General features: G+C 34.6%; 4 protein-coding genes across 4 annotated transcripts; all 4 read right to left on the minus strand.

Annotated features, from left to right (window-relative positions):
- Window positions 1-8224: 8224 nt before the first annotated feature.
- LOC127541911 (olfactory receptor 10Q1-like) lies at window positions 8225-9187 on the minus strand. Its single transcript, XM_051967238.1, has one exon. The coding sequence runs from the start codon at window positions 9185-9187 to the stop codon at window positions 8225-8227; it is 963 nt and encodes a 320-aa protein (XP_051823198.1).
- A 16169-nt stretch (window positions 9188-25356) lies between these two features.
- LOC127541961 (olfactory receptor 10Q1-like) lies at window positions 25357-26310 on the minus strand. Its single transcript, XM_051967333.1, is given in 1 exon segment — window positions 25357-26310. A coding segment is annotated over 1 exon segment (954 nt).
- Window positions 26311-40678: 14368 nt separating this feature from the next.
- LOC127539784 (olfactory receptor 5B2-like) lies at window positions 40679-49005 on the minus strand. The gene is made up of 2 exons (XM_051964117.1): window positions 48103-49005; window positions 40679-41061 (listed from the first exon to the last, which is right to left on the minus strand). The coding sequence occupies exons 1-2, from the start codon at window positions 49003-49005 to the stop codon at window positions 41023-41025; spliced, it is 942 nt and encodes a 313-aa protein (XP_051820077.1). The 3' UTR covers window positions 40679-41022.
- A 19152-nt stretch (window positions 49006-68157) lies between these two features.
- LOC127541615 (olfactory receptor 5B12-like) lies at window positions 68158-69093 on the minus strand. The gene has a single exon (XM_051966834.1). The coding sequence runs from the start codon at window positions 69091-69093 to the stop codon at window positions 68158-68160; it is 936 nt and encodes a 311-aa protein (XP_051822794.1).
- Window positions 69094-72089: the final 2996 nt, after the last annotated feature.

A 72089-nucleotide genomic window follows, 5' to 3' on the forward strand; every position in this document is an offset into this window, starting at 1 on the left:
GAAAGAAGGAAGAATAATATTAAAAAATCTTGGATCCATTGATGAATGGCAACATAAGCATTGCTCTCATGATCATTTATATCTGATGATTTATTGTTGCTCAATTTTCAGTTTTTTCAAAGATGTAGACTCTTGGCTCAGCTAAACTCCTTAGTTTAATGAATCAAATGAATGAATTTTGTTAATAATGAATAAATTAATTATGGGAATGCAAATAAAAAGAAAAGGGGCTGTAAAAACTTCCTGGAAATGAATAATTCCAAAGTCAAATTTTATATCAAAGATTTGGTGACCATTTTTGAGAGCTTTTTTAAAAGCAGTTTTCTGCTCACATATGTGTTAATTAAGAAGATCTCTATATCCCTTTCTATCCAGAAGTCTCCATGATTATATGAAGTAAATGTGTTCAAAGAAAAAAAAAGTAATAGTATGATTATTCTTAATTTGAAGCAGCCTGGCAAATTCATAATACCATGCAACAATGGAAATCTCTTTAACATTGAGATAAACTATTTTGATGCATAGATGAAGAAAATGAGGTCCAGATAAGTGTAATCATTGTTCTGAGGCCACAGAGCTACACAGTTTTGATTCAAACTTACAGCCATCTCTTCCTTCCTACCTTCCTTCCTTCCTTCTTCCCTTCCTTCCTCCTTCCTTCCCTCCCTTCCTCCCTCCTTCCTTTCCTCCCTCTCTCTCTCTCTCTCTCTCTCTCACACACACACACACACCAGGCAGTTGGGGTTAAGTGACTTGCCTAGGGTCACATAGCTAGTAAGTGTTAAGTGTCTGAAACTGGATTTGCTGGTGCTCTGTCTACTGGCATGTAGCTGCCCCATTTTATACCCATTTTAATATGATGTTTGCAGTTGATAATGAGTGGCAACTGTCTCTTTGAGAAAAGAGCATTGAAAAGGAAACCAGGGCTATAATCCCAATTCTCTTATTAACTAGTGGTATGAACTTAAACAAAGGGTTATTCTCAGTTTCATTGCCTATAAAATAAAGGATATAGACCACATAATTCCTTCAGGCAATATGGTAGACTTTCTCTGGTAAAATACACGAGAAATAAAAGGCAGGCATTTATTTCCATTAATCTGACATCATTATTTTCTTTGGGAAAGAAGAAGATATTCTCTCCTTTGGGATACAACTATATCTTTGTGGAAAGAGTTAGGAAGCCAAGGTTATAAACCCAATTGTCTTCCTAATTAGTTGTATGAATTTAGACAAAGCATTTCTCTTTTCTGTTCCCCCGGGTTTTTGCATAATATAGAGGGGATATACTAGATTACCACCAATATTTCTTGTAAAATTCTGTAGTTTCATGACCCATATTGTTTCTGTTCTGCCTACTTAAAAGCAATATAAACAGAACATATGATCTCTGGCATATTGGTGGGGCTTGATGAGATTTTGAACTGAGCTTTATAGAGGCTTAGCTGTGGCTTCTATGTCCTCTCAAAAGGAGAATAATGACTTCCCTATAACAAACTTTGTGTAGAGCATAGAATTCTATCCCCTCTCTACTAGTGGCTGTGTTTTTTATCATTGCTTAAACCCCATAGTGATTAATAATAGATAGCAAGTCTCAGAATTTCATGGATATTACCCAATGTGAGAAGCTATTCAGTTGTGTGCAATTCTTTGTGACCCCATTGACCGGCCATTTGGTCCATGGCATTTTCTTGGCAAAGATACTGGAATGGTTTGCCATTTCTTTCTCTAGTTGACTAGGTTACACAGCGAGTAAATATCTGTGGCCAGATTTGAACTTGAGCTTTCTTGACTCTAACACTCTATCCACTGAGCCACCTAGTTGTCTCTTAATGTGAGAAGACAGAACTATAAAGTCAAAGACATGTTCTTTTATGTCTTGGACATATTGATCAGTCAATCTAGTGAATTTAATGAATTCTTTTTCAGAATATCATTTTCAAATGTTCAAAAAGAACATATATTAAATCATAAAAGCAATTATGCTCTCATACAGTTATCAAAACATATTTTAAAAGTTTACAAACCAAGTTAAGAAGCCATGCCTTAATTAAATGTTGTTGTTGGGATTTCCTCTTCAAAGAATTTATGGGAAGACATGGAAAAGAATGATATAGGATCAAAGGGTATTGATGGGTTGTCATTTATAGCTGTTCTAGTAACGACACTCATTCAAAAGATCAAGGATTCATTAAAAGAATCTTTTGGGAGGAGATTTAATGACCTCCTACAGCAGATGGATTTTCTGCAAATTAAAGTTATGGAAGTGTTCTAAACTCTAGTCTTAAGGGAAGTATTTTTTGTCAACTTTTGACTTACATGAAAGGCAGAAAAACTCTCAAGGCAGAAAAAACTTAATGATATTTGCTGGTACTGTGTACTGTAAGGCTGCAGGAGATTAACTATAGCAGGGAATGATAAGGATTGATATATATTTTGCCCACTGACTCTTGTATCTGATGAAATTATAGCCTGATGAATAAAACTAGTCCAAAGTTTTCTCAAAAAGGTTTGTCTGGATCTATCCTGGAACTTAAAAAAATAGATTAATAGGTATATATTGCACATTGCTATATGATCTTCGGCACTATGCATTATTCCATGGGAGATAAAGGGAACAAGATCTGAACTTTGTTCTTTTGGATTCAGAATCATATAATATCTATGTTAGCTTACTTGCCACATTTCAATCTGTGATCTCATGATCTATGATCTTATGATCCTCATTCGTTTCCTTAAGAGGCAATAACAGAATTATTGCTATTCCATTAGATTACTAAATTCTGGGGTCCCAATTTACATAATTCATATAAGGCATAGTCTTACCATCTTCCAGTGCATCTGACTTCATCAGCCATCTAGAGAAAAGTTCTGCTCTGAAGGCTCCCTTTTTTTCTGAGATCCTCCCTGGATAGTCCTTCTAGAGAACTTACCTATTCTTTCCTTCCTCTTTACTTTGGGATAATTGCAAAGTATGGTGCTTCTCAGAAAGGAGAGATTCTGACCAGTAGATACACTCTTTATCTCTGCTTTCAAGTTGGCCCTTATGGAGATGAAAGTTGGGATTGCCTTTGATATCTCTAACTACTTTAGAATCTTGGATAGGAAACATTTTGAGGGTGTGGTACATGGGGGTACCATTGGAGTTTCCTAAGGCTGGGTCATGGATATCTGCTAAACAATGGGAAACCTAGCAAAGACAGTCCATGGCATCTCCATTAACAGTCTAATCATGTCTGTTTCAATCAGCTTATTAGAGAACTCTTTGAGATTTCTCTCAGTGGAACGAGTCTCTGGAGTAAAGGATTTTCCCAGTAGCCCACTCTAATTAGACTTGACTAGAAAATTGGTGAAAATTTTTTGAGTTAAAAAAAAAACAGAGAAAAGCTAAATGGTTCGGCAGAGCTTTTCAGCACCAAATTATCTCAAGTGCGCTAGTAAAGATCAAGGTTTATGTCTGGGGTAAGTGGAAGGGAATATTTTTCTTTTGTCCCCATGGGAATTAAACTATATTCCAGAAAATCTCAGTAGTGGAAATTGTTGGAGACATAAATACATAACAATATGGCATAGTAGGCAAACCTCTGAATTGGGAGTCAGGAGACCTGAGTTCTAGTCTCAGTTCTTCCATTAACATTTGTGAGACTCTGGGGAAATCACTTAATTGTTTTACTGGTAACTTGGTTCAGAAAAGGCCCAAAAGCAACAAATGCAGCAGATGCTAATTAAGCTCTAGATAATCAAACATGAAAAAAGATACTGATCTTGACATCAGGAAGCATATCATCTTAAATTGGTTAATGTAAAGGGAGAATTACATATTTCTATCTGTTTTTAAAATGACTTTAAAAATGACTGAGTTTCTATATCATTTATAATCTCTTTTAAATTTTCTATTGTTTTTGTTCAGTTTCTTTACTTCTCTAATTTTTCAATTTTTGAAGCAACCAGGTGGTTCAGTGGAGAGAGATCTGTATCTGAAATCAAGAAGAACTGAGTTCAAATTAACTTTAGACCCTTACTGGGGGAACATCCTTGACAAGTCATTTTAGCTCAGTTTCTTCATCTGTAAAATGATAACAAAAGCATTTACTTAACATGGTGGCTGGCATATAGCAAGCACTATGTAAATGTTAGTCATTGTTGTTGTATAAGAAATTACAAATGTGGAAGCCCCTTTCTGGGTATCAGTTTGCATTCCCATAATATTAAGGGGACAAATTAGTTGATTTTCAATATTTCTTTTAAAAATCCAATTTTTAAAAGCAATAATAGCTTTTTATTTTCCAAAATATATGCAAAGATAATTTTCAACATTAACCCTTGTGTTCCATGTTTTTCTCTCTCCCTCCTCACTTCCCTCTTCCCCTAAACAGCAAGTAATCCTATATATATATATATATATATACACACACACACACACACATACACACACACACACACACACACACACACATACATACATACAATTCTTCCAAACATTTTCCCATACTTATCATCTTGCACAAGAAAATAAGGTCAAAAGGAGAAAAATGATAAAGAAAAAAACAGACAAGCAAATATAATAACAAAAAGGTTAAAATACTATGTTGTGATCCACAATTAGTCCCCCTAGTTCTCCCTCTGGATGCAGATGGCTTCCTCCATCACAAGTCTATTAGAATTTGCCTGAATTGCCTCATTGTTGAAAAGAGCCAAACCTATCACAATTGATCATCATATAATCTTAGTTGTTGTTGTATACAATGTTCCCTTGCTTCTACCCACCTCACTGAGCATCAGTTCATGTAAGTCTTTCCTGGATTTTCTGAAATCATCCTGCTCATCATTTCTTATAGAACTATAACAATACATTTTGACCACAACATTCATCATCCAGTTTGTGGTTCACTATTCTTTCTATCTAGATCATTGTCACAGAAAACATAACTCCTTCATCGTGAGTTTGTGCCAGTTGAATTTTTTTCTCTAAAAACTTCAAACCTTAAAGGGGAGTTTCCATCCAAAGTGGAAGAAAGATCATCAAAAATGTCATGCCTTAGTCTCCTCATCTCTGAAATGGAGACATTGAACTAGATAATCTTTAAGGTTTCTTCCAGTTTTAGATCCTATAATCCTGTGGTTTTAGAATCTATTTCATAGGGGAAAGAAAATTAGCATTTATATAAAGTGCCTACCATACACCAGAATTTTACCAATATTATTTCATTTGATATTTACAATCCTGGGACGTGGATGTTATTTTTATTCCCGTTAGAGATAACTGGGGCAAAAGAATAAGCGTTCAATTCTTCCTGATTATAAACCAGAGCTCTGTCCACTGTCATTCACCTGCTTTTACTTAATGCTGAAAAATACATCCATCATAGGTCCTACAAGTTTTCTGTGCCAACTTTTAAAAACAGCAATCTCAATCAATATTGCTAGTAATCCCCAGCTCCTTCTCAATTCATAGAAAGCTCTATTCCTGAGTTCTACAAACAAGAACAGAACTTCATTAATATCTGAATATCTGAAGCAACCAAGGTTCAAGGCATTTACCTTGTATGCATTGGGGAAGAAAATGAGGATCTGATTCCCTTCTGGAGCTAGGGAAGCTTCAGTACCAAATGGTACCACACCAAATGGAACCAAATGGAAAAAGCTCTGGACTTGGAACCAAGAGGCAAAAGAGTGAACTCTAACTTCAATAGTTAGTAGCTGTGTGATCTTGAGTAAATCAATTTAATCTCTCTGAATTTTGTCTCATTTATAATCAAACAACAAGCCCATGTGTTAGGCAATGAGCATATAAGTGAAAAGGGGCACAATTTCTACTCTCATTAAACTTATTGCTTACTGGAGAGACATAATATATTCTCAAGCAAGTATGACACACATGGGGAAGGAGAAAGGAATGTACATTTATATAGTCCTACTATGCTCAGGCTTTGTAATGAGCTCTTTTACAGATTAATATCTCCTGACCATGGTCCTAACTATGTGTTTTAGGAAAAAATGAAGGCCAGAAAAATTTCAATTTGAGGAAATCAATGAAGATTCCATGGAAGAAGACAGCAGCTGATTTGAAGAAAGGCAATAACAAGAGAGAGAGAGAGAGTTCTTTCCAGGTATAGCAAATGGCTTATATGAAATTATAGAGAAGGGGAAGGAAGGACAACAAAACAGCCAGGTAATCAGAACTAATGCAAAGTGTGCAATGAGGATACTACTAATGTTGCTGGTGCTGTTAGTCTTTTTTTTTTTGTTTCTTTGTTTCTTGTCCACCTCTTTTTCCTCTTCTCTTCTTCCTCTTCCTTCTTCTTTTTCTCCTCCTCCTCCTGCTCCTCCCCCTCCTTTCTTTCCCCCTTCCTTTTCCCCCTCCTTTTTCTCCTCCTCCTACTACCACTACTATTACTGTGCCCACTATTACCACCACTACTACTACTGCTGTTGCTATTGTTGCTGCTGCTATTACTACTGCTGCTGCTACTACTGCTACTACTATTACTACTGCTGTTGCTACTGCTTCTACTTTTAACACAACTTCTGCTGAAAATGCTATTACCACTGCTGCTGCTATTGTTTCTATTATTGCTTCTATTATTACTACTACTGCTGCTGCTGCTCCTGCTAATACCACTATTGCTGTTGCTACTGCTGCTTCTATTACCACTGCTGCTGCTGCTCGAACTGTTTCTGCTCCTATTACTATTATTACTACTACTAGAACTACTACTACTTTTGCTGCTGCTGCTAATACTAAGGCTGCTACACTACTATTACCACTACTGCTGCTGCTGCTGCTATTACTACCACCACCACCACCACTACCACTATCACCTCCACCACTATTACCTCTACAAGCCAAACTTACTTCCATCCTACAGGAAAGAGGCTTCTTTCTGAGATAAGCTCAGTGAGTAGAGTAATTTTACAGATGAAGAAATGAGACTCAGAATAAACGTGCTAAAAGTCACAAAATTAGTAAGTGCTACCATCAACTTTCAAATCCAAGTCTCTCCTTAAAACAAAGATAGGGCTTTTTGTTTCTCTGTAAAAGGGCATAACTTTATTTCTCTTCATATAAGATATTATTTTTAATGGGAGTAAGAGTACAGAAAAACAGAATTCAGATTGTGTGTGTTGTGCATGTGTGCATTTATACTATGAAAAAGATTATTGTTGTTCAGGCATGCCCAGTAACTCTTTGTGAGCTTGTTTAGGATTTTCTTGACAAAGACACTGGAGTCATTTGCCATTACCTTCTCCAGCTTATTTTTATAGAACTAAGGGAAACAAAGTTAATTGAAGAATTCAAGGTTACATAGCTAATTAGGGCCACCCAGAGATGACTGAGGCCAGGTACCCATAAATGCTACTTTTTGTCCCTGGATGATTGGAGCTGGAATGGATGAAGAGAAAGATGATTGGTCCCTAGAATATAGACTCTACTATGAAGTGAAAAACACAGGTATCAAAAAGTTTCTTTGACTTCATTGGATCCTTAAGATGGTAATGAAATTAATCAAAATGATTAGGAGGACAAACAAGGACACTGAAGAGAATCCAAAAGAAAAGTCTCATATCATTGATGTGGATCACATGGGAACTACAAAAGAAAAGGACATACCTTGTGCTTGTCTGTGGGGAAAGATGGGATGGGATATCAGAGCCTGAGGAGACAGCATAGTCTAGGTGGTCATCATAGTTTGCTATGCCTCTGTTATGATTTTTTTGGGTAGTATCAACAAGTGATAAAACTGTGTTGATTCAGAGATTAGAGGAATCAGTCTCTTTCTTATGATCATGCTTCAGAGAAGCAGAAAACAGGAAAAGAAATTGAAAAGGAGGAGATTGGGAAAGAGAAAAATGGTGAGAGAAAAGTTGTTTGTTCTTTGTTCTCAAAGAGGACGATACCCAATAGAACTCATGTACTTGGAAGTGGGTACATTATTTTAACAACAATCATGTATATATTAGAGAGTAGATTCTAGAATCACAGAAGTTGTCAAAAAACTCAAAGAATATTCAATAATAGTCCATGCCTGAGCAGATATTCCTTTCACAATATATCTAGCAACTGATCATTTAAATTCCCTTTATGTTCACCATAATAAATGATATGATCAGACATAGTGTATTTCAGAATAGTAAGTGCAATTGTAGAAAATGATAATATGTGGGAACTTATATGTTGGAATTTGTTATTTTTTCTGTCTTAATAACTCTCTATTTCAAATCTTCATGGAGTTTCAGATGCTGCTGTGCAGTTCATGGATTTTTTCAGTGCATCTTTGAAATCCTTATTCCGTAGGGTGTAAATGATGGGGTTTAGCAGAGGTGTGACAAAGGTATAGACCAAGGCAAGCTGCCGATCATCATCCTCTGAGGTGCTGGACTTAGGACGCATATAGACCAGGATGCCACAGCCATACTGCAGTAGGACCACAGAGAGATGGGAGGAGCAGGTAGAAAATGCTTTCCGGCGCCCCTCTGCAGACTGAATTCGCAGAATAGTGTTGGCGATAAAGATATAGGAAATGGAGATGAGCACAAAGGGCACAGTCAGAACAAAGATGCCCATAACAAATAGAACAGCTTGTGGCACTCGAATGTCACCACAGGCCAGACGTAAGACAGGTGGGGCATCACAGAAGAAGTGGTTGATCTCTAGGCGATGACCACAGAAGGGAACAGTGAAGATCAATATTGTGAGTTGCAGATTAAGGTAAACAGCCAAGCCCAGGGAGGCAGCCATGAGCTGGATACATCGCTTCTGGGTCATGATGAGGGTATAGTGCAGGGGATGGCAGATGGCCACATAGCGGTCATATGCCATGACGGCCAATAAGAAACAGTCGGTACCACCAAGGGTACAAAACACAAACATCTGAGCTGCACAGCCAGCCAATGGGATGGGCTTTTGAGACTCAAAGATATTGGAGAGCATCAGTGGTACCACAGCAGTGGTGTAACAGATCTCTACGAGGGACAGATTGGACAGAAAAAAGTACATGGGGGTACGGAGGGATGTATGGGTATATACAGCCCAGATTATAGCGGTGTTACCACAGAGGGTCATTATGTAAAGAAGGAGGAAGAAGCAGAAGAGGAGGGCCTGGATCTTGGGGGAGGTAGTGAACACTCGGAACACAAACTCTGTAGTAGCAGACTGGTTAAGATGGAAAGTATTGGGAGAAGACATTTCATCTGCTAAAGAGAAGTACAAAATTAAAGTGAATTACCAGTAACTGCTTAGATTAAATAAGAAAACATTTTATTCTTAGAATAATAGAATCATAGAAATATGGTGATTTGAAGACCTTTAAAAGATGACTTGGCAAATCTCTTCATTTCTATATCTTTTAGTATTCTTATCTACATAACATTGGGATTAAAAATTTAATGTTTAAGATCTCCTCTAGGATGAATATTCTATATTATACATTCTAGTTTCTTTTCCAGTACCAATATACTATATATTTTGTGCGGTGTGTAAGAAGCATAAGGAGGCCAGTTGTACTAGAGGCCAGTAAGATTTAAGATAGGAAATATAAGAAGAAAATATATTATAAAGGATTTAAAAATTCTAACAGAGGATTTTATATTTCATCTTGTGTTTTATAAGGAGCTGAAAGAGTTAAGTGAGTAGGTGTGGAAAGATTAGGTTTAGACATGAATTTTAGCACAATCATTTTGACAGCTGAGTACAGGATGAAATGAAGTGATGAAAGACTCAGGTTGCAAAGATGAAGCATCAGCCTTTTGCAATAGTCCAGATATGAGGTGGTAAGAACCTGACCCAAAATGAGGCCGTATGAGATGAGAAGAAAGAGATTGTCCTAGAGATGCTATAAATTGTAACTATGATAGCCCTGGATAACTGATTGAAGATAAAATTTATCTTGCAACTTTGACATTCAATGTTTTAAAGTAATATTTGGCCCTGATGTTCTTCATCCCATGTTTGAAGATCCTTTCTAGTTCTTAATTCTACATTCAATGCAGGAGTCCTCAAACTTTGGTCTGAGGGCCAGATGCAGCAGTTGAAGATGATTATCCTCCTCACTCAGGACTATGAAGTTTCTTTATTTGAAGGCCCACAAACAAAGTTTTTGTTTTTAGTATAGTCTGGCCCTCCAACAGTCTGAGGGACAGTGAACTGGCCCCCTATTTAAAAAGTTTGAGGGCCCCTGTCTAGAGTCTCCTTTCAATTTGAGAGACATTTTATGGTCTCTTTCAACTCTGATATGCTTTAAGTATAACATTATCCCATCATTTCATAATGATCAATGAAATATGTAAACTGTCATAAGATCTTAGATTTAAGATGTTCAGGAATTCAGAAACCATCGAGTCTATCAAATTTAACAGATGAGGAAGCTAGGATTGAGAGAAGTTGTATGACTCACCTAAGTTTATTCAGCTAGTTTACCGAAGCAAGATTTGAACTCAGCTCTTGACTCCCACTCCAGTATGGTATCTATCACATCACTCATCTCTGGTATAGTACATGGATCCTAAAGAATTTTTTTCAAACACATATGATAATCTACATGGGCTCACACAGCTGGTAAACCTCAGAGGCATTCATTGTATCCAAGTCTTCTGGTCTATAAACCTAGCAGGTTTTTTTTCTTCAATAGTATTTAATTTTTCAAATACACGTGAAGATAGTTTTCAACATTCATTTCTGTAAGATTTTGTTAAACCCAACATGTTATCCACTGTTCCTTGCTGCTTCTCTATTTAATATTTTTAAAATATCAGTCATTTTGTTTTACCCTGATTTTCTTTCCTGGAGCTTATTATGTCTACCATCTAATGATGCTTATTGATATTTTTCTGTGAGCAACCTTCTTTACTTTATTTAGCTTTGATGGAAAGAATAAGTGAAAAATCTGTGTTCCAATTCCACTTCATCCCAGGTGACCCAGTCAACCTGCTTCCACTATCAGTCTTGGTTTCTTTATTTGTAAGATGAGGATAATGGTACTTGTAGCTTGCTGCCTACTCTAGATGCAGTTATGTCGTTCAGTAGCTAGAGTGCTGGGCTTGGACATTATGTAGAACTGTGTTCAAATCCTGTCCCAAATGTTTAGTAGCTGAGTGATACTGGGCCTGTTACTTGACCAATCTCTCTAAGTCTGTTTCCTCATATGCAAAAATAAGGATACTAATATTACCTCCTTCTTTTGTAACTGTGTCGTAATAAGGATCAAAATGAGATAACATATGTGAGCTTTGTAAACCTTAAAGAACTACATAATTATGATTTATGATGGTTTTGAGTATTCCCTAAAATATATATTTTGGGATGACTCTATAAGAGACTGACATCATGATGATATTTTCATGATTCATTAATACTCAATGAATTTTGAGTGAGCTTCATAATTATTCAAAAGGGGTAGCTTGATAGCCATGGGTCCAAAATGAATGAAAATGCATGTCTTTCAGACTGTTGATTTTTACAGATAATGAAATAAAAATTCATATAAGTAATCCCCCTGCCTAGGGTTACCTAGTTAATATATATTAGAACTTACATATAAACCAATGTCTCCTATCTCTTTGGCCAGTAATAATTCTACTATAACAAACCTTTAGTCATAGGATTAATTGGAGAGAACTCAAGTGAACAAAAAAATCTTTTCTAGATATTACTCAGAGATTTTACCAATAACCAAAATGCTACTTTTCCTAATTTACCTCCTCCTTTGGGAGTGCAACATTATATTCTGGAGATTAAAAGTAAATTAGCTCTTACCTGGCATAACCTCATCTGCAGGACAGCAACAATTTTAGAACTAATAGAAAGAAAAGAGCACATGATTACAGAAGAATTTTGGGCCTTTACAGGTCCTGTGCAACCCCCACAACTGAAATGTAAGAAGAGGAACAGGTGGATGAAAGAAAAAAAAGATATGAAAGGAGAAGAGAAGTTAGTAAAAATAATTACCAGTGATTATCACTTTGCCTAATAACTATAATGTTTACATTAAAATTTTCATGACCATCATGGAATTGAAAATATTACAGAAACTGAGAGCAGGAAGGGAAGGTAGGAGCTACATAACCCCTTCCCCCAGGATTAGAAATAGAATATCATATGCAATATTCTCCAAAATGGGTCCTCCATGCTTTGTTTGAAATCCTCCAATGTTAGTGAACCTACTATTTCCTGAATCAGCTCCTTCAATTTTGGCTTAGGTCAAATAATGATAAGGGTTTTGATTATATGGAAATGAACTCATTCTTTCTCCAATTTTTGCTTATTACTCCTTTTCTATCCTGAAGATAAAAAAGTCTAATTTTTTCCCAATAATAGTCCTTTAAATACTTAGAGAGCTAGTATCTCTCTTCCAAGTTGTTTAAAAGTATGTTAAAACCACTTATCTACCATTATAAACTTGCCTTTTGGTAGGCACTATGCTACTTACTTTCTCTGTGACATTGGACGAGCCAGTTCTCATACTTGAGATCCACTTATCTCCTCAGTAAAATGAGGTTTCATTTGGTCAAACCAAATATATTTTCTAACTCCAGTTCCCATGATCCTGGTGCCCTTCCCTCCATAAAATCTGCAAATAATGGATGGAAAGGTGCTCCTCCATTGTAAATTATGGACTTGAATCTCAGAACTGGGTTATGAACCAAATCCCATGAGAAACTGAGATTTTGACACTACACTAGTCTCATAAATATAAAATTGCTGGATAGATGCAAAGAATGAGAACAAAATTAAGGGCTAAGAGATACCTTTTAGTATTCAAAGCGTGGTCACATGGAATATAGATTTATTGTAGTTCATCCTAGAATCAGAACTTAGATAATATGGACTGAAATTGGAGAGAAACAGATTTGAATATTTGGAACTTGTATAGTTGTGTCCAACTCTTGTGACAGTGTATGAATACACACCAATATTGTCCATTCGGTTTTCTTTGTAAAAAATACTGTAGATAATTGCCATTTCCTTCTCCCATGGCTTATGGCAAAGAGAGATTAAGACATTTGCTTGGGATCACATGGTTAATAAGTGTCTGAAGGCAAATTTGAATTCGGGTCTTCCTGACCCTAGGCCCAGAGCTCTATCTAGTGGGCTACCTAGTTATCTCTGGAGAAATGTGTCTAATGCCATCACTAGAATGAGAGGAGGTAATTTGTAAAAAGAAAGAAATTTATACCTTAACTTTGCTATTATTTAGAGGGAATAGCAAGATGTACATGGTAGAGTTGTAATTTCATATGCTATCATCTTTTTGTTATAGTGTTTTATGGTCATCCTTATTTTATTCTGTGAATTGGAAATTAAATAAATGTAAAAACTTAAATATGTATATGCATGCATATATACATACACATATACATTTATATGTTTGGATATATGTATATTACATATATACATACATATATGTATGTATTTAAAAATAAGGCATAAGTGGCTAATGATCTGGATTAAAGGAGGGAGGAATTATATTAAAAAATGTTGGATCCATTGATGTATGACAACACAAGCATTTCTCTCATGATCAATTTACATCTGGTGATTTACTGTTGCTGAATTTTCAATTGTTTCACAGATGGAGACTCTTGTCCCAGCTAAACTCCTTAGCTGAACATATTTAATCACTAAATGAATATAGAAAATGCAAAAAAAAGGAGTTGAAAAAATTTCCTATTACTGAAGTCAAATTATATATCAAAAACTGGTGACCATTTTTGAGAGATTTTTTTTTCAAGAAGATTTCTGTTCATATATGTGTTACCTAAGATGATCTCTACATCCCTTTCTATAAAGAAGTCTGCATGATTCTATGAAGTAAAAGTGTTAAAAAAAAGAAGTAATAGTATGATTATTCCCAGTTTGAAGCTGCCTGGCAAATTCATAATATCAAATAACAAAGGAAAGCTCTTCAGTATCGAGATCTACTACTTTTATGCATAGAAGAAGAACATGAGGTCCAGATAAGTGTAATAATTATCCTGAGCTAATTTTAGTTGATGGGTCAAACTTAGGTTACCTTACATCCATTTCTTTCTTTCTTTCTTTCTTTCTTTCTTTCTTTCTTTCTTTCTTTCTTTCTTTCTTTCTTTCTTTCTTTCTTTCTTTCTTTCTTTCTTTCTTTCTTTCTTGTATAATTTCATATTTGAACAACTATATGGGGTCGGGATATTTTTCTTTGAAGTTCATATATCCCTATATATTCTATATCTCTGATTTGTGGACCATCAAATACATGTTGGGAAGATGACTCAAGCAAAGTACTACTGTAACTAAATTATTTTTAAAGTTAAAATATATTTTTATGTGCCTTTGGCTTTTTATTGCAGAGTCTACATTTTATAGGAATTGCATCCAAAAGTCATCGCTTGCCTTGTTTCTGTTGGGAGGGTGGGGTATCCATTGTAAATCGTGTATGTGCGTGTGTGTGTGTTTTTTGAGATGTATTAATATTTAGCATTATTTTTGTTTCTTCATCTATTATCACATAAGCGCATAGCACTGCAAGCAACAGGATCTCTCTCTCTCTCTCTCTCTCTCTCTCTCTCTCTCTCTCTCTCTCTCTCTTTCTTTCTCTCTCTCTCTCTCTTTTGGTGAGGCAATTGAGGTTAAGTGACTTGTATTGGGTCACATATCTTGTAAGTATTATGTGTCTGAAGCTGGATCTGCTGGTGCTCTATCCACTATGCCATCTAGTTGTCCCATCTTAATATCCATTTTAATATGCTGTTTGCAGTTGATCATGAGTGGTAAGTGTCTCTTTATGAAAAGAGCATTGAATAGTTAATCAAAACTATAATCCCAAACTAGTGATATGAACTCATACTTGAGATCCAGTTAACTCCTCGGTAAAATGAGGTTTCCTTTGGTCAAACCAAATATATCTTCTAATTCCAATTCCTGTGATCCTGGCTATTCTCAATACCCTTCTCTCCATAAAATCTGCAAATAATGGGTGGGAAGGTGTTCCTTTTTTTTGAGATTCCATTCACTGATGGAGTATTTTTCTCAATTTCATTGCCTATAAAATAAATGATATGTACTATATAATTCCTTCAGACCAGATGCTTAGGTAGACTTTCTCTTATAAAATACATGAGAAATAAAAGGCAGAAATTTAATTCTACTGATTAGTGAAATTTTCTTTGGGAAAAAGGAAGGCATTCTCTCCTTCTTTGGGAGACAATTACATCTTTGTGGAAAGAGTCAGGAAGCCAGGGTTATAATCTCAGATGTATCACTAATTAGTTGTATGAACTTAGACAAAGCATTTCTCTTTTCTGGTCCCCTGGGTTTTTGCCTAATGGATATACTAGATGACTACCGATATTTCTCCTAAAATTCTGTAATTTCATTACCCATATTCCTTCTGTTCTGTGTACTTATAAGCAATATAAACAGAATAGATTTGATGGGGCATGATGAGAGTTTGAACTATCATATAGAATCTTAGCTGTACCTTCCTAGTCCTGTCTATAGAACAGTAGTGACTTCCTTATGATGAACACTGTATAGAACATGGAATTCTATCCCTTCTCTACTAGTGGCTGTGTTTTTAGCATTGCTTAAACCCCATAGTGATTAATAACAGATATCCAGTCTCAGAATTTAATGGGAGCAACCTAATGTGAGAAGCTGTTCAGTTGTGTGCAATTCTTTATGACCCCATTGACCATTTGGTCCATGGAGTTTTCTTGGCAAAGATATTGGAATGGTTTGCCATTTCTTTCTCTAGTTTCCTAAAATCACACAGCTAGTAAAAATCTGTGGCCAAATTTGAATTCAGACCTTCCTGACTCTAGCATTCTATCCAGTGAGCCATCTCGCTGTCTCCTAACGTGAGAAGACAGAATTATAAAATGAAGGACATGTCCTTTTGTGTCTTGGACTTATTGATCAGTCAAGCTGATGAATCCCTTCTCAGAATATTATTTTCAATTGCTTACAAGAAAATATATTAAATTATAAAAAATTATACTGTCATACAGTTATCAAAATGTATTCTAAAAAATTGTAGAATCTTAGCTGTATCTTTCTAGTCCTGTCTATAGGACAGTGGTGACTTCCTTATAATAAACACTGTGTAGAACATGGAATTCTATCCCTTTTCTACTAGTGGCTGTGTTTTTATCATTGCTTAAACCCCATAGTGATTAATAACAGATAGCCAGTCTCAGAATTTAATGAGCGTAACCCAATGTAAGAAGCTGTTCAATTGTGTGCAGTTCTTTGTGACCCCATTGACCATTTGATCCATGGAGTTTTCTTGGCAAAGATACTATTTAAGAAAACCTGATATAGTGGAATGTTGTTGTTGGGAGTTCCTTTTCAAAGAATTTATGGGAAGACATGGGAAAAAATAACATAGGACTGGGGCAGGTAGGTGGAACAGTGGATAAAGTACCAGCCCTGAAGTTAGAAGGATCTGAGTTCAAATTTGGTCTCAAATACTTAATACTTCCTAGATGTATGACCCTGGGCAAGTTATTTAACCCCAATTGCCTCAGCAAAAATAATGACATAGGATTAAAAGATGTTGATGGGTGTGTCATTTATGCCTCTTCAGGTAATGTTATTCATACAAAAGATCAAGGATTCATTAACAGAACCTTTTAGGAGAAGATTTCTAAAATCTATCTTTAATGACCTATTAAACCAGATGGATTTTCTGCAAATTAAAGTTATAGAAGGGCTCTAAACCCTAACCAAAAGAGAAGTATTTTAATGAACTTTTGACTTATATATGCGTCCTCCCAAGGCAGACAAACTTTGATGTTTGCTGAGACTGTGGATTGTAAGGCTGCAGGAGATTAATTATAGCAGGGAATGATACGATTGATGTTACTTTGCTCACTGACTCTTGCATCTGATGAAATTATAACCTGATGAATGAAACTAGTCCAAAGTTTTCTCAAAAAGTTTTGTCTGGGTCTACCCTCGAGCTTATCAATTAATAGGTATATATTGCACCTTGCTATATAATGGTCAGTACAGTGCATTGTTCCATGGGAGATAAAGGGAACAAGAAGATCTGAATTTTACTCTTATTGATTCAGAATCATATAATATCTATGTTAATTTACTTGCCACATTTCAATCTATGATCTCATGATCCTGTGATGATGATTCATTTCCTTGAGGCAATTACAGAATTATTGCTACTTCTTCAGTCTACTAAATTCTGGGGTCCCAATTCATACAAATAAATGAAAAGAGCCAAATGGCATTGTCTTACCATCTTCCAGTGCATCTGACTCCATCAACAATCTAGAGAAAAATTTTGATGTGACGCTCACTTTTCTTCTGAGATCTTCCTTGGATAGTCCTTTTAAAGAACTCACCAATTCTTTCCTTCCTCTTTACTTTAGGTTAATTGCAAAGTATGGTGATTCTCAGAAAAGAGAGACTCTGACCAGTAGAAACGCACTTTTTATCTCTGCTTTCAAATTGGACCTTACAGAGTTGAAAGATAGGATTATATTTGATGTTTTTAACTACTTTAGAATCTTGGAAACATTTTGAGAGTGTGGTACATGGGGGTACCAGTGGAGTTTCCTAGAACGGGGTCATGGATATCTGTTAAGCAATGGGAAACCTAGCAAAGACAGTCCATGACATCTCCATTAACAGTCTAATCATGTCTGTTTCAGTCAGTTTATTAGAGAACTCTATGAAATTTCTCTCAGTGGAATGAGTCTCTGGAGTAAAGTATTTTCCCAGTAGCCCACTCTAATTGGAGTTGACTAGAAAATTGGTGGAAATTTTTTGAGTTAAGAAAAACAGAGACAAGTTAAATGGTTCAGCAGAACTTTTTAGCATCAGATTATCTCAAGTGTGCTATTAAAAATCAAAGTTCATGTCTGGGGTAAGTGAAGGGAATATTTTTCCTCTGTCCCTATTTTGGAATTAAACTATATTCCAGAAATTCTCAACAGTGGGAAATGATGGAGACATAAATACATGGCAATATGGTATAGTAGGCAAATCTCTGAATTGGGAGTCAGGAGACCTGAGTTCTAGTCTCAGTTCTTCCATGAACAATTTGTGAGAACCTGGGAAAATCACTTAACTGTTTTACTGGAATTGCTGCTGAGGTAACCTGGTTCAAATACTGCCTTAATGCAACAAATGCAGTAGATGCTAATTTAGCTCTAGATTGTCAAAGATGAAATAAGATACTGATCTTGACTTCAGGAAGTATACTGCTCAAATTGGTTAATACAAAGAAAGAATTACATATTTCTATATGTTTTTAAAATGATTGTGTTTTTCTATCATTTAGAATCCCTTTTAAATCTTCTATTGGTTTTGGTCTACTCCAATTCTCCAATGTTTGGAGCAACTAGGTAGTACAATATAGAGAGAATTATGTCTGAAATAAGGAAGAATTGAGTTCAAACTAACTTTAGACCCTTTATGTCTTTTTGAATAGTATTTTGTTTTTTCCAATTACATGCAAAATAACTTTTAGCATTCATTTTTTTTTTTGCAAAATTTGGAGTTTCATATTTTTCTTTCTCCCTCTCTCCTCTTCCTAAAATGATAGGCATACAAAACATTTCCACATTAAGAAAGAAAAAAACATATCAAAAGGAAAAAATATAAAAGTAAGTGAAAAAAGGCTTTGATCTACATCAAGAGTCCACCAGTTCTTTATCTAGATGTGAATAGCTTTTTGCTTTGTGAGTCCTTTGTACTTGTCGTAGATTATTGCATTGCTGAGAACTGAGTCATTCATAGTTGATCATCACACAATGTTACTGATACTGTGTACAATATTTTCCTGATTCTTCTCATTTTACTTTTCATTATTTCATACAAATATTTTTGAGTTTTCTGAAATTTGCCTTTCATTTCTTGTTGCACAAAAGTATTACATTATATTCACTTACAGCTTGTGTAGCCATACCCCAATTGATGGACATCTTCTCGATTTCCAGTATTTTGCCACAAAGGGCTGCCATCAATAGTTTTGCACAGGTAGACACTTTTACTTTTTAAATGATATCTTTGGGTTACAGATCTAGTAATGATTTCGATGGATCAAAGAGTACGCACAGTTTGGTTACTCTTTGGGCACAGTTTCAAATTGTTCTCCAAAATATATTTGAATCAGTTTACAACTCTGCCAATGGTGCATTAGTGTCCCAAATTTTCTCCAAAATTTGTTTTTCCCCCTTTTTGTCTTATTAGCCAATCTAATAAGTATGAGGTGGTATCTCAGAGTTGTTTTAATTTGCCTTTCTCTAATCAAAAGTGATTTAGAGAACTTCTTCACTTAAAGATAGCTTTGATTTCTTCATCTGAAAACTGCCTGTTCATATATTTTAATCAGTTATCAATTGAGGAATGAATTTTATTCTTTTAAATTTGACTCATTTCTCTATATATATGAGAAATAAGACTTTTTAAGGAAAAAATACTATAAAGATTTTTTCCAACTTTATGTTTCCTTTCTAATCTTGTTTGCATTAATTTTGTTTGGACAAAACCTTTTTTATTTAATGTAATAAAATGATCTATTTTGTATTTCACAATGCTTTCTATCTCTTATTTGATCATGAACATAAAAGTCACTTCTCCTTTAAGAGTTCTCTTATACAATAAATTGGAAGAGCATAGGATAGTTTACCTCACAGACCTGTGAAAGAGGGAGGAATTTATGACCAAAGAAGAACTAGAGATCACTATTGACCACAACATAGAAAAGTTTGATTATATCAAATTGAAAAGTTTTTGTACAAACAAAACAAATGCAGACAAGATCAGAAGGGAAACAATAAACTGGGAAAACATTTTTACAATCAAAGGTTCTGATAAAGGCCTCATTTCCAAAATATATAGAGAATTGACTCTAATCTATAAGAAATCAAACCATTCTCCAATTGATAAATGGTCAAAGGATATGAACAGACAATTCTCAGATGAAGAAATTGAAACTACTTATAGACATATGAAAATATGCTCCAAATCATTATTAATCAGAGAAATGCAAATTAAGACAACTCTGAGATACCACTACACACCTGTCAGATTGGCTAGAATGACAGGGAAAGATAATGTGTAATGTTGGAGGGAATGTGGGAAAACAGGGACACTGATACATTGTTGGTGGAATTGTGAACACATCCAGCCATTCTGGAGAGTAATTTGGAACTATGCTCAAAAAGTTATCAAACTGTGCATATCCTTTGATCCAGCAGTGTTTCTACTGGGCTTATACCCCAAAGAGATACTAAAGAAAGGAAAGGGACCTGTATGTGCCAAAATGTTTGTGGCAGCCCTGTTTGTAGTGGCTAGAAGCTGGAAAATGAAAGGATGCCCATCAATTGGAGAATGGTTGAGTAAATTGTGGTATATGAACATTATGGAATATTATTGTTCTGTAAGGAATGACCAGCAGGATGAATACAGAGAGGACTGGCGAGACTTACATGAACTGATGCTAAGTGAAATGAGCAGAACCAGGAGATCATTATATACCTCAATAACGATACTGTTTGAGGATGTATTCTGATGGAAGTGGATCTCTTCGATAAAGAGAGCTTTAATTGATCAAAGATGGGCAGAAGCAGCTACACCCAAAGAAAGAACACTGGGAAATGAATATAAACTGCTTGCATTTTTGTTTTTCTTCCCGGGTTATTTCTACCTTCTGAATTCAATTCTCCCTGTGCAACAAGAAAACTGTTCGGTTCTGCACACATATATTGTATCTAGGATATACTGTAACCCATTCAACATGTAAAGGACTGCTTGCCATCTGGGGGAAGGGGTGGAGGGAGGGAGGGGAAAAATCAGAACAGAAGTGAATGCAAGGGATAATGCTGTAAAAAATTACCCTGGCATGCGTTCTATCAATAAAAAGTTATTAAAAAAAGAGTTCTCTTATACCATATGGTACACATATGTTTAGTATTGATAGTTCTTCATTGTCTATGGTATCTTTTTTAGCAAGAGGTCATTTCCTTCCTTATATCTTTTAATCAGGTATATTTTTGCTTTTACTTTGTCTGAGATCAGGATTACTACTGGTGGTGTTTCTTCTTTCAGTTAAAATATAATAGATTCTCTTCCAGCCACTTACTTTTACTTTGTGAGTATTGTCTCTGCTTCAAATATATCTTTGTAAACAATATGTTGTAGGATTCTGATTTTTGATCCACTCTACTATCCACTTTCACTTTATGGGAGATTTCATTCCATTGAGATTCTGATTATGATTACTGAGTGTATATTTCTCTCCTATTTTCATTCCTGTTTATCCTCTCTCTTCACCTTTACTTTCCTCCTTTCCTACTTTCTGTTGGGCAAGGCAGGTTTCTATATTCATTTGGTTGGGTATATTATTCCCTCCCTGAGCCAGTACTAATGAGAGTAAGGTTCAATTGATGCTCATTGCTCACCCTCTCATTTTCCCCTCCACTGTAATAAGTCTTTTGTGTTTCCTTATGTCTTCTACTTAAATATGTTTGAAATCCTTTTATTTCATGGATTGACCATTTTTTCCCTTGGAATATTAATTTTTCCAGATTGTACTCTAGCTTCTTTACTTTCTGGAATAGCATGTTCCTTGATCTCCAATCCTTTAATGTGGTAGCTTGTCTTGTATAATCCTGATTGTGAATTATTTCTTTCTGAATACTTGTAGTATTTTTTTCCTTGACCTCATAGTTCTCTAATTTGGATATGATATTCCTTGGAGTTTTTATTTTGGGATCTCTTTCCTGCAGTGATCAATGGATTCTTTCATTGCCTATTTTGCTCCCTGGTTCCAGAATATCAAAGCAGTTTCCTTGATAATTTCATGAAAAATGTTGTCCAGGTATTCCTTTTGATTATGCCTTCAGGCCTGGTCCCTTGTTTTTCCCCATGAGGTATTTTACATTTTTCTTCCATAATTTCATTCTTTTAAATTTGATTGATTGAATGATTCTTGATGTCTCAAAGAGCCATTAGTTTCCACTTAGCCGATTTCAACTTTTAAGGAGTTGTTTTCCTCAGTTGTTTTTTGTACTGCCTTTTTCATTTAGCCGATTGTAGTTTTTAAGCAGTTGTTTTCTTTTTCCAAACTGTTGATTCTTTTTTCATAATTCTCTTGTATCACTTTCATTTTTTTTCTAATTTTTCTTCTACTTCTTTTAAATGAATTTTAAGTTCTTTTTTGAGCTCTTCATGAATTCTTTCTGGGTTTGAGACCACTTCCATTTTTTTCTTTGGGGTTTTGCTCATAGGTATTCTGATATCGTTGTCTTCTTTTTAATTTGTGTTTTGGTCTTTCTTGTCACTGAAATAATTTTCTATGGTCAGATTCGTTTTTATTGTTGTTGTTTGTTGAGCTTTTTTGGAGCTTTTCCTTTCTTTTAAATTTGAGCTCTGCTCCTAGGGTAGAACTAGCACTGCCTTCAGCTTTCTGTGTTAATGGTTTCTGGCCCTAATGGTTTACTTGGTGCTGCTTTAATTTTGCCTTGAGGCCCACAGGGGCTGCAATTGAGTAGATGTGGTACAGATGTTGGTGTTGGAAGTTTAGGATTGTAGGACATGTCAGCTTATTTAATACTGAGCTGGACTCCTACAGGTGATGACTGACAAGTACTTAGGCTAGTGGGGTATTTCTGTGTTTCTCTGGAACTACACTGAAGCATGTGACAATCTGACTTCTGGAGGCTGCCTGTTTGCTGAGGACCAGATTGACATATATAGTAGTTCTCAGAGCTGGAGTCTGCCAGTTCCCCTGGCTATGCTGAGACATGTGGGGTATCCTGCTGGTCCTGTTTGCCCGCTCACTACACTAGGTTTGCTGCAGGTTTGCTGAGATGGGACTGCTGCTGACTTGCTGGATGCTTCTTATCTTAGGCTTTTACCCAAGTGATACTGACTTTTCTTGCTGATCTTCCAAGTTTATCAGAATAAAATATTTTTCCCCCTTCTTTTGCTGGTTCTGCCATTCTAGGATTTGTTTTGGGGCACTATTTTATAGTTTGGAGGTGAATATGGGAGAGCTCTGGTAATTTACTGCTTACTTGACCATATTGTCTCCCCGAAGACTGGCCAATTTATATTGATATATTCAAAGATATATTGCTTATTATTGTCTCCTACATTTTTAAAAGCCAGCTCATTTGACTCCAATGATCTCTGTATAAAATTCTGGGAACTTTAAACATCTGGAGCTTTCAAGAGATATCCAAGAAAAGTATGGGCAGACTTGTTTACCTAGGACCTCTCACTATATTGCTGCATCTCTAGAAAGTAAAAACATGGTGGAGACTTCACACAGCAATGAGATAAAGATAAAATGAATGGAATGTTCACTACTTTTAGAGTTGGGTCTTGAGAAGAGAGTTATAATAATCATTTCATAAAAAGTATATTCCATAAAAATGCATACAGCTCCTCCTTCTCTTCTGGTACCTGGGTGCCTATGGGTGCCAAATGTGAGATAAAAGTACGATAAAAATATAGTTGCTCATCCTCTATTATGATTTCCTGGGAAGTGGTTGGATTTTTTTTTGCACACCAATAATAGGAAAGGAGAAATGAAATAAAATTATCTTATTACACTTTAATGGTTGTAATAAAAAAAGTGATAATGATGGATTTTTTCTGGCATCTTTTTCATGAAAAGATTATCTCAACTCCCTTCTCAAGAGCAGTAAATGGAAGATTTATCCCATCTATCTTTATTATTATGTTTTATTATTTTAAATTTAATTTAATTTTGTTTTCAAGTTCACATTTCCTTTTCCTATTACCCCTCCCCAAATGAGAAAGTAAGAAAAAACAAAACCCAAGTCACAAATATGTTTAGGAAAAACAAATTCCACTTTGGGTATGTTAAAAAAAAACAACAAAATCTCAATCGACACTCTGGATCTTATTATCCCTTTATCTGGAGGTAAGTAGCATATTTTATCATGAGTCCTTTAAATAGTATGTGATCAGAATTCCTAAATATTTAAAGTTGTTTGTCTTTATAATGTTATTGTTTAAATTTGTCTAGTTCTGTTCCCTTCACTTTGTGTCAGTTTATGAAGTTTTCCCAGGTTTCTTTGAAACCATGGCCTTCATCACTTCTTACTGAGCAAAAGCATTTTGTTACATTTATATGCCATGAATTTTTAAGCCATTTCCTATTTGATAGACACCATTTTATATTTCTGTTCTTTATTATCATGAAAAACTTCTATAACTATTTTATGCACATGAGTCCTTTTCCTCTTTCTTTGATTTCTGTGATATAGACCTAATAGTAACATCACTGAGTCAAAGGTATACATAGTTTAATAAATAGCTATTGGGCACAATTCTGCCTTGCTTTTTAAAAAGGCTGGGCAATTATGCATACCAAAAGAGGACTGTGGGGACTAAATGTGGATCAAAACAGAGTATTTTCACCTTCTTTGTTGTTGTTTGCTTGTTTTTTGCTTTCTCATTTTTTTCCCTTTTTGATCTGATTTTTCTCTTGTAGCATGATTGAACATGTTCAACATATATTGGATTACTTGCTGTCTAAGGCAAAGGGGGAGGGAAAGGGAGATAAAATTTGGAACACAAGATTTTGCAAAGGTAAATGTTGAAAACTATATTTACATATATTTTAACAATAAAAAATTATTAATAAAAAATGACTGGGCAAATTCACAGCTTTTCCAACAGTGCATTATTATACCTGTTTTTCCATAGTCCTTTCAGTGTTTGTCATTTAATTTCTTTTGTCAACTTGTCAATTTGATGACTGTGCATTGGAACCTCTGAATAATTTTAATTTTCCTTTCTCTAATTATGAGTCACACTGGCTATCCTGAATAATATGTATGGAAGGAATGCTTCCAATATAAATAAGATAATATTCGTAAAGATTGGCACATAGTGAGTGTTTAATAAATACATATTCCCTGACTTTCTCTTCCTTGAGAGACAGAGGGCTGTTTTTATTCAGAACACTTCATTTCAGCTTCTAGTGGCTAAATACATGATGTTTATCCAGTCCAATAAACTAGTTAGCATTTAAAATGAGCAGGCTTGACAATGGTCCTTTAAAGTCCACTTCTACTCCAAGTCTATAATCTTGTATTATTATTCTCTGATACCTAAAAGGACAAACACACGAAAGGGAGATATGTAGAAAGGGAAATTCAACTGTACAGAAGGAGTGTGATCAAGCATATTTTTATTATTACATGTTCTCCTGGGCAAGATTCATAGCAAACAATGTAAATATAAATCTAACATTTTCAAATGATACAAGTTGCAGAAAATTACAATGTGTAAAGCGTAACTGAGAAACTATATTTTAGAATAATTTCCCAAAGGTTCCATTATCTTAGCAACCATGAAGTATCTGCCCCATCCTTTTATTGAATTTAAGAAGTCCTTTTGAAGCTCATGGATTTTTTCAGGGCATCTTTGACATCCTTATTCCGCAGGGTATAAATGAGGGGGTTGAGCAGAGGAATGACAAAAGTATAAACCAAAGCAAGCTGTCGTTCCTCATCCTCAGAGGTAGAGGATCTTGGACGCATGTAGACCAGACTAGAACATCCATATTGCAGTAATACCACAGAGAGATGTGAAGAGCAGGTTGAAAAAGCACGTCGACGTCCCTCAGCAGACTGGATACGTAGAATGCTGATGGCGATGAAGATATATGAGATGGAGATGAGCAGGAAAGGGACAGTGAGTACAAAGGTACCCACCATAAATAAAACAGCTTGGTGCAATCTGGTATCCCCACAGGCCAGGCGTAGGACAGGTGGGGCGTCACACATGAAATGGTTGATTTCCAGGATATGTCCACAGAATGGCAAAGTAAAGATAAGTACTGTGAGCTGAAGGTTAAAGAGAAGAGCTAGGGTCATAGAACCAACCACTAGCTGAATACATCGCTTCTGGATCATGATGAGGGTGTAGCGTAAGGGATGGCAGATGGCCACATATCAGTCATATGCCATGACAGCCAACAGAAAACAATCAGCACCACCAAGGGCGCAAAACAGGAACATCTGAGTTGCACAACCAGCCAATGAGATGGGCTTCTGGGACCCAAAGATGTTGGAAAGCATTAATGGTACTACAGTAGTGGTATAACAGATCTCCAGGAAGGAGAGGTTGGATAGGAAGAAGTACATGGGTGTGTGCAAAGAGCTATGGCTATATACAATGCAAATGATGATAGTATTTCCACATAAGATCATCACACAGAGGAGAAGGAAGAAGCAGAAGAGAAGGACCTGGATCCTGGGGGAAGTAGTGAGCATCCGGAACACAAACTCAGTGGGGCCAGACTGGTTGAAGTGTAGAATGTTGAGAGAAGACATGTTACCTGCCAATGTCAAGTCCAGTTAATGGATTACTTAGATGATATTAAGAATGCTATTTTTTCTAGAATGATAAAATAATAAAATTTAGAAGTCCAAAGACCTTTACAGATCATCTTTTTTTTTTAATTTTTATTTAATAATTACTTTATATTGACACTCGTTTCTGTTCCGATTTTTTTTCCTCCCTCCCTCCACCCCCTCCCCTAGATGGCAAGCAGTCCTTTATATGTTGGATATGTTGCAGTATATCCTAGATACAATATATGTTTGCAGAACCGAACAGTTCTCTTGTTGCATAGGGAGAATTGGATTCAGAAGGTATAAATAACCCGGGAAGAAAAACACTTTACAGATCATCTTGAGAAAATGATTTATCATACCTATGTCTCAGTATTCTTATCTGATCAAAGAGGGAAGACTAATAGATGGATTCCAATATTATGTCCATGAATAATTTTCTATTTATTTACTGGCCTTCTATGCATTAAATAAAGCCTCTTTCAACTCTGCTGTTTTTGTTTCAAAGTTTCTTACAACTTTGATACCATATCTTATATTGTAAGGTTTCTTTCAAGTCTGAGATTCTATAAATTTTCACTTCTAGCCCTCGATTTTATTGGTCATTAAAGATATAATTAGTTTGGGAAATTACTGAATGGAAGGGATCAAAAGGAATTATCGATAGAGATTGTGAAATGACACTTCATAGAAATATTTAGGAGAGAGGCAGTCATTTATTGGTATCAACCACTTTAGATGGCTATCTAGGCAGCCCTGAAGGCTGAATCTAAGACCTAATACATGAACTGGTTTATAAAAAAATTCAGACAATTTTATATTAATTAAAATGTCTACATGATGAAATTCATGAATTTCTCTCTTTCCTTAACGTTTTCACCAGGATACTTCCATATCCTAGAAGTTTAATCCTTTTATTGTCATTGTATGATACCTGAAAGGACAGCATATGAATGAGAGATATATAGGAAGGGAAATTCAACTGTACAAAAGGAGTGTGATTCAGCAGTTTTTATTATTACATGTTCTCTTGGGCAAGGTTCACAACAAACAATGTAAATCAAAAGCTATTGGTCCCTTCTAATGTCTTTCAAGGCTTCTTCATGACATGGAATTGATATTGATTTCTCATAGGCTATGACAATGGCACAAAGGCTAGTAATGGATAGCTGCTTCTCTAAGAACCACTCTAACCTAAGTGGGAAGAGGCTCATTATCAGTTAAACTGCCTGTGATGAATTTTCAGTAGAAGAACTTTTGGAGAATATCTACTAAGCTCTGAAAGGTTGCACTCCACATTAGGCACAAGAAGACCCATAGCGACAAAAGGACTAATTATTGACATGATGAACTATTCCAAAATCTAGATGTTTTCCTATCATAGACAACAGCTAAAATCTCTTTCTTCTAGTCCTTTTGTGATTTATATCTCATTCCATTATATTCAGGTGATTCTCTATCATAAAAACAAAAGGACTAATTATTGACATGATGAACTATTCCAAAATCTAGATGTTTTCCTATCATAGACAACAGCTAAAATCTCTTTCTTCTAGTCCTTTTGTGATTTATATCTCATTCCATTATATTCAGGTGATTCTCTATCATAAAAAAACACCTTGGGTTCTTTACCTTTTAATTTTGTCTCTGCCTTCTTTTATTTTGCTAAATATTGCACACAGAAGATCTGTTCGCTGTTCAATTGTGGTCATTCTTGCAGTAGGAATTCATGAAGATTGTCTCAAATCTTTACCTTAGCAAATAAGTTCTAAGGAGCTGTAACCTACCCAAAGTCACACAGTTGGCACACAGAGACAAGATTTGAATTTGCTTCTTACTGACTCCAAACCAAACACACTATCCATTGGATCAAGGTAACTTGATATTGAATATTTTGCAATGCCAGTTGAATTTGAACACTCAGACTTCTTTTTGAAGATCTACTCTCTTCCCTTTAATGATGTTTCTTAAAATTATTTTGACCAATCTTCACTTTCTATACTTTTATCATTCTGTTGCTATTAAAGAGTAATAGATGAGACTTGAAGGATCTGGGTGCAAATTTGTGCTCTAACCTTGAGTGATCATTAAGAATGACCATTCTATTTTTAGTATTTATTTTCCAATTTGAAAAATGACGATAATCATTTGTGTTGCTTGTGGGATTGTTATAAATCAAATGAAATCATGACAATAATGTAGTCTGTACTTGCCATGAAATATACAACTTTAAGCTATTGTTAGAAAAAACTTTTCACAATAGTAATTATAATAAAATTAAGAGGACATGATATTTGAACTTCTAGAATAATAGTTGTTTACAATCTCACAGTGCCTAAGGTTTTTTTCTTGCCACAAATTATCACTACTCGAAAGTATGCATGATTTTATCTACCTGAGTAAGCCTTCCCAAAGTATACACCCCTATGCACCTGGGTCTTTTTGTCTTATCTAACTGTTTTCCATGACTTCCTATGAATCCTTTGTAGATGACCTTCATCCTTCATGATGGGATGGAGGTCTTTCTCTGGACTTTTGTAATTTTCACGGGAACAATGTAGTACTTGGGCCATATCTGTTTGTTAGCCTGTTTTTGTTATATCACCAGGCTACTCCTTTCCCCATTATCTATTCTTGGCTGAAGTATTTCAGTCCAATTTCTCCACCAAAGATATCATTGGTTGTAAGTCACAGCTATTCAAACTCATACTTCTGATTTTATAGGTCACTCTCAATTTTACAGTTTTTTGAGATTGTGGGATTCTATGATCCCCAGACATGTAGAGATGGAATCTCAAAATGTCAGTATTAGAAAAGATAAATTTTTGTCACAGACAAATCCTTGGAATGATTGAAGAAATCATGTATTTATCTAAAGGTAATTAATTATGTCTGATCTTTGGCCTTTTTTAATACTGCATCCAACCCAATTCATTGGCTCTCTTTAGTAGCTGTCTAATGTACACATATACATACACAAGAACCCATAGATAGTCTAGGTCAAAGTCTATCATTTGCAAAAAAAATCCAATAAGTAGAAATTCAACATAGATAATGAGCTCCTCTAGATATTCCCACTTGTAGATGATATTATGCAATATTACATGGCCTACTCAGTAAGATATATGACTTGTCTAAGAGAGATCGGCATAACAATCCACATAGAACATCCCTGCCCCCCAAACAGGTAAGTGAATAGCATTTATTCCCCAGATTTTAGAGGATTTCTTTAAAATTTCCAATTCTCTTTGACATGATATTATTATTTTCTAATAATGAAGACAGAGGAAGCACTTACCTGGCAAAGATTCTTTTCTAGAACAGTAATCACATTAACATAGATGGCAACAATAGTTCACAGGATTGTATGACTGTTGATTTTGTCAGCTGATGAGCAAATTCATACCTGTAATGGAAACACTGAGAAGGAAGAATAGAAGAAAAAAGATTGTCACTATTGATTAGAGAAATGCAAATTAAGACAACTCTGAGGTACCATTTCATATTGACTCAGATTGACTAAGATAACAGAAAAGATAATAATAAATGTTGGAGGGGATGTGGGAAAACTGAAACACTAATGCATTGTTGATGGAGTTGTGAACTGATATAACCATTCTGGAGAACAAACTAGAACTATGCCCAAAGGGCTATAAAATTGTGCACAAAGAGGAGGAGGAAGAAAGAAAAGAGAGGGAAGAAGAAGGAGAGTAGTTAATATATAATAACTCAGCTTCAATTTAATGTGCCTAGAGTTCATTCTCTCAAAGCACAGAAAGTGCTTTCAACTGAAAATTGAAATTTTTCAAATTGAAAATATCAGAAATTCAGTCTAAAGAGAACTAAGAAGTCCAACTTACATTAGATATTATATTAGTCCAACATTTCCTACAAGTTGTAATCCAGTCTGTTCTTGACAATGTCTAGTGATGGATAACTACCACCTCCCAAGACACCTCATTCAACTGGGGTGTATGCTTAAAAGTGAGGACATTTTCACTTAGAAGATCCTGAAATCAGACTATTAGTAACTTCAACTTGTTTCTCCTATTTCTTCTATCTCAAATCAAATAAGTCTAATACCTGTTTCACAATATAGTCTTTATTTGAAGACAGTTGCCATGTTTACCCTAAGTCATATTTTAGATGTATTAAAAACATGGCTCTAGAATTATAAATTTGGATTTTCATAACTGCCATTCCAGCTTTCTGAGATAGGGCACACTGTTTCCTTCCTCTCGGCACTGAGTTTTCTCCTCAGTTAAGTAAAGAGATTTAATTATATCAGGTGTTCATAATTCTCCCTCTTCCCTTCCTTTCCTCTTGCTCTTCATTTTCCCTTTTCTTGCTCTCCTTCCTTTCTCTTTTCCTCTCTTTCTGTGAGAGAGAGAGAGAGAGAGAGAGAAAGAGAGAGAGAGAGAGAGAGAGAGAGAGAGAGAGAGAGAGAGAGAGAGAGAGAGAGATGGATCCCTTTGATAGTCTTGTGAAACCTATGGACCAATTATTAAAATTATATTTTCTAATAGATTGGAACCCCATTCTGAATACATGATCTTGACTTTCTCAGAAAAGAGTTGTGAAATAAGAGCAAGAAGAAACTGAAACAGTGATAATATACTGGAATAGTATTTGGTTCTTGCATAAATCTAAAGAGGGAGAAGAAAATAAATAAGGACTAGATAGGACCCTATAAATATTTGAAAGATACTATGAATACATATAGAAAATGCATTTGATTTGCTCTAATTTGGTCCCAGAAATAGAAATCAGAACTGTGGTTTGAGGCAGATTTTAGTTTGGTCAAAAGAGAATCTCCCTAGAAATTCATTCCAAAGTGAAATGGATTTCTGCCAGAGGGATTTAGATAAAGGCTTAGGCTTTACTTTTTCAGAAGTTTTGTAGAATATATTTCCATTCAAATAGGGGTTGGTCAAGATGACCTCTGAGAGCCCTTTGATGTGGAAGACTCTAAGATTCTTGAAGTAATGGATTAATTTTCTACTGGGAACATCCTAATACTTATATATCACATAAGCAAACATGAGAAAGTCTCTAAAAAACAAATTAACCCCTTGCTTTATAGAGGGGGAGAATGAAGTCCTCTATGAGCAATATTTTAAACTCAAGATATCCAAAGATCTTGTTTCCATTTACATATACCCCACCAGAACCTCCCCCTTTTCTTCTCTTCCCTATTACTATAAAGAACAATGACACTGAATTTCTCAACCTCAGAACTTATGGGTTATCCTAGATACCTAATCTCTATCACCCCTCGTATCCAAACTGTTGCTAAGGCCTGCTGATTTCATTTTTGGCTGCATTGTTCCCTCTCACCCCTTCCTTCTGACACTTCTACTGCTCTAGTGCTGGCCTTCATCATCTCATGCCTCCATTATTGTGGGTGGGTCAGGTCTTCCTCAATTATCTCCCCACTTTAATCCATTCTATATTCAATCACTAATGTGATTTTCCTAAAATGCTGATCTGATCACATCAAATTCTCCCCCCCCACCACAATACTTTAGTGGCTCTCTATTGCCTCAAGGAACAAATGCAAAGTGTCTTGTTTGGCCTTCAAAGTCCTTCATAATCTAATCTCCTGTCTTTCCAGTCTTCTTACACTTTACTCCCAACATGTACTTTTGAATCAAATAACACTAGCTCTTTGGATATTCCATGAACAAGACACTCCATCTCTTGGCATTCTCTTTATCTGGCCCGAATGCGTGGGATGACCTCTGCTCTGACCACTGGCCTCCTTTGTGTCCTTTATGCCTCAGTTCAAATTCTACCTCTTACAGGAAGCCTTTTCTGACCCCTCTTAATTCCAGCGATTTCCCTTTGCTAATTATTTCCTAGTTATTTTGTATATAGCTTGATTTGTATATATTTTTTGCATGTTGTCTTTTTCTTTAGATTATGAGCTTCTTGAGGAGCTTGCATCTTTTTGTATTTCCAGTGCTTAGCACAGTGCCTGACATGCAGAAGGTATTTAATAGATGTTTATTGAATGGAATGGAATTGTCCCAGTCATAGAGAGGCTTGCAATGTAACTCTCATCACTGACTCCTTACTTCCTATCAACCCCCACATATCTAATCATTTGCCAAGTCCTGTCAACTCTATCTCTGCAGCATCTCTCTTATGCAGTCTCTTCTCTTCTCTACCACTATTTGGGGGCAGGCCATCATCACCTCATATCTGGATTATTTCAATAATCTATTTGTTGGTCTTTCTGTCTCAAGGCATTTTGGTTCTTTTCCCAATCATCTATTTTTAAATTCATTCTTCCTAAAGACCTGGTCTGACTATATTACTCTCCTATGCAATGAATTCTAGTGTTCCCCATGGCATCCTTAATCAAATATAAACTTCTCCATTTGACCTTTAAAGTTTCTTATAACCCTATATTCTTACATCTTATTCTCTTCCACTTCTTAAATATGCTCTTTGATCTAGTGACTGGCTTCTTTATTGCTTAATGTACAAGACACTCCATGTCTTAACTTCACGCATTCTCACTGGATGTCCCCCATTCCTGGAATTTTCTCCCTCCTCACTTTTGCCTTCCTGGCTTCCTTCAAGAGTCATTCACATTTTTCCTATTCTCTAAGTAGATTTTTTTCCCCCTATCCTCATTAATGTCAGTGTCTTTGCTCTAAGATCATCTTCAACTTATCTTGCACAGATCCAGTTTATAAAAAAGTTATCTGAATACTCTACCTCCCATTCCTTATAGTATGAATTCCTTAAAGATGGAAATGATTATTTTCGGTATTTTTTGTCCCCAGTGCTTAACACTGTGCTTAGTATATAGAAGTTGCTTAATAAGTGCTCACTGACTGCCTGCTTGAGGTCTGTACTTAATTTTTTTTTTGAGATCATAGCTATTCAAATTCAGGACTCCTGATTCCCAAGGTCACCTCAAATAAGTGCAAGATAACCTTACAAAGCAAGGCATTAGAAAGGAAGGATGCACTTTCTAGTTGGGTCTAACCTCTTTGTACAAATGAAAAAATGGAGACCTAGAAAGGTGAACTGGTTTGCTCAACATCACACAAACTGAGAATATCAGAGTTGAAAATAACCTTAAAATATAAAAAGTAGGAATGAATTGGAAGAGAGCTTAAAACAGACTATATGCTAATTAGATGTGTAAAGGAAATTAGAAATCACTGAGTCTCTCCTTTCTTTTTACAGATGAGAAAGCTAAAGTCCAGATAGTCCCTGTTACTGATCTAGGCTCACATGGGAAGCAATCTTCAGAGTCAGGATGAGAATCCACATCTCCTAACTCAAAGAGAAGAGATATATCCTTTATATCAGTTGCCTGGTACATCCTTGATTATTTTGAACCTGATGAGATGAGGTTAACATACATAAAGTAACAAGAACACAGAGTAGCGGAAAAATCAAATCAGGGGTCCTGGGACATAGTTATCAAGAGGAAACTGATGACTTTGGTCAAGTCACTTAAATCTCTAAATTAGTTTGCATATCTGTCAAATGAGGTAGATGGTCTAGATTTCCTCTAGTCTGCTCCACCGCTAGAGCTATGATTCTTCATCTTATGAGACTCTGAGCAAGTTATTGCTCTCTTGACATTAGCTTTCTCTTTTTTGTAAAATGGGGGTAGACAATTAGATTATCTTCACCAATCTTTCTAGTTCTAAATTCTAGGATGCCTGAACAGACAAATGAAAAGAAACAAGAGAAATGGAATTGCCTTACCACATTATAATGCCTCAGTCTCCTTCAGCCACCTGAGAAAAGGATGAATGCAGAGACTGCTTTTGCACTGACATACTCCCAGGACAGGTCATCTGGAAAGCCACACACGCTTTGTTTTCTTTTCTCTTTTATGGGATGGGAATTTATGGCATTTCAATTTGCCATGGTTTCCAAGAAAAAAGAAGCCTTGGATGGGAGATAATTCTCTGTCTGCTCTCTGACGGATCCTCTTCCAATTGAGTATATAGAAAGACTTTGATGTCTTACACTATGTGAGAGTCTTAGGGAGGAAACATCTTTGGGCTATTTTTGTGGAAGATACCACAGGAGCTTCCTAGACTAGGATGCAGTCTCAATGCCTTCTATGCATTATTAAATCCTGAAAGTTTAGTCCCTAATGAATCCATTAGCAACACTGCTAATGGTTATGTCTGCTTCAGATATATTATTACAGAATTTCTTGAGATCTTTTTGTATAAGGGGGTTTTCTCAGTGTTCTCTCTTCTCCCAGCTTGATCTGACTAGAGATTTGGAAGAATAAAAAAAAAGAAGACAATAAAGATAGGGAAAATTGGAAGCTGGATTTTAGTTTAACCACAGGGAGATCGTAGATGGTATCTTGGGACCAGTTGGAATTCTGCTTTCTTACTCTAGAAGTCCCCATCAGGGACTTGCACATGCTATGTTCCAGAAAGTCTCAACAATGGAAAATGGTGAAGACACATGTTGATGTTAATATAATATTCTCAGAAAGCTTAAGAAGAGGCTTGCATTATATGTCAGAAGATTTGAGTACTAGTATCATCTCTGACATTAATACACTTTGGAATTTTGGGATTCAATTCTCTTGATGGAGTTAGGTTGAAGTTGGGACCTGCTACAGGTACTCATCCAGCCATCGTGACTATAGCAAATATCTATTATGCTCTGGGTACTCAAAAGGCTAACATCTCAACTTAAACATCCCAGAAAGAATAATTTTATCTTTTAAAAAATGTATCTCACATTGATAAAAACAGAAATAGTAGAATATGTTGGGGCAAAGAGTAAGTTTATATGCCTGAATGCCTCCTTAATTAATTTCCTTTTTCAAACTTATAGAAGCTTTGTTAGATTCTTAACACTTCTAATAGTTTTCATATCTTAAGATCCTAATCCTTGGTTTTGGATGTAGATTTCAAAAAGTGAAGGAAAAGTGACAAATTTAATATATCCAACTGGGGTCACAGATATCTGGAAATTGAAGCAATGTGTGAAAACCAGAACAAAGAATCAGGTTCCATGAAGAGACAGAAGAAGGGCAAAATATCAGAGTTGGAAAAGACCGTTTAGACTATTTATTCCAAATCATGTCTCAACAGAAATGTCCACAAAACCAGAGTTGTCAAACACAATTCGCAAATTGCATGTAGTCCCCAACACTCTTAACACAGGCATATATATTGCCTGAACCAGATTAAAATTTAATTGGAAAATATTTAATAAAATAATTAAAGAAACAAAACAGAGATAGCATTATACTTTCAAACTAAATCAATATGTGGCCTGCAGGGGTTCTTATATATGGTTTAACAATCCCAATTTTGATTGAAATTTGATGTTATTGCTCTATGCTATCTCTAACAAGTGGCTGCTCAAGCTCTATGTTCTGCAAAAAAGAGAGAAGGTCCAAAAGCAGACAATCCTATTGTAAGCTAAAGCTTGTTAACTGGACTTTTTTCCTTTATATAAAACCTTCACCTGATATCTCACATTTTTATCTATTGTTCTGTTTTCTTGGGCTAAGCAGAAACATTCAAATCCTTTTTTCGAGAACTGTGTTCATGCCTCACCCATAAATTTTCTTTCTTCAAGTTACATTGGCTTTTTGGCTACTATGATATCTCACCAATGATTGACTTATTGAGCTTATATTATACAAAGATAGAATTCAGCATTCACCCCGCAAAATCCTGTACTCCAAAATTTTCTTCCCTCTTCCTTCAACCCTTCCCTTAGATATCAAGCAATATATATGTTAAATGTACAATTCTTCTATAAGTACATGCATATTTGTCATACTGCACAAGAAAAATTAGACCAAAAAGGGGAAAAAATGTGAAAGAAAAGAAAAAGCAAGCAAACAACAACAAAAGGTGAAAACACCATGTTGTGATCCACATTTAGTCCCAACAGTCTTCCCTTTGGTGCAGATGGCTCTTTCCACCATAAGTCCACTGGCCCTGGTCCAAATCATCTCATTATTGAAAAGAACCAGGTACATCAAAATTGATCATCACATAATCTTGTTCTTGTGTACAATGTTCTCTTGATTCTACTCACATCACTCATCATCAGCTCATATAAGTCTCTCTAGGCCTCTTTGAAATCATCCTGCTGATCTTTTCTTTTTTTTTTTTAAATCCATTCTATAGTTTTATTTTTTGATATTTTTTTATTAAAGCTTTTTTATTTTCAAAACATATGTATGGACAATTTTCAACATTAACTCTTGCAAAACTTTGTGTTCCAATTTTTCCCCTCCTTCCCCTCACTCTTTCCTCCAGAGGCAAGTAATTCAATACATGTTAAACATTGTAAAAATATATGTTAAATCCATGTATGCATATGTATATATTTATACAATTATCTTGTTGCACAAGAAAAATCAGATCAAAAAGAGAAAAAAGTTAAAGAAAATAAAATATAAGCAAACGACAATAAAAAGAGTGAAAATGCTATGCTGTGATCCATACTCAGTACTCATACTTCTCTCTGGGTGTAGATGGTTCTTTTCATGACAACATCATTGATATTGGTCTAAATAATCTCATTTGTTGAAAAGAGCCACATTCATCAGAATTGATCATTGTATAATCTTCTTGTTCCTATGTACAATGATCTCCTGGTTCTGCTCATTTCACTTAGCATCAGTTCATGTAAGTCTCTCCAGGTGTCTCTGAAATCACTCAGCTAATCATTTCTTATAGAACAATAATATTTCATAAAATTCATATATCACAACTTATTCAGCCATTCAACATTCTATCCACTCAGTCTCCAGTTCCCTACCACTATTAAAAGGGCTGCTACAAATATTTCTGCACATGTAGATCCTTCCCCCTTTTTATGATCTTTTTGGGATACAGACCCAGGAGACACTGCTGAATCAAAGCTCTCTAGATATAATTCCAAATTGCTGTCCAGAATGGTTGGATCAGTTCACAACTCCAATAACAACATTAGTGTCTCAGTTGTCCCAAATGCCCTCCAAGATCCATCATTATCATTTCCTGTCATCTTAGTCAATCTGAGAAGTGTGTAATGGTACTCCAGAGTTGTCTTAATTTGCATTTTTCTGATCAATAGTGATTTAGAATATTTTTATATATGATTAGAAATAGCTTTAATTTCTTCATCTGAAAATTCTGTTCACATCCTTTGACTATTCATCAATTGGAAAATGGCTTGTATTCTTATAAATTTGAGCCAATTCTTCATGTACTTTAGAAATGGGGCCCCCATCAGAACCTTTGGATGTAAATTCCACCCCCCCATTTTTCTCAGATCTTTTTTTTTAAGTGGAACCAATCCATCCTCATCCTGACCTTGTGCCAGTTAATTTTTTTTTCATTAAAAAAATTCAATCTCCTCTCCAAGTGGTAAAGATACAAAGTGCTGATTTTTACTGAAAACCTATTCACCTGAGTCTTGGTTTCTCCATCTTTAAAATGAAGAAATAGAGATAAATGACTTCGAATATTCCCTCTAGTTCTGTATCCTAGATCCTGTGATTCTCTGATTTATTTTACCATTATGAAAGAATGTACTAGTAAATATTTAACAACTGGGTTTTTGTAAAACATGTTCCACTTTTAAGTTTATTTTCACTGTTCTTTGTTTTGAAGAGGAAATCACTTTGTAAGAGTCAAGGTACAAATAGTCCATGTGAACTCTTGAAATGGCAATGTCTCTAAATGTGTACATCTTATGGTTTTTTTTTTTTTGAGCTGCTGAAATATTGTTTTATTGACAGAACATAGCATCCTCTTTGATATGGGCACACCATGCTTGTAATTCTTTGCTAGTATCTCCCATGTCATGTAATTGATTTCAAAGTTCTTTGGAGAGATTTTGAGAGTATCCTTGTATCACTTCCTCTGACCACCATGTAAGCATTTGCCTTGAGTGAATTCTTCATAAAATAGTCTTTTGCATGAATATATTTTTGGCATTTGAACAATGTGACTAGCTCTTCAGAGTTGTTCTCTCTGCAGTAGAGTTTGAATGACTAGCAGTTCAGGGCCTCAGCATCCAGCACCTTATCTTGCAGAATTTTCTTGAGACAATTCAAATGGAAGTAATTCAGTTTCCTGGCATGGTTGGTATACTGTCCAAATTTCACAGGTATGTAACAATGAGATCAGGACAATGGTTCTGCAGACCTTCAGTTTTGTAGACAGTTTAATATCGTTTTTATACATTTTCCTTTGGAGTCTCCCAAACACTGAGCTAGCTCTGACATCAACTGCAGCATCCATGTATACATCTATGGACAGTGTTCTGCCAAGGTAAATTAACTTTTCAAGAGTGTTCAAAATTTTTCCATTTGTTCCATATATAGATAATGTGGTTCTGGCTAGGGCAGAACCTGTATTTTCTTGGTATTAAATGTTAGGAGTCTCACACAAGTACAGAGAATCAACTTATACTTTGTTGCACCTCAGCTTTAGAGGCTGCAATGAATGCCCAGTTATTTGTGAACAAAAAAATCATATATCATTTTTGGCCTTTTCCAGTTAGATAATTTAGTATCGATATGTTAACTGATCTTAATGCCATTTTTACTCTCAGTAAGGAGAATAAAAATTAAAGGTGTCTGACAGTATCACTGAAAACATTATGCTAAAAAACATGGAAGCAAACACATGGCCTTGCTTCATACCATTGATGGCTGGGAAAGAATGAGAACATTATCCATTATCCATAACCTAGGCAAGCAAGTCATCATGAAACTGATGTATAATACTAATGAACTTCACTGAGTAATCAAATTTTGCCATGATTTCCCACAACTGACTAACAATATTATAGACTTTGGTCAGGTCAATGAACATTTTGTGTAGACCTCTGTTTGGCTTTTAATATTTCTCCTGGAGTTGTTGGACAGCAAACACTGTATCACCTGTCCATTATCCCTTTCTGAAGCCACACTTGCTCTCTGAGAGATTAAACATCTTTCAGATGAAAGATCAGCCTGGCAAAGAGATTTTCAGAAGATGACTTATTTCCCTTTTCTCTATAGAGAAACATGATTGAGGACTACTTCAACTCTTGGGGGATGATCTTCTCTTGCCATATAGACTGAAAAATTTCAGTCAACTTTTCTATGAGCAGTGGACTCTCCCATTTTGAAATCTCAGCTGGAATAAGCTGGGAAAAAAACAACAGGTGCTTTGCCATAGAAAAGCACTTAATTCCACTAAAGACATTTTCTTCAATTGAATATTTGGCTAGAGAAGAAATGACAAGGTATACATTCCATGCCTTCAGCATTGATTGATAATGGTCTATAATTAGTGATCCATCATTATTGTGTAGCTGAGGTACAGTTTATATCTTTGATTCATAAATAGTCTTCAGGACATCATAAAAGCCCTTTGCATATTTCTAACCATTTATACAGTGGTTGGTGGGGAAGAATAAAGAACTTTACTTAACTTTATTATATATTTAAAAGAAATGGCAAATTGTACATAATAAATTTGTAGTTTTGTGTGCAATGATATTTTCAAAAATTCTATTCTGTTATGGAAATGCTCCTTTTATTTCATAAATTAAAGTGATTGTTTGTTGTGGAAAAAACAAAGAAACATTTATAATCAAGCAAAGAAAATTCCTTTTTGGGGCATTTCTAAATAACGTATGTCTCCTTGTTCATGTTGAGTTTATCACCTCTTTTTCTGGAGGTGACTAGGATGCTTCATCTTCCATTCCTTAGAATTGTTGTTTATTGCTTTAGAAATTGTTATTCCTAGTGAACAATATTCAAAGACACTCTGATCAACAATGTTTACTCATGAATCAGGTGAATCAATAAAGAAAGCTATCCATCTTCTAAAGGAAAGGTTTAAATAGAATGATATACATGTATGTGTGTGTGTGTGTGTGTGTGTGTGTGTGTGTGTGTGTGTGCGTGTGTGTGTGTGTGTGTGTATTTGAATTGGCTTTGGCTTATATTATTTTTTTCAGGACTGAATATTTATTACTAGGGTTTTCCTCTCCATAACATTTTGGAATAAGGAAGTTATGGCAGAGAGAAAATAGAACATTTTATATGTGTAAGAATAAAATTTATAGGAAAGGATTTTGGGAAGATGGAAAATAGATCAAAAAATATTTTGTCTCTCCAAATTTCCTTCACACAAAAAAGAATACCTGCCTAAGAAAGAATGTATAGCAGTGGGAATAAACAAACTTCAGGGTGAAGCTCTTGTTCTCCTTGGACAATCTGAAAAAAAAACCCCAATAACAAAACATAAGGAAAGATCTGACCTCCAGGAGCAGAGGCTTTGCTTTAGTGAAGTATAAACACCTGTAGGCCAACTCTGCAGAATCAATAAACAACAAGCCCTGGGAATAGATGGGGTTGAGAAGCAATCTCAGACTTAGAAACTGTTATTTCCCAGACATCATGGCACTGGGGTTTGCTGGCTGAGTAGAAGTTTAAAGGACCTTGTACTGTGTGAGAGACACCAAGTACTGCTGTGCTGAGTTTTGATGCATAATGGGCTGATAGAAGGAGCTGGCACAAACCTGTCCAAAATGCAGTAGCAGAGGGACAGGGACACTGATGACTGTTGGCACTTGAACGAGAACAGAATCCCTGGTTTTAATTCCAGCTGTAATTTGTAGCCATTGGAGGGACCACAGGGAGAAAGATCATTTGTGGCTGAGGGTTTTGGCCATAATTTAGGATTAGAAAGAATATCCCAAGTTTGAGCTCCCAAGATAGATCTCAGAAAATAACAGGAAGAAGGACCTCAAATTTCAAGCATCATTTACCATACCTTGGGATTAGAACTTGATTACACATATAGCTGCTAAAAACAAGATAAAATACAAAAACAAAAAAGAAAATGAGTAAGCAAAGGAGAAAGAACCCAACCATAGAAAACTACTATGGAGATAGAGAAGATCTGGGTTCATATTCAGAAGATAATGGAGCTTAAGAAAAGCCAAATGTCAAATAGTCCCAAGCACAAAAGGAAAATGGACTTTAAAAAGTCAAGCAACTTGAAATTGAGAATCAAAAGCTTAATTAAGCAAGGAAATAATGCCTTGAAATCTATAATTGGGCAAAGGGAAGCTAATGATGTTCTCAGACACCAAGAAATAATAAAACAAAATGAAAAAAGAAGTGAAATATCTCATCAGAAAAAAACAACTGATCTGAAAAACAGATCAAGGGGAAACACTATAAGAATAGACTACCTGATAATAATGATACAAAAAGAAGCTTAAACAATATTTTAAGAATCATCAAGGAAAATTGTCCTGAAGTTCTAGAACAAGAAGACAAAACAAAAATAGAAAACAATCCACCAATCACCTCATGAAAGAGATCCCAGGATGAAAACTTGTGGTAATATAATAGCTGTATTTCAAAGTTTCCAGGTTAAGAAAACATTGGAAATAGGGAAAGAAAAATATTTAAATGTCATGGAACTATAATAAGTATGCACAAAACTTAGCATGTACTGGATTGAAGAACTGCAGATCTTGGAAGAATATGTTTTGTAGAGCAAAAGAGTTTGGGTTACAACCAAAGGTAATTTACCCAGAAAATTTAATCCTAAATAAAAAAATGGATATTTCACAAACTGAAGGACTTTCAGGTATTTGTGATACAAACAGTGGAGCTTAAGGGAAAATTCAACATATAATGTTCAGGAGAAATGTAAGGTAAACATTAAAGACCAATTATAAGGGACTCAATAAGGTCAATTGAAATATTAGCAGTACTCATCCTTATCATCATTATTTGGGTAGTTTGAAAGACAGGTTTGGTCTGAGCTAATTTTTAAAATAAAAGCTGTGTAGGGAGAAATAAAAAGAAATATTTATTTCATACAAATGAGGCATAAAAGGAGAAACTGACATAAAAGAAGCTAGTTATGGTAAGGGTGGGTAGTGCTAGAATCTTATTCTCATAGATAATCGGTTAAAGAGGGAATAACACACATTTAGAAAGGTTTAAAAGTCTTCTAAAATCAGAAAGAAACATGAGGCAAAGGGATATAATAGGGGAGAGGATAAGGGAGGAATTATTGGTAGAATGACTAGATTAAGGAAGAAGAGGACAATATAGATGTTAAAAATAAAGAGAGGAATAAGAAATGATAGTAATAGGGTTAGAAAGATAGTGAGAAAAATAGGAAGGAGGAAAGAAAATACTCAGAAGTGAATGGTATGAATTTACCCATAAAATGGAAAATGACAGGAGATAAAAAATTGAATTCAACAATGTGATGCTTTCAGGAAATGCTAGAAAAATGAGAGATATACACAAAGATAAAATAATGCTTAGGAATAGAATTTATTATATAAAAAGCAAGAGGGGTAATCATGACTTAAAGTTGAAACTAAAATAGATTTGGGAAAAATCAAGAGGGGTAATCATGACTTAAAGTTGAAACTAAAATAGATTTGGGAAAAATAGAGATACTACACTGTGTCAGCAATATTATTTAATATTGTTTTCGATCATTTGAAATAACTAGACAATTTAAAAATACTTGAAAATATACCTGTCAAAATAGACACAAGAACTATATAAACAAAATGTAAAACACTGGTTTAAGCTAACTCTGTGATTTACTTTCAACAGAGTTCATCAAGAGGATGTGTGCAAAGGACTTTGTTAATTCAAGCTCAGGACACAGTTTGCTTTCTGGGCCTTAGCTTTGAAAAGCAAGATTTTTCCTAATAGTAAGAAAGGAGTGAAAAAATAAAAGTGGTCTTTAATGTGGGGATCCTCATTGCCTTTAAATAAAGGCTGGACACTTTGAAATAAAAGGTCCTGCACAGAAGGTGATCTCATCTCTGAGGTACATTTGAAGGTGGAGGAAAGATAGTGTACATGTGAAGTGAAGACATTACTGAATAAATTCTCTTTCAGTGTGTTGTTTGAGAAGGTATAATAGATGGGGATTCTGAGTATCTTTCCATTATAAAGCTCTTACCAAAGTGCATAACACATAGTAAGTTTTATATATATATATATATGTTTAACTATTATTATTTTAAAACCAAACAGATGGCTCCTGGTGTCTCCATTCATAGTTTAGTAGTTTTATTTCAGCTAGATTATTGAATTATTTTTAGAAGTGTCTCAGCACAAAGGAGAAGTCTTTTCAATATCTCTCTATAAGTGAATATTATCAGAGACTTGGAGAAAATTTTCACAGTTGAAGATAATATTAATGCACAATTATATCAGTATTTAACAAATCGTCTCTTAAATCTACCTTTCTGCCTTACTCTCCTTGGTGACCCTCAATCTTACATCTTTAACTACCTTTCATATATCTCAAACTGAATGTCAAATAAACATCTTAAATTCAATATTTCCATAATCAATCTCATTATCTTTCTCTTAAACCCTTACCTTCTTATGTTTGCTATTACTTTTTAAAGTAACATCATCCCCCGTTCCTCAGGCTTACAACTTAGAAATCATCCTGAACTTAAAATTCTCTCTCAATCAACCCCATTTAAGCTGTTATCAACACTTTTCATTTCCACCTTTGCAACATGTCCCAAATATATGCCTTCCCTCCCTTCTAACAATATCACAGTTCTAGTGTAAGCCCTCATCACCTTAGGTCTTGATTATTTCATTAGCTACTTCTGGCTCCATCATATTACTCCCCTAGTCACTTCCTATTGCCTCTAAAAGGAAATATAAAATGCTTTGTTTGACAGCCAAATGTCTTCATTACCTGCTCTCTTACAGTTTTCTTAAATCACATATATTTTTCAATCCAGTGATATTGATTTCCTGATTATTCCAAAAGAAAGACACTTTACCTTTCAGTTTGGGGCATCCCCCTTCCTTCCCTTCCTCCCTCTCTCCCTTTCCTTCTTTTTTCCCTTCCTCCCTTTCCCTTTCTCCCTCCCTTCCTTTCCCCCCCCTCTCCCTTCCACATACATTTTGAAAGTTCTCTTTTATCCTCTTTGACTCCTGGCTTTTGTCTCTTTAAGTCCCAACTAAAATCCTACCTTCTACAAGAAGTTGCCTGCAACACTTTTTAATCCTAATGTCTTAATCATTTCCTGTTTATTCTGTATATAGCTTATTCTGTATAAATTTGCTTGTATGTTGTCATTTCCACCTCCCCATTAGATTGTAAATTTCTTAGATTGTAAATTTCTTCAGGGTAGAAACTGTCTTTTGTTTCTTAGTTGTATCTTAGTTCTTAGGACAGTATTGGGCACTCAAAGACTATTTTTAATAAATTAATATTTGCTTCAGATTTACTTGATGGAAATCACAGCTCCAATCCAGGGACTAATAGGAGGAAACAAGGGATAGATAAATGGGCATTTGGCATTTGCTTAACAATGGCTATACAGATACAAAAAAATTCATTTCACTTTCAACTCTTCAATCATCTCCTCCATAATTATTTTCTCACCACAGAGAAACTTTATCTTTGGGATCTATTCTCCTGACTGGGGACTTCTTTTCCTTAATCACTTAACCACTATTTTATCATCATTTCCTGTGCTCCTCTCTTCCAAGGCCTCACTAAATATTCCTATACTCTTCTGACCAAAATTTCCTCTCTGGCCAATATTCTCTTTTATGTGTTTTCTTCCTCCCCATCCCAAAATGTTCAATGCCTAATACCTAATTTGACATATTATAAGCTCTTAATAAATGAATTTCCATTAATTATTAATTCATTCACAAAAGCAAAGCTTGTTCATGACTCTAAGGAATTTATATTCTTTGAAATTCTATTTTTTTCAATTATTAACCATTTATTTTTCTTTCCACCATGAATCCTTCTCCCATTGGAAAAAAAAGAAAAACAAAACTCCTTTAAAAAAATAAATAAGCATAGTCAAACATGACAAATTCTGACATTTACCATTTCCTAAAATGTGTGTCTCATTTTACATATTATTGTAATCACTTCTCTTTCAGGAGGTAGATAGGAATATTCATTATTAGTCCTTTGAAACAATGATTGATCATAGTTCTTTAGTGGTCCAAAATCATACATTTTTAAAACAAGGTTTATGTTATAATATACATTTTTCTCCTGATTCTGTTCATTTCAGTCCATCTCAGTCTATATGTATTTTCCTAGATCTCTCTGAAATGTTTTTCATTTTTTAGCACAATATTGTTCCATTATATTCATATAGTATAATTTAACTATTCTCCAATCAATTGGTACTCCTTTAGTTAACTGTCTTTTATCACAACAGAAAGAGCAGTTATATTTTCATAATATAGAAATTTTTCCTCTTTCTCTGAAGTTATTAGTATTGTAGGTCAGAAAATATGCAGAAATCAGTAACTTTTGGGGTATAATTCCAAGTTGCTTTTCAGAATGGCTGTACCAAGTTACACTGGAGATTATATTCTGATGGGAGAATATGATGTGCAGAGTCTTGTAATGGTTCCAGAGATGGTAGTTGTAAAGGAGATGATTAACATATTCCATATAGAAGCAATAGCAGAATTTATTTGATTAAGCATGATTCCAAAGGGCAACTAGGTGGCACAGTGGATAGAATAGTGGTACTTAGATGAGAAAGATTCATCTTCAAATGTGACCTCAGACATTTACTACTTATAGTCACTTAACACAATCTGTCTTCATTTTGTCATCTATAAAATGAGTTCAAGAAAGAAATGACAAACTATTCCAGTTTCTCTGCCAAGGAAACTCTAAAAAGAGTCATGAAAAATTGGACAAAACTGAAAATTAATGCACTACAACATTATCTTTTATAGGGAAGCTTTCTGTTGTAATAGAGATTAATGCACTGGAAGAGATATCTTTCCCAAATTGGGAAAATACCTGTATAATCTCTCAGAGTGTCAAATGGATTTTTTCAAATGGTCTTATTTTTGCCTCAGCGAAATATATAAAACTATCATTGGAAACTATGAACAGAGAAAGCATAAATCACTTAAACAGTGCAGTTCTGTTAGATGGGACCTGACCTTAGGTCAATATTTCGTGACATTATAGTGCCATTCTTTTCATTGGTACCCAATACAAAGTCTCTTTCATATCCTTAGTACTATTTTGTGGACTAGAATCACCTCGATGGCTGAACAAGCAATTTCCTTCCTATCCTATTTACCTTTTTTGAGTAACTATTTGTTTTGTAAGTAGCACTTTGTAAAGGCCACAAAGACAATATTTTTCTTGCTAAATGGAGAAATGCTCTTTATGGAGAACACTGGGGAAAGTACATAGGTAACCCCAAGTAGCAAACTACATCACAAAATACCCTTTCTTTCTAAGAGGTTTATCTCTTTACTATTAGAATTTGTCTCTCTCCAAACTGGGCTGAAAACCTGACTATATTTCTGCTTCTTTCTTACCAGTCTATAGGATATTTTCTAATGCCTCAGATGCTATCAACTTTGAAGCCAAGCCAGAGGATCATTAGTCACCCATCTATGGCTTCTGCTATTCAAAGGAAACACAAAACCAGAATGCCACTGAGAATTTGAAATGTGGGAAGTTCCCTTGGTGGGGCTTGAGCACATAGAATCATGTGGTTTTATAGCAAATTACTATTAACTACTATTTGTGGTAATAATAGTGACCGATTTCCGTCCACATGGTTTGAATGCAGATCTTGATCAGATGCTACTCTCTTTTGGAGGTAGAAAAGAAGTATAAGTGGGATATATGAAGCAAGGATAAAAAGAGACAGAAAGAGACAGAACTAGGTAAAATTAGAGAATCAAAGAAAGAAACAATGAAACAGAAAGAAACACAGAGAGACAAAGATATAGGATGGAGAAACAGAAAGAAACAGAGAGAGAGAGACAGGAATAGAGAGACAGAGACCAACAAACAAAAACAGAAAGACAGAGGAAAAAAGAGAGAGCCAGATGTGATAGAGAGAAAAAGAGAAAAAGAGACAGGAAACAGATGGGGGAAGGGAGAAAGAAACACACACACACACACATACACACACACACACACACACACACACACACACACACACAGAAAGACAGACAGATAGACAGAGAAGGAGAAGGAGGGAGAGAGAGACAGATTAGCTCTATTTTATGAATTTGTTAGGGGCGGGAACAGTAGCTCTAAGGATCGCAGCCCATCTTTTTGAGGCTTAGGTAGTTATGCAACTAGAAGCTATCTTTATTTTAAAAGCTGCCCTGGCTAATTGTATGGATAACTGATCCCAGAGTCAAGATATAGAGTCAGTTTTTCCCTTCAGTTGCATATCAACTACTTGATTCCAGGCAAGTCATCCATCTTCTCGGTAGCCACAATAATTCCCCGATACTGTACAGTGCAAAGCAGTTACATTTCTTCATTGTTAGGGATTTGCTCACCAAGAATTCCTTATACCATTGAAGTTTAATATCTGGGTCAAAAATCAAAGTGAGAGGCAGAAGTGGGTGTGATTGGACTAACTCGTCACAACTCCAAGACCCTGGATCATCTAATGTTGCATTCCCACACGGCCATTGCCAACCTTATTATTATACCCTTTACTGAAACAAACTGAACCACCTGTCTCAGATCCCACAAATTAATGCTAAGGACTTTTTGAGGATCACAAAGTTTGGAAATATCACAGTCTACATTCAAATTTTAGGCTTTTTGACTCTAATGGCACAATATACTCCAGTGTATAATATGGGAACAAACAGAACTGAAATGCAGAATATAAGAAAACAGACTACTTTGGAACCTAGAACCCTCAGAAGGCAGACTTGGATTGCATTTCTCCCTAGGAATAAGCTTAATGAAATCCTCTCCACCAGGTTACTTTTCTGAAAGCACTCTTAACCTCTTTGTTCCTAAGGCTGTAGACAAGAGGATTCAACATGGGAATGACTGTGGCATAGAAAACAGACGCCATTTTGTCTGAGTCCATGGAATGGCTAGAACTAGGTTGTAAGTACATGAAGATGATTGTTCCAAAGAATATGGACACTGCTGTAAGGTGAGAAGCACAGGTGGAGAAGGCTTTTCGCCGGCTTTCAGCTGAGTGCATTCTCAGGATGGCAATAGAAATAAACAAGTAGGAAGTTGAGATGACCAGGAGGATAAAAAAGATAGTGAGTCCCCCTAAAATAAAGACCACCAACTCATTAAAATGGATATCAGAGCAGGAGAGAGCCAGGAGCGGGGGGATGTCACAGAAAAAGTGATGGATCACATTGGAACTGCAGAAGGACAGGCTGAAGGTGCAGCTTGTGTGGATGCAAGACTGCAGGAAGCCACAGACATAAGAGCCAATGGCCAGGGCAGCGCATACACTTGATGTCATAGTGGTGGTGTAATGGAGGGGCTTACACACAGCTTCATAGCGATCATAGGCCATTACAGCTAGGAGGTAGCTTTCTGCTGAAGCAAAAGCCATAAAGAAAAACATCTGTGCAGCACACCCATTGTAGGAGATGACCTTGTCTCCTGTAAGGAGCCCAGCCATCACCTTAGGAGTCACAGCTGAGGAGTAGCCAAAATCTACTAGAGAGAGGTTACTTAAAAAAAAGTACATAGGAGTATAGAGATGAGGATCCCAGGAGATAAGAGCTACCATCCCCAGGTTCCCCACTAGAGTGATGAGATAGATGATGGTGAACATTATGAAAAGGGGGACCTGAAATTCTGGAGTATCTGTTAATCCTCCAAGGATAAAGTCATTCACCTCTGAGATATTCTCCATTCATGCCTCTTAGTGTTTTCATCAGTCAGCAGCAGCAAAAGAAAAATTCACAGAAGAATTAACTCCATACAGTGAAGATGCATAAACATGCATAAATTATGGTGAGAGGCAAGTCCAATTTAAGATTCTGAAGTGTGATCATTGTGGAAATTGCTCTAGAGCCCACAGATTCTATGATCCCTGATTCCTCTTGGATGCTTGGCCCTCATGTACCAATGAAATAATTGATGATGTTAAGAAATTTGAGTTCTATAGAGGAAACAAAATGTATAAAGATTAGGAAAGTAAACACAAATCACATAAAACACATTTTTTTGAGAAAAAATAATAATAGCTTTTTATTTTTCAAAATAGATGTAAAGATAGTTTTTAACATTCACCCTTGAAAAACCTTGTGTTCCAAATTTCTGCCTCCCTCCCCATCTCTTCCCTCCCCTAGACAGTGAATAATCCAATATAGGTTAAACATGTACAATTCTTTTAAACCTATTTCCATATTTATCATGCAACATAAGAAAAATCAGATCAAAAAGGGGGAAAATAGAAAGAAAAAAGCAAGCAAAGGAAAACAATAAAAAAATGTGAAAATACTACATTATGATCCACATTCAGTCCCTATAGTCCTATCTCTCTCCATAAGTCTATTGGAATTGGCCTGAATGATCTCATTGTTGAAAAGAGGCGAGTCCATCACAGGTGATCAACACATAATATTGTTGTTACTGTATGCAGTATTCTCTTGGTCCTATTCACTTCATCTAAGTCTCTCCAGACTTTTCTGAAATAATCTTGCTCTTATCATTTCTTATAAAACAATAAATCCATTACATTCATATACTATAACTTATTCAGCCATTGCCCAACTGATGGCTTCCATTCAGTTTCCACATCTTTGCCACTACATAATAGCCTGCTATAAACATTTTTGCACAGGTGGATTTCCCCCCCTCCTTTTATGATCTCTTTGGGATGTAGATTCAGTAGAGGCATTGCTGGATCAAAGGATATGCACCATTTTATAGACCTTGAAGAAAAATTCTAAGTAATTTTAACATTATACGGACTTTAGGAATTAGAAGAGGTATAAATGTCCTTCATTAATAGATGTTGATTGTGTGTGGAATGAAGGTATAGATTCCAAAAGCTAATGAGATCATATGCTGGGAATTGGGTGAATAATTGGACACAGGGCTGTGTGGAGTGGAATGTCATTGATAGAAAACTACTTTCAGATCAGTTTGATTCAATGAAGACTGTAAGAAGGAAATACATATGAAATAAAACTAGCAAAGAAGATGAGAGCTAGATTTTGGGTAGACTTAAAATTCAGTCTGAGAAGTTTATATTTATCCTAGAGATAAAGCCAATAAAATTTTTGAAATGGTCAGATGTTTTAGTAATTGTGGAAACTATTTTAGTAGCTATGGAAACAAAACTGATGACACAAGGTGCACTTAAAAATAAATGTATTATTTCTAATTTGGTTAACATTATCATTGTCTGCCTCACTTTATAAACACTACTTCAACATTACCGTGAAATGAAAATGTAATGAGACAGCTGAGACTAAGTTTTCTTCCTTTGGCTTATTTTGCAGGGTATTTTAGCAAAACAAAATGAAAAAAAAAACCCAACAACCTTGGTGGCCAGCCTGCTATGAGGAACATCTAGCACTAAGGTAGGTTGATCTTTGGCCAAAAGACACATTGTCCCTTATGAGACTATATTTGAAGCAGCTAATTTTTCCAGAGTTTCTGTTCTCTTCACATATTTTGGACTAGTTCCATATCCCCTAATGAAGGATCAGAATTGGACTTGAGTGGAACATACAAGTGGGATACAGATACAGATATTTGATCTAAGACGTGTTCTATGATACAAAATATTACTAAACACATTCAGAGATTACCAAAGTATGAAGGGCTATCTGGTCTAATCTATGTCTAACCAAAAATCAGCTATAAACTATTCCCATTATCAGCCTTTAATATACTCCTTAATTTGCACTATAAGTCTCTAATACAATGAATATTTACTTTAGACATAAGGTCAATTGTCAATCTCTATCTACTCAAAATTGGAGTTTATGACTCCTAACCATGTGTCTGATTTTTAAAATAAACTGTTACCCATGTATATAACTTGTAAATAAAAACTATAATAAAAAAGATAAGCTAATGAATACAATTTAATTTCTGACAGTTATTTAATAAAATAGCAAAGTAAGAAATAATAAAGTTATTTCTTTTATAAATAGTTAACACTATCTTTGGCAAATACATGCCATCAATGAGAATGATGATTAGTTATAGGTAATGTACATGAAGAGGCTGCTACACATTACCACATTGCCCCTAGGAAAAAGAAAAACATTAAGATCAAATTTTAGATTTGAAAATCCTGTGGATTTTTTTTTCACTAACTTCCTATGTGACTTATACTTACCAGAATCACTAAGATGTCAGAAATACCCCCAAAGCTCCAGGGGAACTTCACAGATATCTGTAACCTTTATTTTTTTATATGGGTCCCCCAAAAGGCTTAGTACAGTTTTAAGTTAATAAAGTTTGTGTGTTCTTTGCAGCCTATAGTCCGCTTTTTTTTTCTGAAAGTAAAACAAAAATTACACGATAACCAAATGAGGAACTTATAACCTGTATTTAGAGAGACAGATGTGTGCTGTATTTATTATTTTGGAGGCCTTTCTTCATTAAATTTAATTTTACTTTGACTTGAAGCCAAAAGCTTTACTTTAAACCTTAACCCTACTAACCTCTTAACTAATTCTCATCAAGAAGATGGGGGCTTTAAGAAACAGAAAAAGAATACGATGCCTTAGACTTGAAGTTTTAGGACGAACCTGGTCTATATAAATCCAAAGTTTAGGGCCATGGGATATACAAAGATTTTTCTATCTACTAATCTGCATATGTTTTACTTGTCCTAAATAGAATGTAAGCCTTGTGAGAGCAGGAATTATTTAATCCTTATCTCTGTGTTATTACTGCTTGGCACAGTCCCACAAACTGGGTAGAAGCTTAATAAATGCTTATTCTATTAGATGGAACGTCTTTATCAAGAAGATTAAGGTTATATTATTTCTATATTGGAAATGAGTATATTTAGACTAGGGATAGCTATGTGGTCCAGTGAACAGAGTGTTGTGCCTGGAATCAGGAAGATGAGTCTTCCTGAGTTCAAGTCTGGCCTCAGACACTAAATGTATGATTCTGGACAAATCACTTCATCCTGTTTGCTTCAGTTTTTTCACCAGTAAAATAGATTGGAAGGAAATGGAAAATGGAAAACCACTCTATAATATCATTGCCAAGAAAATCCCAAATAGTATCACAGAAAATTGGACACAATTGGAAGATGTCTGAATTAACAACAACATATATGTAAGCTACGAATAGAAGTGACTTACCTATAAATGACTACACAGCTATTAAGTGTAGGAAGATTTGAATATGGTATGTCTCAGTTCTAAGCCCAGCCTCTATGCACCATACCATGCTGTTCTGTTGATGAATTCTGAAGTCTTGGAATGGATTTTCTAGAATTTCCCTTGCTCCTAAGAAAGGCTGATGAACTCCAGAGAAGACTGATAACCAAGAAATTTTATATATGGGCTTTGGGTTTGAAACCTTAATCTTAACTAATTAACTTATGAAGCAAGGAACTGTTCCCTCTAGTGTGGTGCTGAAAATTCAAAACTTCCTAGAATAAGAGAAATGTGGCCACTATTGCTGCAGGGATTTCAACAGAGCAAGAGATATTTCCTCCTGATGAATCTAAAGATGAATATTTGAACCAGGTGAAAAAAGTCTTTGTAACTAAGGATTTCTGCTCTGGGTTATTCCCACAGTAATGAGTGCTTATAGAGCCTCACTTGGATTTCAGTGATTGAAAATGGGAAAAAGGAATGAACTTTATACATATCAGAGACAGAAGCTCTTAGGAAATCAAGCTTTCTTCAATAATCTGGCAACTCCATAGCTGACACATGAACAAAATAGCTCATTAAATTCTACTCTGACCATGGGGACCAAAATTCTGATTTCTCAGGGAGATGATTATTCTGTGATTGCCATTGTTAATCTGAACTCATTATTAGAAAGGTAGAACACAAAAAAGCTGGGGCATGGGAATAAGAGGATCTGGTTTCTAGTTCTTTCTTTTGTAACTCTAGTGTTGTAACTCTGGGAAAGTCATCAAACTGATCCAAGTGTCAGTTCATTTATAAATTAGAGATGATAAATTAATCTTTGCTGGCTTTGAAGGACTGTGGTGATGGTCAAATAAATACTAGATGTGATAGACAGAGTGAAGTGGACTATGAAGAACATTGAGCCTGGAGTTGAACTAAGACATCATCAAAGTCTTAATTCTTACCTTTTGCTATTTGTATTGTCTTAGCTCATTTCAACTCTCTATGTTTGAAACTGCTCATTTATAAAAGAGGAATAATAACAATTATCCCCTGCACTGAATAAGATCATTATAAGGAAACTGCTAGGTAAACTATTGACGACTATGTAGAGATAAGCTAATATTCTTCTCATCATTATTATTACTTTTACTAATTTAATTTCTTCAGTACCTTCTGCTCTAAATCTCCACCTTATCCCATCCTCGCCTAGTGCGTGGGTATATTCTTAAGGACACATAAACATGTAGACCTAATGACTGATAGACAAGAGAATTCCTTTGATTGAATTTATTGAGTTTTTTGGAAGACTGACTTCTATACTGTATTTAGGGCAAGATAAAGACATATAAATTAGACAATAATTTAAGTGAACTTAGAATTAATTAAATAGCCAAAACAAACAAAAAAACTTTATTTGATGTCAACTTGGAAAATGGTTTCCAGTAGAGTACCTGATAATTATATATTTTTGTAATATTTAACAATTTTTATCTTAGAGAGCATGTATGTTTTTATTCCTTAATTTGTATCAACAATGCCTACCTACAACATGCCCTTAAGTAATACTTCTTAAATCTAATTGAATGGAATAGAATTGGATTTTAATAATATTTCCTTAGATAGTGTCAGAGATGGCACACATCAAATATAGAGATGTCATAAAGTTAAAAGAGATATTTAAAGGAAAAGTGATAGAAAAAATGATTTTAAACATTTTCAGTAGACTTGGAAAGATAGGATATGTCTACAAAAATATGATTCTCAAAAGATAAATGTCTTATTTTCACTTGGGTAAAAATAATTTATTCTCAATATACAATATCAGTAAAGGCTCTCCAGATAGCTGTTTGAAAAGGTCTGAATTTAAAAAAATGAAATATAAGAATGAATATGGAACTCAATAAATAATCATAACAATAATTATAATAATGTGACATTTACATAGTGCTTTCTAAGAACTATAGTTTTTAAAAGTGATTTTCATTCATTAACTAATTTGAATAAGAAAATGGCAATAAATTATCAGAAACTACCCTACAGTTCTATGACAGTGAAACTGTAAATTTTAACTCAACAGAGAATTATCTGAAAAAAATATAGTATTCTCATCATTTCATTTGTTTCTCTACACTTCTCCGAATCATCCATATTAACAATTTCTTTTTAATTCAATTTTATTTTATTTTCAGCTCTAAATTCTTTCCCTCTCATCTTTCTATCCATGCATTAAGAAGCAAGAAAAATCATTATAAATATGTATAGTCAAAGAAAATAAGTTGCAATATTAAATAGCACTTTGTTTTACAATGTTGTCATCACCAGTATTTCTAATCGTTTTATTTGTTTAGAGGCAACTAGGTGACATAGTAGATAGAGTGATATATCTCGAATCAGAAAGATTTGAGTTCTAATCTGACTTTAGATACTTACTAGTTTTATGATTTTGAGTAAATTACTTAATTTCTGTCTGTCTCAGTTTCTTCATCTATAAAATTATAAAATATTATGATAATAATAACATTAACATTTCAGGATTGTTGTGAAAATAAAATAAGTTTATATTTTCAAGTAATTTATAAACTTTAAGACATGCAGAACATGGCAAAAAAGTTAAAAAATGGAAATAATCAATATTTGAGGGACTTAAGAAAGATGAACATATACTAAAGGCTTGTGGGGATTGGTCCAACCAATTGATAAATCTATACATTGCTACATTGATGATGATGATGGTAGTGGTGGTGGTGATGATGATAGTCATTCTTCAACAGATGGATGCCAGAGTTCAAAGAAGGTAGACCAGATGTGTTATCCTACTAAGAAAAGTATTCCCATTTTTCTCATGTCAAAGGCTAATATGGTCTGCCAGTGTGTGCCAGCATACTTTATCCAAACACTATGCACACCTATGAGTGGTTCCTGTTTTGTTTCCAGTTCTTTGCTATTAAAAAGAAGTGCTGATATGAATATTTATAGGTCATTTGGGATCTTTCTTTCAATCTTGCTCTCTTTGTCCTTTATAACTAGCACTGGTATCTGAATCAAATTGTATGGACATTTTATCCACTTAAAAAAGCCATAATTCCTAAATGTAAGTCTGTATCATTCCCCTACTCAATTATTTCTGGTAGCTCTCTATTTATTTCAGAATCAAATACAAAGGCTGTATTTTTAAAGAGCCTGGTCCAAACTTATTTTTATAACAAATTATTTCTTCATACTTGGATAGTCCATTTCACTATTCTTCAAAGAAGATTGTTCATCTTCTCTCTCTATGACGCTGTATCTGTTCTCTCAAGCCTGGAAAAAAAAATCACTCATCCTCTCTATCTCTCAAAACCTTAGAGTTCTTCAAGGATAAACTTCTATAATTTCCATGAAACTTTTTCTGATCTTGTACCTATTAGTGTCTCCCTCTCATACAAATTGTTCTGTATCTATTTTGTATGTATCTTCATAAGTGCATATTGTTTCCTTTATGTAGTAGCTCCTGAAGGATAAGGACTGTTTCATTTGTCTTTCTGTTCCCATGACCAGAAAAGAGTCTGATATACAGTAAGTACTTCAGAAATATTTTTGATTTACTGATTGGATGGACCAATTCCCACAGGACTATAATTTTTGCTTATTTTCCTAGAGGCCCATTAACATGGATTATGTCCATCTTTTTTTTCCTTTCTATATGTGAGATAAGATTTCAGAATTATTTCTATTAACATTTCTCTTATCAGTGAATTGGAATTATCTCTCATGTAGATGGTTCAGGTTTTTGATTCCTCTAAGACCAATTGCTCACACATTTTGACAACTTGATCGTGAATGATTCTAGCTATTATGCACTTATTTTAATTCTCTATTTATCTTGAATATAAAAACATCAGAAATGCTTGATATAAAAATTTTTCTTAGTTACTTGTTTTGAATTTTATCCTGCCTACATTGATTTTAGTTGTTTAATTTCTTGTAATTGAAATGATCTTTTGTCTTTTGTATTGCCTTTCCTTGTTTGAGTAATAATTCTTCCACAACATGGTTTAGAAAAACCTAAGAAGACTTTCATTAACTGATACAGAATGAAGTGAGTAGCACCTGGAGAACAATTTTTATGTTGAAAAGTCAACAAACATTTATGAAGTATCTACACTGTTACACATTTTCTTTTATTATAGCTTTTTATTGACAGAACATATGCATAGGTAATTTTTCAACATTATCTCTTGCATTCACTTCTGTTCCAACTTTTCCCTTCCTTCCCTCCACCCCCTTCCCTAGCGGGAAGACAGTCTCATACATGTTAAACATGTTAAAGTATACCTTAAATACAATATATGTGTATAGATCTGTACAATTCTCTTGAAGCAACATTTTTAAAACAAAAAGCTTTGAAAGAGTTTAGAAGTGTGATCAATACAAAGAGGAAACATGATTCTAGAGAACTACCAATATCCTGAGAGAAAAGTGTATGTGTGTTTATTGCATCGAAGAATAAAAAAGTACCATCTGGTGAGGCAATATCATGTAGAGTTTTGAATGACAAACAGTTATTTTTGTATTTGATCTGGAGGTGAGAGGTAGTCATTGGAGATTAATATGAATAGGTGTGACATGGTAAGATCTGTACTTTAGGGAAATGACTGATGTGTGAATGGAGAATAGATTGGAGTGGGGAGATGGACATATCTGTCAACAGGCAATAGCAATAATTCAGGTGTGAGGTGATGAACATTTATAACAGAGTAGTACCAGTGTCAAAATAGAAAAGGGCTTATTTGAGAGATGTTTTGAAGGAAGACTTGATGGGCCTTAACAAAGACTGGACATTGGGAGTGAGAGAGCATGACGACTCCTAGGTTGCAAATTTGAAGGACTGGGAGAATGGTGGTGTGCTCTATAGTGATAGAAAGTAAGAATTGAGAGGTACTTTAGGAAAAGGAAAATGAGTTGTTTTTGACAGGTAAGCTGGTCAATAGAAATACAGTTTAAAAGGTCTGAAAGATGGCAGATTGGAAATCAGCACTGAAGTTAGGCAAGATAGATAGATTTGAGAATCTTCAGAATAGGTATTGTAATTAAATCCATGGGAGCTGAAGAAATCAACTTAAATGACATAGTATAGAGGAAGAAGAAAAGAGGACCCAAGAGAGAAGCTGAGAATCACTTATGGTTAGAAGGCAAAAATGACTGAGAACAAGCAGTACTATAGATATGAACAGAAGTAAGAGAGAGTGGAATCCTGAAAACCTAGAAAAAGATAGTTTCAAGAAGAATAGTTTCAGAGGTTACAGAGAGGTCAAAGAAAATGCAGATTGGGGAAATGCCATTGGAGTCCACAGCTAAGAAATCATTAGAAAATTTCAAGAGAGTAAGTATGGTGGAATGATAAAGTTGGAAGCTTGAATACAAGAGGTTACGAAGAAAGGAAGAGAGGATAGGGAACCATGGAAGATTTGTTGACTTGACTTTTATTTGCTTCTGACTTTTGGGAATCTACTAACCATAATGGGCTAGTACCATATGTAAGTTAAAGAGATAATTAACTGAACTTTAGGCCTAAGTATAGGAAATATATATTTTTTAAAAAACTGGAGTTATCTCAAAAAGGAATGAATGAGCTGCTTAGAGGAGAAAGGAGGGTCTGAATTCTAGGATAGATGATCATATGTCAAGTGTATTAAGTGTTGATTAAATTTTTATTGTAGGTTTAACTAGGTGAACTCTGAAGTCCTTATATCCAACTCTCAGTTTTTGACTCTATTACTCTGAGCATCCAGAGGAAGGCAACCAAATTCCATTGTCTTATTTGATAACTTTCCTCAAGTGTTAGATTATCTCGCCAAATACCTATACCACAATGCAGAAACTATAAAGATTAAAAATCTAGGTATATTATGCATAAGATTAGGTTCAGGCTTGAGAAAAAACACCCTAAATCAAGATCAGCATTCTAAACATGCTTTTATAGACAAAATTATGACAAAGTAACAGAGAGATGAGTTATTTTACCTCTTTTTCAATCTTGTACATTTTAAAAAGCTTTTTGTAGTTGTTGTTTTCAGTCATTTTCAATTTAGTCCTATTCTTTGTTATTCCATTTTAGGTTTTTTTTTTTTTTTTTTTTGGCAAAGATACTGAAGTGGTTTGCTATTTCTTTCTCCAGGTTATTTTATAGATGAAGAATTAAGGCAGAATTAAGTTAATTCATTCATCTAGGATGACATAGCTAGTAAGTATCTGAGGCTACATGAGTTCAAGAAAATAAACTTTTCTTATTTCAGGCCCAGCACTCTAACCACTGCACTACCCAATTGCCCTTTTAAGCTACAAAAGTTTAAAAATACTCATAATCTCATGTTTTCTCCACTATCATTAAAAACTAAGAAAGATTACAATCTCATTTATCATCTAACAAACAAAAATCTGGTTAAATAAACTCAAAAGGTAAACTAAATCAAATTACAGATTAAATACTGAATTTCCAAAATCCTATACTTACAAAACTACACGACTAAATTTTATAAGCCATTATGAGCTAATTGAGAAGAGGAGATTTATGTGTCATGAAGACTTGGCATCAGAGAAATTCTTAAATAAATAAAAAAAATTGGGAGTCTTTTTCTATTAATTGTATTTTACTTTTTTCAATTTCCAATTTCCAGTTTTCCAATTACACCTAAAGATAGTTTTTTTCACTTTTATAAGATTTTTGAATTCCACATTTTTCTTCCTCCCTTTCCCCCAAGATAGCAATCAATCTGATACAAGTTATACATATACAATCACATTTAATACATTTCCACATTAGTCTTGCTATGAAAGATCAATCAGAACAAGAAGGAAAAACCATGAGAAAGAAGAAACATCAAAAAAGGTGAAAATTATGTGCTTTGATCTCTATTCTGTTCAGACTCCATAGTTCTTTCTCTGGATGTGGATAGTTTTTCCATCATGAGGCTTTTTCCTATGCATCACTTCTCACAGAACTATAGTATTCCATTACATTCATAAACCATGACTTATTATTTTTTAAAAAATAACTTTTTATTGACAGAACCCATGCCAGGGTAATTTTGTACAGCATTATCCCTTGCACTCACTTCTGTTCTGATTTTTCCCCTCCCTCCCTCCACCCCCTCTCCCAGATGGCAAGCAGTCCTTTACATGTTAAATAGGTTACAGCATATCCTAGATACAATATATGTGTACAGAACCAAACAGTTCTCTTGTTGCACAGGGAGAATTGAATTCAGAAGGTATAAATAACCCGGGGAGAAAAACAAAAATACAAGCAGTTTATATTCATTTCCCAGTGTTCTTTCTTTGGGTGTAGCTGCTTCTGTCCATCCTTGATCAATTGAAACTGAATTAGCTCTCTTTATCGAAGAGATCTACTTCCATCAGAAATAAAACATGCCCACACATGCATCCTCACAATTTCCAATTCTTTGGAATTCTATAACAACAAAAACAATTGCTATAAATATTTTTGTAAATATGATTCCTTTTTTGTAGAGGACTTAAACTCTGAATAGGTGTGCTTGAATCTGAGAATGGAGAGCACTTAAGGCTAATTACGTATTTGATGTAAGACAATGGCCTATAACCATAGGCAAGGATTGTGGAGTAGAATGAAAGAAGGAAGAAAGACTTGGCAGCAGGACAAGGAGGAGAAAGGCTGGTGACTCTGGACTCCAGAATCCAGGAGACATATTTGGCAAGCCTCAGGGCAGCTTGCCTGCCTCCTTCACTTCTCCCCCTAAAGACTAAGGACTTTAATTTATCTTGACTCTGGCTGACCCTGAAGCCCTCCAGGAAGTTAGTCTGTACTCTACACATTTCCCCTTTTTTATGATCTCTGTGGAATAGAGACCTAGCAATGGAATTACCGGATCAAAAAAAAAATGCAGTTTTATAGCCCTTTGGTAGTTCAAAATTGCTCTCCAGAAAATTGGATCAGTTCTCAATTCCATCAGCAATGTATTAGTGTTCCAAATTTTCCCTATCTTCTCCAATATTTTATCATTTTACTTTCTTGTCATATTAGCCAACCTGATATATGTGAGATGGTACTTCAAGGTTGTATTTATTTATATTTCTCTAATCAATAGTGATCTAAAATATTTTTTAATATAGCTGTAGATAGTTTTAATTTCTTCATCTGAAAATTGCTTCTTCATGTCCTTTGACCATTTATCAATTGGGTAATGATGTATATACTTACAAATTTGATTCAGTATGTTTGAGAAATGAGACTTTTTATCAGAAACACTATTAAAATTATTTTCCAGTTTCCTGCTTTCTTTCTAATCTTAGTTGCATTAGTTTCATTTCTGCAAAACCTTTCTAATTTAATGTTATCAAAATTATCCATTTTTCATTTCATAATGTTCTAGATCTTGTTTGGTCATGAATTCTTTCCTTTTTTATAGATCTGACAGCATTCTATTTCTTGCTCTCTTGATTTGTTTATGTTATTACCCCATATGTCTAATCATATACCCATTTTGACCTTATTTTGGTAATGGGTGCGAAATGTTGGTCTATTCATAGTTTCTGTTATACTATTTTCCAGTTTTTTGTCAAATAATGAGTTCCTATTTCAGAAAATGTAGTATTTTGGTTTAATTACATAGTATATATTACAGTCATTTACTATTGTGTCTTGTATACCTTACCTATTACACTTTTCTGCCACTATTTCTTGGTCAATACCAAATAACTTTAATAACTGACACTTTATAATATAGTTTTTTAATTACAGCTTTTTATTTACAAGATATATGCATGGGTAATTTTTCATCATTGACTCTTGCAAACCTTCTGTTCCAACTTTTCCACTCTTCCCCTCCCCCCAGATGTCAGGTAGACCAATATATGTATAAAATAGTTTTATATCTGGTATGCTAGCCACCTACCTTTGCATTTTTAGAAATTAATTACCTTGATAATCATGAATTTTTGTTTGTCCAAATGAATTTTTATTATTATTTTTGGCTCTATAAAAATATTGTTGGTTGTTTGATTGCTATGACATTAAATAAGTAAATTAATCTAGATGGAATTATAAAATTATTATTTTAGATTGGCTAACCCTGAGCAATTGGTATTTTCCCCATTTATTTAGATCTGTATTTGTATGAAATGTATTTTGTTATTGTGTTTCTTCATCTGAAAATTGCTTCTTCATGTCCTTTGACCATTTATCAATTGGGTAATGATGTATATACTTACAAATTTGATTCAGTATGTTTGAGAAATGAGACTTTTTATCAGAAACATTGTCTATTAAAATTATTTTCCAGTTTCCTGCTTTCTTTCTAATCTTAGTTGCCAAGAACTATAAAGACTGAAGGTCCCTAAGTTTGTTTTGGCAGGTAGACTCTCAAATATTTTATATTGTCTACAATTTTTTAAAATGGAATTTTTCCTTCTATCTCTTGCTGCTGGACTTTATTGATAATAAATAGAAATGCTGATGATTTAGGTGGGTTTCTTTTACATCCTGCAACATTGATAAAGTTGTAATTATTTCAAGTAGTTTTTAGTTGATTCTATAAGTATGCAGCAATATAATCTTCAAAGTATGATAGTTCTCTTTCTTACTGCCTATTCTAATTCCTTTCATTTCTTTTTCTTCTCTTATTGTTAAAGCTAACATTTCCACTTCAATAGTGAATAACATAGATGATGATAGCTATCCTTATTTCATTCCTGATCTTATTGGGAATGCAGCTGGTTCATCCCTGTTACATATAGTACTTCCTGATATTTTAAATAGATATTGTTGTTTTGAGGAAAACTCCTTTTATTCTTATACTCTCTCATGTTTTAATAGGCAAGGGTGCTGTGTTTTGTCAAAAGCCTTTTCTGCATCTATTGAGATAAGTATAAGCTTTCTGTTAGTTTTGTTATTGATATGATCAATTATGTTGATAGTTTTAAAAATATTGAACTAGTCCTGCATTGCTGGTACAAATTCCATCTGGTCATAGTATATTATAGATAAATTTTTTTTTTGGCAAATATTTTTTAAAATTTGTATCCATATTCATTACAAAAATTATTCTATTTTGGCTCTTCCTCATTTAGGCTTCAGCATTATATTTGTGTAGGTTATTGTAGATTATTTTCAAATCATTTTTCTAGTCTATCTTTTCATGATCCTTTACTGCATGTAATTTTTATTGCATTTTTATTTTCTGATCTGAAAAGGATGCATTTAATATTTTTGCCTTTTTGCATGATTTTAACGTTTTATGCCTTAATACATGATTAGTTTTTTTTTTTTTTTTGTGTAGGTGACATGTATAGCTGAGAAAAAGGTATATTACTTTTTATCCCCATTCAATTTTCTCCAGAGGTCTTTCATATCTAACTTTTCTAAAATTCTATTCATCTCCTTAACTTCTTTCTTATTTATTTTGTGGTTAGATTTATATATCTCTGAGAGGGGATAATTGAGGTCTCTTACCAGCATAGTTTTGCTATTTATTTCTTCTGTATCTCATTTAACTTCTCTAAGTGCTATGTGACTCAGTGTATATAGGTTTAATAGATATTACTTGCTTCTTTATGGTACTTTTTGGAAAAATATAATTTCCTTTTGTTATATCTCTTTATTAGATCTATTTTTGCTTTTGTTAGAGATCAAGATTACCACACCCAATTTTTTTTTTTTTACTTCAGTGAAGCATAATAGATTTAGCAGCAGTTTTTTTTTAAATTTCACTCTCTTTATATTTCTGTTTCAAATGTACTTGTAAATGGCATATTGTAGGATTCTGTTTTTTAATTCACTATGTCATCTGCTTCCAATTAATGGGATAGTTTGTCCCATTTATATTCACAGTTATGATTACTAATTATGTATTTCCCTATCCTTGTTCTGGATTTTGACTACAATATTCCTTGGTTGCTGATCTGTGTGGTGGGTAAGAGCCTCCTCTGGCTTGCCCAGACACTCTCTGTGTTGTAATGTGCTCCCTTGTTGCCCAAGTGAGATAGACTTTTCCGAAAGGCCTTTTAAAGTATCTTCAGAGGGAAAATTTTTTTTTCACACTTTTGTGTATTCCGTCACTCCAGAATCCAATTAGGGGCTTGGTTTAATGTTATTTATGAGAGAAACTGAGGAGAGCTCAGGTAACTTCTTAGCTGCTTTTTAGCATCTTGGCTTTGCCTCTCTTTGGAATATTTTAAAGATACTATATTCAATGAAACCAAGAAAACAGAAAACTGGGATTTTTATAGCAAATATTTCTGATAAATATCTAATTTATTAAATATATTGAGAACTTGCTCAAATTTATAAAAAATCAAGTCATTCCCCAATTGATTAAATGATCAATAAGTATAAACAGGTAGTTTTTTGACAAAGAAGTCAATCTCTCCCTTCTTCCCTCCCTCCCTTCCTTCCTTTTACAAAATGATTAATATAGAAATATGTTACATGATTACACATGCATAAACTACATCAAACTTTTTGTTATATCAAGGAGTGGGGAGAAGAAGAGAGGAGGGAGAAAATTTGGAACTTAAAAAAATAAAAAAAACATTTTCATATATGTAATTGGGGAAATAAAATATTAAGACAAAATGATGTTGTATTCCTTTCTCCATTTCATTTAGTAGATGGAAGTCTGAGGAATGTTAAAAATTCTCCTGTAACACTATTATTCTATGAATTAGTCAGATGAGGTTAATATTAATGAAAGATGGGATTTCACTTAAATAAGAGTAACAGATGGAATGATCCTGAGGCTCAAATAACAAGAAACAATAAAGGAAAATTTAGAAACCTTCATAAGAGTTTATAGAATTTTCATAACAATCCGAAAAGGAAGATCAGTTGAAGGAACAGGATGTTTAACCAGAAGAATGAGGAGACTGGAGGTGGAGAAGTGATTTGGGTGAATAGATGGGAAGACATAATAAAGTCTTTGAGTACTTGTATAAAAGATACGCTAGATTTACTTTGTTTCTTAGTTGTGAAAACAAGTATCTCTCAGTGTTTCCTATCCCCTTCACATCTCTGTTGTTTATCAACTGTAACCATCCATCTGCAATCTTAGTAAGTACTACTGAGTCTGCTATTTCTTGGTAAAGGAAACAGTATGATAAAGCAGAATTTTTAACAATGGATGGAAGATACAAAGACACAGTTGAAGCTTAATATGTTGCTTTAGTGAATAGAGCACTTGGTTTGAAGTCACTACTTGAGTTCAAATCCCTCTTTAGAACAATGTAATCCTGGGCATTTCTCTCAATTTCAGTTTCCTTATCTATAAAATGGAAGAGTTGGCCCTTATGGGCTCCAAGATCTCTTTCAGCTACAACTCTGTTATCCTAAAATATATATGGAAAATATTCTATGTTGAAGTATTATCACTACAAAATTCTTTAAGGTCAGTCTTAATCTAATCTTTCTATTTCTATAAATTCCTAGTGAAGAGTAGTTCTAAAAAGTGTTTTTTTGAATTACATGGAATTAGGTTCAGATTGAGTTATGACAGGGGTCCTCTGTGTGTAGAAAAATAGTGACTTCAGCACAATTTACTCAATATAGGACTCAGGGATTCTCTCTCTTGTTACTAATAGTTATGATTTCTTTTTCCATGGCAGGCAAACCTTTTTGGACTCTGTAAGTTGGTAAGCAAGTGCTACTTTAATGTCTACAAAAATACAAGATAAATTGAGGAAATATCCCCAGATTATTGTGTACCTCAACTCTGAAGGGTATATAGAAGTGTTTGAGCATGAATGGCACTGTGCGAGAAGTTGTGGGTGTGTGGTCACTGGGACCTGTAGGGATGAGAATCCTTCACATAAGGGATCACAGTTCTGTTTTATTTTCAAAATCATAGTAATTATTTAGGAGAAGCTCTGCAGAACTTGGTTTTAATAATCTCATAAGGGAAATAACTTTTCAATGAATTAAGGGGGAAAATTCCCTGAACTGTTTGCCCTGAGGGAAATAGCTTTTTTATTACAATTGATGATTATAGACATGATTTTTTTCTCAACCAAAAAAGGAGAATCACTGAGTCTGATGTCTGCTGGGCCTTGGACTCTAAAGCTCCAGACACTTAATTATAGAGTAAGGAAGGAAGAAAGATAATGGGGAATATATTCCTTCTCCTCCCTTGGTATGTGATGAAAGTGACAGATAGAGATGGGAGTTTTAGATTGTTTCCAAGCAGCCTTCAACCTAAGATCTCTGTTTTAATGAAGAAGTATTTGATGTATACCTACTGTGTATTTACCAGTCACTAGGATTCTAAGAAAAATATAGAGGGATGGAAGCTGTGGGCACAGGAGTCGAATCATAATTACAGGATGCTAAAGTTAGATGGAACCATGGAGATTTGATCTTTGGAGTTACCCCATGAGATCAATTTCTCTTTCTTTGTCTCATTATTGCTCTGAAAAGAGAACTTGCCAAATATAATTCATATGTAACTTGGGTCTTAGTTTTTACAAAGATGTTGCTGGGGTCTGCTACAAGGACTCAAAGGGATAATAGTAAACAGATATTACAAGACTTTTATTTCCCCTAAACTATTAAAATACAGAAGATGCAAAGATTTATTGAACTTCATTAGCAAATGAAGAAAATTCATGAAGGGACCCACAATAGCCCAAAGACTTTCAATGTAATACTGTCCATTTCTATGGTGGTTTTTTTTTTTTTTGTGGCTGTTGTTCAGTTGTTTTAATTGAGTCCTATTCTGCAGCCCCATGGTGGGGGGCACATTGATATACTATATTTCTCTTTGATCTTCTCTGGGACATAAATTCCTTCTCTATAAAATGCAAGAATTGAACTCTTAAGATACAAGTATATGGAAATTCAATGAGATAGGTAATGAAAAAGTGAAATGATTGCAGTTTTTAAAATTACTTTTAGGCGTGTCTGATTTCATCAGCCATTTAGGGAAGAACTCTGATCTGAAACCTACATTGGAGTACCTCTGGGGCTGTTAAGTATTACATTGGATAGGGTATCAGGCCTGAGGTCAAGAAGAATCAATTGCCTGAGTTCAAATCTAGCTTTAGATACTTAATAGCTATGTAACCCTGGACAAGTCACTTAATTGTGTTTGCCTCAGTTCTTTTCTGTAAAATTAACTGGAAAGGGCAAACTTTTGCTTTACTTAGAAAACTGTAAATGAGATCAAGAAGAATTGGACCTAACTGAAAATGAATGAATTGTAACAAACTACTGCATCAGTCTTCCTGGAAAGTCTTCTAGTCTTCTCGTCCTCTTCACTTTGTATTACATGCAAGTAGGGTCCACAACTTTCAAAGTCTCTATGATCTAGTAAGGAAAGACCTTGGGTGATGTATAGGTTCTTTGAATGAACTGCATATAATTGATGGGGAAACACTTGGGTATAAGAATCCTTTGGAGAAAAGAAATCTTTTGAAATTGCAAGAGGATGGGAGAGGCTTTTTAGAGTGGTGTTTTAGGTATTTTCTAGCAATAAAAAAGCCAGAAAGAAAAGCCTCTGGTTTCTCTCTCACACACACTTTATAGTAGTAATTAATGTCATAATTCACTTATAGAAATGTCTTTTCCTGGGGCATTATATGACAAAGAACAGGTTTAATGGGGAATGAATATTTGTGATGTATGGAACATAGTAATTATTTAATAAATGCTTGGTAAGTCATTGTTGATGACCAGAACCCAAGTCCATTTAATCTGCACACAAAAAGAAAATCAAAAACAATACTGGAACATTCTGTACTGTATTAGATACCACATTGCTACTTCCTGAGGTGCAAATAAAAGTAACTCTGGACCTGGGTCAGAACATTGTAAAGCTCCAAGACTTACTAAATGTGTCAGCAAGAGGAAGTAGCTTAATGTCTCCAACTTTCAGTTGTCTTATTTAAAGGTCCACAGCTCCTAATTCAATATTCTGAAACAAGTAGACTGTGCAGAGAACAAGTAGATTACCGAGCCTAGAGTTAAGAAGAAATGAGATAAAATTTGGCCATAGACACATGCTTGTTTGGTGCATTGGACAAGTCACTTAGCATCTTCCTCTGTTTCCTCAATAGTAAAATCAGCATAATAAGAGCACCTATTTTCCAGAACTGTTGTGAGGACAAATGAGAAAAAATAATCTCTAAAGAATTTTGTTGCATGCAGAGCCAAGGAGTAGAGAGAAGCCAGGAACTTGCTTGAGCTCTCCCCACTTTTCCTTGGAAACATTAAATCAGGAAAGAAAGAATCTACAAAAAGATGGAGTGAAACAGTTTTCCAATTTAAAAAATCTTTGAAGGACTTCAGTAAATGGGAGCATAGTTTAGTGCAGGTGGTATCTTGGCAAGACAGAAAGAAGGTATTGAGGTGGAGTGGTGGCTTAACTGCACTAGGGTGGCCTGGCCTAATTGTGCTTTTTGTGCTTAGACTTCCCTGTTGGTTTTGTTTGTGCACAACCTTTTTAATTTAATGTAATCAAAGTTGTCCATGTTGCCTTTCATAATGTTCTCTAGTTCTTCTTTGGTCATAAATTCCTCCCTTCTCCAAAGATCTGATAGGTAAATTATGTCTTGTTCTCCTGGTTTGTTTATTGTATCATCCTTTATGCCCAAATCATGTATCTATTTTGACTTTTTTTTTGTATGGGGTGGTTAAATAAGACTTGATTTGAACTCAGACTAAGTGCTCTATTCATTGTACCCCCTAGTTGCCCTTCTCCTTAAATAGAATAAGGCTAATAATTCTTTTTTCTAATAGCTTTTATGAAAGCATTCTTGACATCTTTGTTTCTCAGACTATACACCAATGGATTCAGCATGGGAATGATCATGGTGTAGAATACAGAGATCATTTTATCTTTTTCCATGGAATGAGCTGATGAGGGTTGTAGATACATGAAGATGGTTGCTCCATAGAATAAGGACACTGCAAAGATGTGAGAAGCACAGGTGAAGAAGGCTTTCTGGCGGCCCTCAGTAGAGCGGATTCTCAGAATGGCAATGAAAATTGAGAGGTAGGAAACCACAATGATCAGAATGGCAAAAGCCATGTTAAATGCCCCTATAACACAAACCAACAACTCAGTGAAGTGAATATCTGAGCAGGAGAGAGTCAAGATTGGAGGAATGTCACAGAAAAAGTGATTCACAATATTAGAACTACAGAAAGAGAGGCTGAATGTGAAGCCAATGTGGATTGAAGAGTTCACTGAGCCACAGACATAACAACTAATGGTTAGACCAAGACACATCTTTGATGACATGATGGTAGAGTAGTGTAGGGGCTTAGACACAGCCACATGGCGATCATAGGCCATGGAAGCCAACAGATAATTTTCAGTAGTAACAAAGATTACAAAAAAGAACATTTGTGTGGCACAACTATTGTAGGAAATAATCTTGTCCCCTGTGAGGATTCCAGCAAGCATTTTGGGAATAATAGCTGAAGAAGAACCTAAATCCACCAGAGAGAGGCTGCTGAGGAAGAAGTACATGGGAGTGTGGAGAGTAGATTCCATCCAAATCAGGGTTACCAATCCCAGATTTCCTACTAAAGTGATGATGTAGATAAGGGTGAATATTATGAAGAGCAGAACCTGATACTCTGGGGTATCTGTAAATCCTACAAGAATGAACTCATTTACTTCTGTTCTGTTTTCCATAAATGCCATTTTAGAGCAGGATCATTTATCTACAATTAGAGAGGAAGGGAAACTAATTTATTTTTGCATAATTATAAAACCAAAACTTTGTCTGTATAACTCTTTTGCAAATAGTGGAAAAACTGGCCTGAGGGATGATGGAAATGTTGATGGTCATCATAGCAGCTACTCCATAGTTTCTCATTGAACTTATTCCAAATAATTCTTTTAAAATAATTTTATGGATGACTTGTTATATCATAAAATGACTAAATGATACAGTACATAGAGTTCTAGGCCTAGAGTCAGGAAGTCTCTTGCATTCAAATGTGGTCTCAGAGACTGACTGATTCAGTGTCACTCATCTATAAAATGAAGTGGAAAGGAAATGGCAAACCACTGCATTATCTTTGCCAAGAAAACAACAAACAGAGTCACAAAGAAACAGAAATGACTGAAAAATAACTGAACAATAACTTTTATATAACATTTACTTCTAATATATTCCTTCTTATCTAACTCATCCTACCATCATAGACCTTTCCTTAGAACAATTTTAAAAGAAAAACCAAACCAGTTAAGTAAAGCCTTAAAGTAAATACCAATATGTGTATGATATCTAACAGTATAAAGCTTTATCCAAAGTCCCTCATTACTATGTTGAAGGTAATGAATTAGATCTTAGATCTTCTTTAAAGTTAAACTTTGTTATATTAATTACAAATGATTCACTTTTCTTTTATTTTTCCTATACTTTGATTGTATATATTGATTTCCTCATTCTTATTTCTCTCTGCACCCATTAGTGTTTTCTCCATGATTTTCCAAATTCTTGAAATTCATAATTTCTTATAGAACATTTCTATTTCATTTTATTCACATATCAAAATCAATTCCATGAATTCCTAATCAGTGGGCATAGATTTTAATTATTTTTGATTCTTTGTTACTAGAAATAGTACTACTATAGAAATTTTTACCTTCCCTCTTTTTTCTTCCTTCTCTTCTTCTCTCTCCCTCTCTCCCTTCCTTCTTTCCTTCCTTTCTTCTGTCATCTTATCCTCCTTCATCTTTGTCTTCTATATCTTATATATATACAAAATAGGGAGGTTAAGTAATAGAAAGACAAGTTAAAAAGTAGAAGTAAAGTAGAAGAATTAGGGATAGAAGTAAGAGGTATGAAAAAACATAAAAAGAATGATCAGGAGTAGAATTTATTAGAAAAAAGGAGGAAGTAGTAATCATTGATCTTAGTCAAACTTTAAAAAAATTCAATAAAGAGAGAAATGTACAATATATTTCAACCATATTAATATTGTTTTAGATATGTGTATGTATATATAAGTATGTATATAAGTATATGTATATGAATACCTGTAGGAGTATATATATATGTATGTATGTATATATATATATATACATATATGTATACATAAATATATTCATGTTTAAATGTAGCCTATTTTACTTGCTATCTAGGGTTTGTTTAGGTTTGAGTTAAGAGGTGAGTAAACTTTAGAATGATGTTCTAATTTTTTTTGTGTGTGTGTGTGTGTTATAGAACACTTAAAACAGTCTAGTGAACCCTTTTCAGAATAAGAATTTTAAATGCATAAAATCTATTAGAATAATTGCAAAGGAAATGAAAAATCCATCAAAATAAAGTTGCATTTTTTATTACTCCAAGTTTATAGGCTCCCTGAAACCTATCTATGGGTTTGATCGTAGATTCCAGATTAAGGATTACTTAATATGTATCAAGAAAAAAGCAACCAGCATGGAGAAAGTCTTAAAAATCATGAGATGCTGTTATTGGTAATAATAGCTAACATTTGTATACCACAAGGTTTACAAAGGTCAATAAAATATATTCTTATTTTGTTCTTATGATAATTCTTAGAGGTGATGGGTACTCTTATTATCTCCACAGAAGAACTGAAATTGAGAGTGATTATGTAATTTGTCCAGGGTCCCTTAGAGTCAGAGTGTCTAGGTCATAGTGATTTCAAGTCTACCATCAATCAATCTTATATAGTAAGCTGATTCCCACACTAAGATAAGCACTATATTCTTGAACTCTATTTTTCAGGACCTACCTGAGTCATTAAGAAATGTTGAAAAGACTTTGAGTATCAGTTTCTTTCATAGGGTTGAGATTAAAGTCCCAAGCCTTAGAAATAAATGATACTCTTCAAGAAACTGTTCCTTTGAACCTGGTAATAAGTATTTATTATTAGAAAGAAGAGGAAAGATCATTTCTGCCTGCTGATGCTATAGCAAAGGCAATTTTAGGAATCTTTTGCTCACTTACAAAGTGAAGGTTAAAGCCAAATGAATAAGTGAAAGACTCAGATGACTGCTGTTCCAGGTTGGTTCCACTTCAATGAATCATCATAGAGCCTGATTTGCTTTTTGGTGACTAGAGTTCGATTTCAGGAAGGGACTTAATATAGATCTGAGAACACAGTGACTGTTAGGAGACCATGCACCCTTGGAGATATCTGAAAAGTCTATTATTATCTGTAAACAAAATAGGCTATTAAAATTTGTAATGACTCAAGAGACCAAATTCTGATTGCTGAGGGAGATCATTTTCTTGAGTATGTCTTGGTCCTTGTTAGCTCATTGTTAGTGAAGTGAAATGAAAACATCTCTGGACTTGGGAATGGCAAGATCTGTATTCTAATTCTGGCTCTACTGCTTCCTGGTAATGTGACCATAGGGAAGTCACTGATTTGCTCCAAACCTCGATTGACTCATATTTAAAATGGGAGTAATCATTTCTTTCACATTTAATTTGAAGGACTGTTTTGAAGATCAGATATGAAATTGGATGCAAAAGAAAAAAATGTGGAATAAGGGAAAGAACATCAGAGGCACATCTCAATAAATGTCTTAACTTTCCCAAATTACAGTTTCTTTTATAAGGTGGGAATTTCATGACCTAATTCATAATGCTATTGTGAGCAAAGAGTTTTATAAAATATGAAATGCCATTATCATATTAAAATATTGTTATTATACTC

The sequence above is a fragment of the Antechinus flavipes genome, chromosome 6 (genome assembly GCF_016432865.1).
Source record: "Antechinus flavipes isolate AdamAnt ecotype Samford, QLD, Australia chromosome 6, AdamAnt_v2, whole genome shotgun sequence".
NCBI classification, from domain to species: Eukaryota; Metazoa; Chordata; class Mammalia; order Dasyuromorphia; family Dasyuridae; genus Antechinus; species Antechinus flavipes.

Coding starts and splice junctions, on each gene's coding strand:
- LOC127541911 (XM_051967238.1), bottom strand. CDS start 9,187: ATGTCTTCTCCCAATACTTTCCATCTTAACCAGTCTGCTACTACAGAG.
- LOC127539784 (XM_051964117.1), bottom strand. CDS start 49,005: ATGGAGAATATCTCAGAGGTGAATGACTTTATCCTTGGAGGATTAACA. Junction 41,062..48,102: donor TTAAGAGTGCTTTCAGAAAA/GTAACCTGGTGG, acceptor TTATTTTCTGAG/ATCTATCTTGGGAGCTCAAA.
- LOC127541615 (XM_051966834.1), bottom strand. CDS start 69,093: ATGGCATTTATGGAAAACAGAACAGAAGTAAATGAGTTCATTCTTGTA.